The following is a 59,038-nucleotide window of genomic DNA, read 5'->3' as shown; positions in this document are numbered from 1 at the left end:
TGTATCTGCAGAAATGCACTTGGTACGCAGTCGTTGAAGGTAAAGCCTTCCTGGTGGCTTCCTAATCTGGACAATAATCAAAGAATGAGAAGAAGTTTATTTTAACCAGCTACTCCACTGTGACTGCTGAATGTAGAGAGGGATGGTAAATAACAAATACAGCAGCATTACGTGTACTGAAAGTATGGTAAAAATCAGAAATGCTTTGGCTTTAGGAAACAGCACTGTTTTGCAAGAGGGTGGACACAGTTCACTTTCAGTATCTGCAGAACTCTGTAAAAGGGAAGATAAATTCAAAGATAGATTAGCTAATGTGACATTGCACTCCTGGAGAGCTTGATTTCATTTAGGTGTGTCTAAATCTTTATTATCTTACACGAAGTAGTACATTTTGGACTTGCTGAGATGACAAAGTCCCTTCAGGGTGCAAGCAGAAAGGTTTTGCTTATGTGTAAATGTGTCTGGGTCAACAAAATCCCAGCTAGTGATTGAAAAGCAACCATGATTCACTTCAAAATGCATGTCTGTCAGAGAGGATTTACACCTAAAATGTTTCTCGAAAGCTAGGAGTTACATCTGGCTGTGTAGAAAGCCCTTGGCTTCTTCTGAAAAACCGAAGTAAACTCTGCAGCACATCAATACTTCGGCACAGGTGGCATTATGAAGTGACGGTATTGTTTTCAATTTAGTCACATCTGCTGAGTTGTCATATTTACAAAGCAGACCTTTGGATACTGTTTTCCTTTAGACTGACTTTACCGCTGCTAATCAGAACTATTAAAGTCTTATCTCTGAGCTTTTCTTTAGTTATACCGAAATTAAAAGATCGGGCAAGATATTTTTGGCGTTCATAATTTTTAAGAGATCGCCACCCAGTGGTAAAAGAATTAATGCCATTTTTTCAGCTCCTGCAGGTAGCAGCAGTGTGTATAGCAATGCACAGTGTGTATAGCAGTGCTTAGAAATGACAGTGCAGATCAAAATATGGCCACAATAACACATGCAAAGCAAATATTAAGGATCATGCAATGAAATGAATTTTTTATTTTGGGGCCAATTAATCAAGGAGGTAAACCATTTGAAACGTAGATGACAGCTTTCACTACCATGCTCTTCTGTAAAAGAAACAGCCGTAAGTAGGGTAGTTGTTATTTAAACTATTGACATTGGTTATTACGAAGACAAGAACCACCTTGAATGTACGACTCTGGCTTATCACCATTCAGAAAACTCAATAGAAATGGTTGCATTAACACATTCACTTCTTTAGCTGGCTGGGTTTCAAGTAACTAAGTCTCTTAAAAATTAGTGTGCTATTATTTAGTCACAATTTTTCTGGACTAATAGCTGTTACTTGCAAGCTGTATGATTGCAGTGGAAACAGGATTACTCACAGGGCGTCCTGGACAACAAGTTGGGCATGAGCCAGCAGTGTTCACTTGCAGCAAAAGTCCAGCAGTACCCTGGGCTGGAGCATCCCACATGTGAAGTAAGGCTGAGAGAGCTGGGACTGTTCAGCCTGGGGAAGAGCAGGCTCAGGGGGGTTTCTCATCAATGTATACCGTTATCTGAATGGAGGGTATGAAGACGATGGAGCTCTTTTCAGTCATGTCCAGTGACAGGACAATGGGTATAGACTGAAACACAGGATGCGCCATCTGAACATCAGGAAACACTTTTCATAGTGTCATAAAGGTCACCTAGTCCAACACCCCTCCCCCCCCCCCCCCATAGGCAGGGACAACTTTCACTAGACCAGGTTGCTCAAAGCCCTGTCGAAGCTGACTGTGAATGCTTCCATAGAATCATAAAATAGTTTGGGTTGGAAGCGACCTTTAAAGATCATCTAGTCCAGACATCACTGTGATGGTGACTAAGCACTGGCACAGATTGCCCAAGGAGATTATGGAGTCTCCCTCCTTGGCGACATTCAAAAGCCTTCTGGGCATGGTTCTGGGTAACTGGCTCTAGGACACCCTGCTTGAGTAGGGGGGTTGGATCAGATGACCTCCTGAGGTGCCTTCCAACCTCAGCCACTCTGTGATTGTGTGATTCTATGGTAGGGTAATCATCTGGTTTGTTTCCATTTACCACACCAAGCTTACCAAAAGCTATTGCTTGAAAGTGAAGTTCTTGATTCACAAAAGGAAACTGTCAGTCTGAAAGCGCTAAAAGAAGGGACAACAGAAACTTCATATGCTACATCTACACAGTGGTCAATGTGTTTAGTCCACTGAATATGACTTTGAAATTACTTTATCCATTCTTACTTGCTTGCCGTTTCAAAATTATTTTCTATATTCTATGACAGAAGTCAGAAAACCACACAAATTTAGTATCATTGATTCTTCTGCAAAACTAACATGTTTTTACGTTGCTTTTAGATTATCTTAATGCTTGGGATCACAACTAGTAGTTTCTTTGAAGCAAAGTCATCTTTAAATAGTATTTTCAGACCAACTTGATTCTGCATTCTACAGTACCATTGGAGGGCTCTGCCATAATAAGGCCTCCTCTGGTCCCACAATATTTACCACTCATAAAAGCCAATTATGCAGGAGAAAAACATGGCCTTCAGGAAATTTGTGTTTAGGTGCAGCTACAGAATCCACAATCAGAGGTGGCCAGCTCCTGGCCCCTGGTGTGTCACTCTCATGTTCCTGGACTTCATGAGAAGTAATTTCATCCAGAACTTCTGCAGGCTGTGATCTGCCACCTAACAGAAGCAAAGGTGTTTGGGATCGTGCCTTTTGTGAAATGCAATGCTTACATAATCATTAATCCTCTCCTGTTTATTCCAGTTTTTTAAAACGCCATTCACAAGGTGGGGAACAAGTCTGTAGTTTCACATGATTTATTCAATGAAAAACAAAAATACCAAAGAGCAACTTCTTTCTGGGCACTTAAACAAAGAAAGTCTTTTATGTCTCCAGTGTTCCTGAACCTTATAATCATTAAATGTTTGTGTTGTTAATTCATTGTGATGTGACCAACCACATACATCACTTCATGCAATCAGCTCCAAAGATGGAAAAATACACACACACAAGATGACTTTCCCCTCATTCTCTGGAATAAAGAGCCTCCTGCAGCTATATTGTAGCCTGTTTTGAGCCTGTGATCCAACACAGCCAACCTTGGCTTGGGAACCTTGGCTTGTGTTTCAGCAAAGACCATTCTCCAAACCACTGACACCAACAGGCTTCCTGTCAAGCAGCAAGGACCAAATACCTCTCAGGAGCAGACCCAAAGGAAATTTTACATAAAGATTGCTGCTTTGTAAAATAACTTTATCTTTCGAGACAGATTGCACACTTAAGTCTGACTTCTGGCAGTTGCATCTTAAGTCAAACCTGAAAGCAAGCTCCAGCCACTCCATGGGTAGCAGAGCAGAGTGGGCTCTGGATGTGGCCACTACCAGTGTCACAGTCACACTGTTACGGCCTGTACAATTCATGTCCTGAACATACTGTGACAAAACTAAAATACTCAGTGCTTTATCATGCATGTAGATACAATCGTTACTCATAGTTGGAATATGTTCATGGAACTATGTAGCTAGGTATGTGTTTGTTTTAAGACCTGGGAGGAATTCCAGATCTTTATTTTCCTGCTTCCTGTTGCTTAAAGGAGCAGGGTGCAGTTGAAATGTGTCCTGTAGTGGGCAGGACCCAGTCCTACAGAGCACGGGGGATATAGGGCTCCACTGCTCATGGGTGCATACAAACTCATGAGGATTATACTGGATGATGACAGTGGCCTCGGTGCATATGAACACTGGTTAGGAATAAATTCTAAATTTAAGGGACTAGGTCAGCCTTGTTGTAGCAGGATGATGGTTAACATGTTAATTGTGTTTGGTCTTCAGCTGATACAGCTTAAACAGTACAAAAACTGGAGGTGAACTGGGCAGCAGCAGGGAATGAAGAGGCAAAGCACCTCAGTATCAGTGTAGTATCTGTCCTCTGCTCGTGTAGCTGTTGCTGGACTAAACAGCCTGATTTGTGCACCTTGTAATAATTATGCCTCCAAATTGATCACACAATTGCAATTCCTTGATTAGCATAACGCTTTACTTGGTGAGGGTACCGTTCAAATTTAGTGCCCCAACCCACTACATGGCTAGCTTCTACATCAAAAGTTGCTGATGCTGGCATTGTGGTGTTGTCTAATCATATTTACTGGGCTATCTTCTCAATCATATCAAGGTCTCACATGCAATTTCTTTTTTGCAATGGAAGTTCGTGTGCAGGATGGTGCCTTGACTGATACATTGAGGAATGAACCAGGGACCTTGAGGGAAACAAACCTTGAGGATCTAAGTGCTGCTGCAGTTTGAGCTGAAGAGTTACAGCATCGTAGCTGTGAGCTGTAAAACGCCTCTGTGAATCAGCACAGATGGGACCTGTGTCACATACCACAAGGGGTTTGCACTTTGGTTCAGCTGAGCCTGGCTACCTCAAGCAGATGAAATGTGGCCGGGCGGTTGAACAATGAACTGGTGTGTTTAAACTTCTACTGGTTTAATTAATAAACAGCTATGAACAACACTATGAAAATGCTCTCTTAGTCTCTTTGCCTTTATTCTAATTTCTACAGTTCTTGCAACAGGAGGGGTGTCAGTTTGTGACTTCTAACCTCTGTGATGTGACAAGGTTATTAATCCTTTTGTCAGCTTAAGCCATGTTGAGAGACTGAAGCAGAAAATGAGGATCAGCTTTCTTTACCAGCATCCTCCTGTGTTTGGGTGTGTGTTACTTTGCTACAGTCACATTTATGTCAAACCAAACCCTTTTTCTTTTTACATATTCATATACATTAATGTAAATTTAACATGTTTAGCACAGATTTTATTTCTCTGTGTAGGAGAGTATGATGAAATAGTCACAATTTTGGCAACTGTCTCAGAATGTAAAGATCTGCCCGTGGGTCTAAGGCAATGTTTGGTTGTTTCAATTTAATCTGTGCAACTCCCTTGACGATAATGTGTTTATACAATTTCATTAATGTTAAAGTAATGAAACAGTGAAGTAGGCCAACTGTTTTCTCTTCACAGACCCAACGCTGCAATGAACAATCTGTCAAACAGATAAACACTCCTATAGAAAGTAATCACCTGACTGCAGACTTTCAGGGCAGATTTTGTAGGTGTCCCATGATTGCACTAATCTCTTCTGAACATGTGGCAGCCTCCTGGTGACTTGGCAGGACAACTTGCCGCACCCAGCTCCACCAGCCGTCGACAGGTGGTCTCGTTCTTCATTTCACAGTAAGCTACTAAATAACTGCTGAATTTCATTACACAAACGATGAGGGAAGAATATTCCTAGAGTTATTAACTGCAGGGAACACCCTGAGATGCAAAAATTGGATCCATATTTGGTCCATATTTAGCTTGGCTTTGGAAAGAAGGTTGAGTTTGGACTCTAGTGAGGCTTGGATGTTGGAACTGCTTCGGTTCCACCTCTGTGTGTTAGCAGGGTAAGCCAAAGCCCCAAAGGCTGAACATGAGGGTAAGCAGACATTTGTTCAAAACCACTTCTGTTCATTTCTTTCAGACCTGTTGTGTTTCATGCCATGAGAACAAAGCTCTCTCAGCTGAGTTCCTCCCACAGGCCCCCCCGCACTGGCTGCTCCCCCAAGGTACGCCTCACTCCTGCTCCTGACTCTCCAGGGTGCAGCTGCTAAGCCACAATTGGCTGCTCCTAAATTGATTTTGAATCCTGTTGTTTCCAGGATCCAAATTCACTCACAGCCTTGCTCAGCCACAGATCTCAATTTGACACCAGGTTTATCACTAGCCTTACTTTATTAAGATAGGAAAACAAACAGCAATGGTTTACTGTCAATCAAGCAGTAGTCAGGTGTCCAGCTACCTGAATCCCATAACCCTCAAGCTCCAAGTCTCTTTTGTATGCATTTATTTAGTTCCTTGTATCTTGCAGCATATTGCTGGGTGTCATATTTTACCACGTCCTTTCTAAATGCTCACCTACTTAACCCAACCCCTAAGGAGGCACATAAGCTCCAGGCCTCAGCAATGATGGGTACTCAGCCGAGGCTGTGTATCCTTTAATGCTGTAGCTGGACTTGCCCCGATCTGAAGATGCAATACCACAAGTATCTTTTGCGGACCATTCTTAGTCCTTGGGTGGGCTACAGACATTCTGCTCATCTGTCTGGTATCTGAGCCCTTAGCAGTCGCAGTCTCCTCTTTACTTCAGTTGCACAACTGTAATAATTAGACTTGCTGTTTTCCAGGCCCTTTTTGCATTGCATTAACCTATGCCTCACTGCAGAGTCTGCATCTCCAGCATTTGCAATACAAATGCCCCTGAGACATGCGGCCTGCAGCCCTGGCAGTGCCTCTGAGAGTTGCTCCATCACCAAAGAAGGACTGCGCCAAGGTCACCCCCAAGCCATAGTCACACACCCCGGTCTCGCATCTGCCAGGCGGCCTCACGCTCTTGGGTGCACCCGTTATACTTCCCTCTGCCCATCATTTTTGGTCAGACCTTCGAAGTCTCGTGCATCAGCAGTCAGGTAAGACGAGATGTCTGTGATACAGCAGATATTTGTTTAGAAAGGGATTCGCTGTCTCTGTGCACAGGCTTGTTTGCATCAACTCTAGCTCTTTCTTTCCTCTGAACCCAAAACCTTCCTCTAACTACCCTGTAATGTTTAGTACAGACTTCCATGTAAGAACAAAGTATGATAAGGTATCTGCAGCAGCAGCCAATTAAAGTGAAGTAAAACAGGAAAGATTTTAAAGGCTAAATGTATAGCAGGAGGTGATCTAATTACTTACAGGATAGAGGGATAGAGAGCCCAAATAGACAAATCAGTGCAACTGGAATAAAACCACCTAGCAGCCTCCAGGGAAAGTACAGAGGAGAGATAAGTCCATCATGAAAGAGGCTTAAGATAACTCACATTACATTGCATTTGCTCTGGGCTAAGCCTGAACACAGGACAGTTGCCATGGCTTATGCACTGCTGATGTGCGGTAACTTCTTAAGCTCTTGTACCTCAATCACTTGTGTGAGCCCTAAAGTTGCAGAAACACACTGGATCGGATTGGCAGAGATCCATAAAAACATGCAGAACTTTAAAAACTAGGAAAAGAAAACAAGATTTAATTCAGAAATAGAAATAGAAGTACTTTCTTCTGTCTTTTGTAGTTCGGTTCGAATTTCTACACCACTTGAACCTTGCAGTACTGTGGTGTATAAGAAGGAAACTGCTACAATAAGGGTGGGAGCCGATGATGTGAAAGTATATTGTAGTTAAAATAACGTAAAACTAAATATAAGTTTCAGTTGTGGGTTGAATGGGGTGAAAAACAGAATGGAAAAAATGGGAATTTTATTGAGAATCAATGATAATTCCATGTTTTGGGAACCAGGAACCATATCCAGGTTAAGTGCCAGAGACATGGCAACAGGACTGATTTGTCAGAGTCTTTCCCACAGGAGTCGTGCATATACTTCAAACGTGCTTTGGGCCAGAGAACGAGCAGTGGTGCTGTGCAGGGCATTTGTCTGTGGCTTCCAGGGCCAGCTCTGATGACTGGAGTTAAACAAAGTGGACAGTTTTAAGAGCTTTAAGAGCTTAGTTTTAAGATGTTTAAACACTCTCTGAGTCAATGATCAAAGTACTCTCCTAAAATACCAGACCTAAATATAATTCCTTGCTCCAAATCAGGCAAGGAAAGGATCTGAACGTCTTCTCCCTGTACCTTAGGTGAAAGGTGGATACGTACATAGGTCAGCTATATGCAGCAGAGACAAGCAGAGCTACATATGCAGCACTGTCAAAGCTGGAGCCTGAAAACTCAGTCAGGGCTGTTGCTTAGGTCATGAATGAGCCATTTCAGAACAAGCAGTTTTCATCCTCACCCATTCCTCTGGCAGCAGCAAGTCTGGCTCTCCTGAACTGTCCTCTCCGCTCTTCGTCATAGGTCTGTCCTTTCGCTCCCTCTCTCCCTGCCTGTGGTAGGAAGAACCCAGACCTCTTCTCCAGCCAACAAAAATCATTTTTCCTGACACTGTTAAGATGCCTTAAGCTGAATCTGGTGTAAGCTCAACACTTTTGCCTAATAAATCTCATTTTATTCCAAACTGTATATACGTTTATCAAAACTCACAAAGAAATGTACCATCCTCCAAAAAGAAAAAAAAAGAAAAAGTTTTGTTAAATTCTTAAGATATTTATGAAATGTAAATTAAAAAAAGTAAAGTTTTCTAGTAAAACCTAAAGGGTTTTTTCTGTCTTTGCTTCAAATAACAAACTAAATACTTGGAAATCTTAGAAAGAAGTGAAATAAAGGGGCAATCTGCTATAAATCAGAATGAGAGAGACACAGATGACCTCCAAGATGAGTAGAGAAAAAGATCTGTTGAAAGACAGATCACTAAAAGCGATAGCTGTGTAGAAGCCACTTGGTGTGAAACCTCTGATTTCAGCAAATTCTGCATCAAAATTCCTCCCTTTTTTTAGCGGAGCCTCCAAAACTGGTCCCCCACAGGAGAAGAGGGTGGTATTCAATACGCTGGAGAGCACTAGAAGGCAAAGAAAAGGCAGAAATTAGCTGTTAAGACAGCGTAGCTGCCTGCTGGGTAAAAAGCAAATGGCACAACCTGTGAAGACATGGTGACCTTGTTGCCTGGAAACATGTAAAGAGTGTTTTGTTAGTGGCTTTCAAGTTGGCTGGGGTAGACTTGGCAGCCCAGTACAACCCAGAGGTGTTGGCTGATTGCTAGCAACGTGCTGGCGGCTCATTTTCTGCCCTTTGTATCGAGACTAATTCAGCTGGCAAAATGTACCTTAGACTCACACAAGCTCAAAGCACTCAAAGAACCTGCGGAGCTCGGCACCCGCCCTGCCGCAGAGTTTTCTAGAGGGAAAGGGAACTGTGGGCTATCTGGGCGGCTTCGGGAGAAGACTTTCCTGTTCTGCAGCCCTCTCATGCTAAACACTGGAATAATCAGCCTGATTAGCACTGAGCTGCTCCTTCGCGCAGTGTGTCTTTGCTAACCTTGGAAACTCTCTTAGAAATAATTTCATCTGGGCTTGTTCTGTTTATTTATTCATTTAGCTTTTGAGCTGGAGTGCACGCCATGCTGACAAGATGAGCTGATTTGGCAGGTGTGGATACTGCAACACTTTCTAAGGGAACAAATATTTTTGTGTTTTTGTTGCAATATCTAGGATCCTCAGAAAGCCTTCTCTGACCCTACACACTCCAGCCTCAGAATAAAAAGGAGATCTCTGCCTTCATACATTTCACCTCCCAGTATCTAAGCATGTGTTCAGCTTTGGCCCATTTTACCTCATGTTCAAGTAGATTTTCTTTATGAGAGTTCATGTGACGACTAACATAGTGTATTGATAAATATGTGATCAAAAACAAATGACAAAGCACAATAATAGCACTAAGTGAAAGGGAATTTGGTAGCAAGTTTATAATAGAGAAAGTGGAAAAAAAGATCTTGCCCCAAAGTCTGTTCTTAGGTTTTCCACCTGTGGGACTTCCACATTTTTATAAATTATCATCTCCTCTGCAAAAGACTTATTAATCTTATTTTTCCTAGGGAGAGATGAAAGTTGCGGTGTTAATCATGCTGCCTTTTACTGAGAAGCACTAATGCTTGTGGGTTCAGTTGCCACAGGTGGAGAAATCAGAGAATGAGAGCTGGGTTGTTTTCCTTGTGTTTTGTCTCCTCACACTGGGTGGTAACAAATCTCACAGCAGCAGTTTTCACTTGCCAAAAAAGGTGAGGGGCATCTTTGTCTGCATCAATAATTGCACCTGGTCTCTCTCAGACTCACACAAACTCAAAACAGTCCTGCTGCTTCAGGACTTTCACATTCCTTCAGGACTCATTCCTCAGTCCTTCAGGACTCACCACATTCCGCTTGCCCTTCCATCCTCTAACACCATTCACTTCCTGACTAGAAAAAACCCACAATTTTATTTTCATCTTGGTATCTAGAAAAGAGGAGTTGGCAATTAAGTCTTTTCTATGTCCTACAGGCGAAGTGGATGCAAACAACAAGATGTAAAAGAGTGTTTTTGACACACCATGCCTTTTACAACACTTCCAGGACAGTTACTGCAAGGCAATTGAACTCCTCCTCTGGAGAGTTTTATCCCAGATACTTAAACATCTGGCTTTTAATGCACAATTCATTAGCACTTTAAGTCATAATAACAGAAAGTGCATTGAGATCCTGAAACAAAAATAGTTGTTATTGCAAAGAATTAAACGTTGAGTAAAAGAAGCAGCTCCTCAGTGGCACGTAATAGTTACAGCTCTTATTCCACAAATCACTTAAAGCCACTTATAACTACTATTATTAGCTATAAAAGCCCACTTGGGCTTTAGGAGCACTGTAGAACCGAGACAAAAAGATTGCTTCGAAAAGAATGGTGTCTTCATCATCGTAAGTCTTTTGGCCCCCACATAGACATGGTCAAAAGGAAAATGGAGATTATGCCAGTCCAATTACCTAGAAAAATGTCTGAAGATTTAAATGCAATTTATCTAGGAAGATTTTGTTTTAATTAGAACATAGTAGAATAACAGCAGCAACCTGCAGTGATATCATCAAATCAAGGCTGTTTCTATGGGAACACCACCAACTCCCAGAAATTATCATGTCAGTTTGCCATAAATAGAAAAAAAAAGTTTTTTTTTTTAAAAAAGAGAAAGGAAAGGAAAAAAAATTACAGGAGAAAGAGAATGAAGAGCAGAATCCAGTCCTGTCCTTTTGATGCTTATTGTCAATATGTTGTCAAGTTTTATTCTGAAAAAAAATGTAGTGAGGTAAAAATTTCAGTAAAATTTACACTGCTGCTGCCACATATTTGAGGCCTTGAACACCTTTTCTGATCTAAAGAGTTTTACAGAAAAAACCACGCAGTGCAATATTGCATACTGATCTCTTTGCTTCCTATGCTTTCTACAGCACGAGTGAGCTCAAGATTGGTGCGGGAGACAGAAATACTTTTGGTCATAGATGTTTGCTGTATTTCTTCATTTCCATTTTTCTGCTGGCTCTGTATTTTGAAAGTCTAGTCTGAAAGGGATACAACTACAGAGCAGGGGAAGTAACCAATGAATATCACAAAAAACAGAAGCTATTCTTTCTCTCCATCTGCTTATCTGATTGCCTGCTTCCCCCAACAACCTTCTTCCCAATAGCTGCCTCCAGCCTGGTGCCTTCAGCAACCACATCAACACAAGGCAAACCACTCAAATTCCTCCCAGGAATATCTAGAGACGTCCTATCTGTTGAGACTCCAACCCAGCAGCATTTCTTCACTCTGGCACTCAGCGGGCTTGTTTCTCCTGCTCTCATCTTCACTGCAACACACTCGCTTCTGCAGACGCAGTGCCTTTCCATGAGCTGCCCAGGCCAGTGCCAATAGCTTCCCAGCGATGTATTCCCAGCTGTAAAATTCCCTCTTGTTCGCAGCTTGTGACTACTGGTTTTCCACTTACACGATGTGCGTTCTACTCTCAATGATTCTCTTTTATTTCCCCCTCACCAGCCATTCCTCCTGAAACTCTCCATTGTAATCTTTTTGAGCCCCGCTCTGCTGTGGTTAGTAACAGTACCTGAATGTCACACCATAACCTGTATCATTTGCTTCGTATGTACTGGGAAGAAATTCTCCACTCTCTCCAAGTAGTCCGTGGTAATAAATTATTATTGAATTTTATCTTACTGAATGACTGAAAATAATAATGCCACTTTGGGCAAAAACAGACAGTGATAGTATCAGTAACTGCTGCTGAGAATATTGACAGTGAATTTGATGGCAGTCCTTCAAGTGTAATCTTCCCCATTTAACAATTGATTGAAACTCCTGTCTGCATACAGCACAGCAGAGGGCACTCCCTTCTTCAGATCCCTACAACGAATCACAGAATCGCAGAACAGATTGGGTTAGAAGGCACCTTATAGATCATCTAGTTCCAAAGCCCCTTCCACTAGACCGGGTGGCTCAAAGCCCCATCCAACCTGGCCTTGGACACTGCCAGGGAGGGGTCATCCACAGCTTCTCTGGGTGACCTGTGCCAGTGCTCCACCACCCTCACAGCAAAGAATTTCTTCCTTATTTCTAATCTAAATCTACCCTCTTTCAGTTTAAAGCCATCACCCCTTGTCCCATCACTACATGCCCTTGTAAAAAATCCCTCTCCAGCTCTCTTGTTGGCCCCTTCAGGCACTGCAAGGCGGCAATAAGGTCTCCCTGGAGCCTTCTCTTCTCCAGGCTGAACAACCCCAACTCTCTCAGCCTTTCCTCACAGGAGAGGTGCTCCAGCCCTCTGGTCATTTTTGTGGCCTTCTCTGGACTCATTCTAACAGGTCCGTGTCTTTCCTGTGCTGAGGGCTCCAGAGCTGGATGCAGGACTCCCGGTGGGGTCTCACCGAGTGGAGCTGAGGGGCAGAATCCCCTCCCTCGACCTGCTGGCCACGCTGCTTTTGACGTAGCCCAGGATACGGTTGGCCTTCTGAGCGCATATTGCCAGGTCATGCTGAGCTTCTTGTCCACCAGCACTCCCAAGTCCTTCTCCTCAGGGCTGCTCTCAATCCATTCTCCATGCAGCCTGTATTTGTTCTTGGGATTGCCCCAACCCATGTGCAGGATCTCGCACTTGGCCTTGTTGAATGGGTCTGAAGTACTTTTCAGTGCTCTTATGGGCTGGGAGAGATATCAACTATATTTCAAAGAGAAAAATGCCTTTAAATATCTATTAAAATGTTGATACCACCACTTGTGAAGAATATGTGTGAATCCATTTGTTCTAACAGAACTTACGCGAATATGCAGCAGGCCATAAAATACTTCAGATTCCATTGTTAAGTGCCGAAAAGCTGAATAGGCATTTACTAACAATATATTTAAACCTTGTTTTTGAATGAGGTTATATCTTTCTTTAGGTACAAAAGGCCAAATTATTATTTCAAAGAAAATCTCAAGGATTTACAATAATATATCCATGTGCTAAAGCTGCAAATTTGCTCATGCAAACAGATCATGAGACCTGCTGCCTGCCCATCTCCTTCTGTACAACAACGTAGACTGATCCCTCTGCACGAGCTCGATGTTAAGGACTGCAGAGTTGAACAGTATTTCAGGTTTGACCAGTGGTGAACTCGACAGAGAAGAGGGGCCGTCCAGAGGCCGAGTATAAGGGAAATACAATAATTTGCTGCGGACAGTCACTTGTGCTTGAGTTACCGTCAGGAGCAGTAGGGACTACCTGGGCACTTGTACCCAAGGTGAACAGATAGAGACTTGAACCTCTCTTTGACTACGCTGCTACCTAAGCTGCACATGCAGTGTTAAGAGCTGTGTATGCCATGACGTAGGAGACTTTCACCTGCTGTTTAGTGTCCTGTTATAGCTAAACTCTGAGCTAAATCTTGTACCTGACATCAATGCTTAAAAAGTGTTCCAAACATGCGCAAACCCCAGGATGCAGAAAACCATTCATGCTGCTTCTTTGCCATAAGGCGATAGCTGAAGCACAAGGAATTTCGGGGTTGGGGGGTGTGGGGGGGGAATTGCTTGCAAAGATCACAAAGTCCCTGTCTATTTCAAGAAAGCGGCAAAGGGAACCATGCTCTCCAAACACGCTATTTGTGCCTACTAATTATAATCTTCAAGTGCACTCCCCCTGGTGGGGATGAAAAGGTTATACTCTGAAAAGTGAGAGGCGAAAACGGTGTTCCCATTCTTGCCATATTTCACTTTTCCCCCTAATTGCAGACCAGCGCCGGGCATGCTTTCAGCTCATTATTCTCTACAGAGGCCCGCTAATGGTATTTCATCTACTGCCTAATTCTACAGCTTTAACACGGAAAAATTCCTTTCAAATTCAATACCGATGGAGAGCAAACAGTAGGTCTGCCTCTCTGCTTTTTGTTTAGCTGTTCAGTAACTGGATAAACATTAACCAGCTGGATAGTGCAATTATAATTTTTTTAAGGTACTGTAAATGCCTGCAACAGCATAGTATCTGGCAGCCTCACAAATATTAATGAATACATTCTTGTTCCACTCATGCTATTAAGAGTGATTAAGTACTTTCACAAAGGTCATGCAGAAAATGAATGGCAGAACCAAGCACTGAAGAAAATCCAAAGCTTTTCTACTAAAGAGATACTTTTTAAGGCATCCCACAGCACAAACAGAAAAAAGCAGAATAAATACAATTAGCGGAGGAACTGACATTAGGAACTAATTATTTACTATGAGCCTGAACATACTTAAACGTCGTTTCCAATGAATTCAGCAAACAGCTTGCTCAACAAGATCAGGAGTCAGGGTTTAGGATCTGGATTAAAAACGCAGAAAAAAAGTAAACACTAATATTCCCCTCTAGGGAAATCATCTCTACTCATTATTTGTCTACAGCTTTCCTCAGTATTGCAGTCTAAACTGCATTTGTAAACACAGCTCAGTTGTTCTGTAACAAGCAACTCTGTCACTTTCAGGAATTTGTTACTGAAATATATTAGAGCAAAGTTAAAGTTTTGAGTTACTCTTAACTCTCTACAGAAAGGACAGAATTTCTATAGATAACAAGGAAAAGGTCAATATTTGGAGACAAATATACGGGAATATCTCTGTTCATAGGTGGGAATGTCTGTTAATAGTGGAATTAGAGCTAACAGTCATCAGGCACAATGGCTGAGACACTGTTACAGAATTTTCAAGTGTTGAAAGCTATTCAGAAGTGTCATCAAATGGCATGCTAAATGCAAGAAACTTTTTTTATTTCTGCTCTTAAGCTTTTAAGTTTCATGCATTTTTGCAAAAACTATTTTTTACATTATCCACAAATGCCTCAACCTACAGGTGTTTTTGTCGTCTTAAAAATGCATGCATAAATAATGACAAATACAAACCAATTAACATTTTCTGACAGATGCATTTAGCCTTGACCAAAGTTTAAAGTATTTTTTTAACTGTAAATATTTTTTGCTTATGTTCAGTGGTGACCAAAGGTTTACTTGCCCGTCTTATTCAAAATACAAAAGTACAAATGCTGTAAGTGACTGAAGATACTCAGCTTTTTCTTACACTGTCTGAAAGGGGAAGAAAGTACAAGTACTTATGATAAGTACTTCCTCTGGCAAATATTTATGTTGACGCTTGCCAATGAAGCATCCCAGATTGTTCTACTCAAAATCAATAATAATACGCCAAATAGGAGACCTGGTTCTTCTTCCTCTGTTTGGGATGCTGTTTGTCTGCTCCTGTTTCATTTACTTCAGGTATTTTTCATTTTCTTGTGTGGGATTTTGAGAAGTCTTGAAGGTGACAGTGTCATAAATATGCTTTTAGTGTAGAAAGATCTTTTTAAAGAAGAAATGGCCAATGATATATTTGCTAAAAATAATTGTCATCTAGTATTGAACAAGTTATGAATGGGACGAATCTCCTATTAAGTAATACGCATTTTTTTAATTTAATTTTCTTTTCATTTGTCTGTAGTAAAAACAGATAAATCAAAATGAAGTTTTTGTCACTACAAAGCATCACTCACCCACCAGACACTACGGCAGGTCACCACAGGCCATTCCCATCTCTCCTGTCTTTAAAGGTCATGGCTTCTCAGTGCAGAGGGCAGAGATTTGGCTTCCCCCTGGTTTAGGTTAGGTTTATCTTGCCATTCATTTGTACTCTTGTTAGACTACACATCTGTAATCTCTTAGAAATTGTAAGCTCATAATGAATTTGGCTTTCTGCAGAAGGGCTAGGACCTAGAAATGGAAGGGCGCAAAATTTCTCATTCAGGCTGTCAAAACTGAAGGTATGAGCTGGGGGTCAGCTGTGCAAAATACAGCAAGGGAGGGAAACGTAGGAGTAAAAGAATAAAAAGATGACAGACTGGGGCTGTTCTGTTGCTCAGCACAGCCACTCAGAAAGTACTCCTGAGTACGACCTGGGAGACGTGTTCCCAACCTGTGGCGAAACCTGAAATAAGGCTTGCAGTTGCTCGAAACGTGATACCAAAGAGCCACAGAGAATGTCGCACCAGCAGCCTGAGTCTAGGACAGATGCAGAGGTTCTCCTTTTCTGGAGAAATGGATATATTTTTTGATCCAAGTTAAAATGTATTTGTCAAGAGTGAAAATATAATTTCAGTATACAACATGATTTTTTATAGTTATGCAGATGGAATGCATGGAAAATAAACTTGTATTTATGGCTATATTTTGTAAAGCGTACCAGTGTTAGCTACAAATATGTTTGAAGCAAGTTTTCTGTATTTGGAACATTTCAAATAGTCCTAAAATGCTAGATAGCAAAACCAAGGAAGGGCACATCCTATCTAATAATTTGGGGTCAGTTTTGCCCCTGCTGCATTGCCCTTTCTGTGATCTTGAATGCAGCAGTGAGGAGGAGGATTTCATGTGGGGAAGCAGAAAAAAAGGGAGTTTCAGTGTCCTAGCCTTTACAGAGCTCCTTGCAGTTTGTACAGCAGTCTTTGGCCTCTTCCACTACCACCGTGCGCTCCAGAAGTGCCTTCGTTCCGATTCAGCGTTGGGAAGGGAGCACTTCTTTCCTTTTCACCTATGCTTGTCAATGACAAAACAGATAGAGGAGACTTTTGTAACTCCTAGGCCTGCAAACCCTCTTTCAATAAATTCTAACGCACAACAGGTTTCTGTAACCAGCTGCCACTAGCCAAGAGGCAAGTATTGCCTGCTTCAGTGTACTAAATGTATGCGAACTGTGCACGGCGGGTGAAGCTGGCTGTTTCAGACTACACCAGCGCATAAACTTCGTACCAGGTACGTGCAGCTGCACAGGCACAAATTCTGCTGTCGTTATGTGGACTTCTGGGGAAGTGAAAGGAAATGAAAGAAAAGTCACAGGAACGGGACAAAATCAATTTTTTCCTCCGCTCTTGCAGCTTGTTCCTCAGAAGTTCCATTTTGATCTAGACCAAAAAGTGGACAAGGTCCATGTCAGCATTAGCAATCTAAAATCCAGTCTCAGCTCAGACTGATCTGCATGAATAATGAAAGCTACTTTCAGGTGTGACATTATATGTATTTTTTAAAGTAAACGCTTACATTTTTTATTTTTCTGGGGCACTACCTATGGCACTCTTGGCTTTGTTTTGTGCTTTGAAGTTCAAACTAGTGACCGGCTGGAAATGGGTTTGGAGCTCCCTGACCGCTGTGGACGCAGCTGGGGCAGATGCTTAGGCCCGAGAATTACGTTGTCTGACAAGCCATCAGGAGGGTATTTTCAGAACGATAAAGCAGCCTCACACCTCTGGACAGACAGGACAGGGAGATCTAGAGCACGGATTTCTGCGCCCCTGCCCTGATGAGCGGAGATTCCACAGCCCGTCGGTGACTTTCCACCAGTCTCAGATGGAAGTTGTCCAAGATCCCAGCGACGCTGATTTCTCCGAGCAGCTTTATGATCAAGCAGGGAAAGAAAAAATCCAGCTTTACACTTCTGCAAGGAAACAGAAGTGCAGAGAAGATGGGCCTGCCTCTCAGAGACCTGGAAGCACTGTCCGAAGGCCACCGGGCAGACAAGAACCTGCACCGTGACACAAGTTGTTCAGCAGCATCCTCAGGCGTTTGCCCCACGATGAAACGGGGTGCCTCGCTCCTCCAGCTGGCTGGGAGTCCCCCGGCAGCAGCTCCCTCACCCTGACAGGAGCAAGGAAGCCTCGCTAGTTTCCCATCTGCAAACCGCCTCGAAAAAAACCCCAGAAGAAAACAGAATTACTCGCTTTCTTTGCGCACGCTTCCAGCTCACGATCTGGGGCACGGGGAAGGCAAAACGAGGGCACCCAGGCGGCTCCAAGCGCCGGCCCGCAGCGGCCGGGCGGGCGGGTGGCTTTCGGCCGGGGCCCAGGCCGGGGGCCGCGCTGCCGCCCGGGGCCGGCGTGGGGCGGCGGGACCCGGCGCTGCGGAGCTGTTGGAGCCGGGACGGGCGGGCTCCGGCTGGCCGGCGCTCGCCTGCCCCCGCGCTCCCCTCCTGCTCGGAGCGGGGTGCGTGTGTGTTAAATTAATACTTTAAAAAAAAAATATAATTTTGATTTTTACCCCTCCCCCCGAGGAGCGGGACGGGCTTTTTCTCCCTCAAGACCTTCAGAGCACCCCCCACGCTCCTTCCTCCGCCTCCCAGCCGGCTCCCACCGCCCCTGAGGGGAGGCGGGCGGCCGCACCTGCCGCCCTCCGCCCGGGGAGGAGCGCGCCGGGCTGCCCCGGCCCCACCGGCACCGGCACCGAGCAGGTGGGCGCAGCGCGGCGGCTGCTGGGGTCGCGGGGTGCCCGGCGCCTCCGCTCCGCCTCGCCGACCCCACTCAGCCGGGGCCGGGGGTCCACGGCGGGCGAGGCGGCCCGACGGCCGGAGCTTCCCCCCGCGGGGGCCGAGGCAACTCAGCGGAGAAACTCGGTGCGGCGGCTCCCGAGCGGTCCCGCCCCGCTCCCCTCCGGGCAGGGCCCGGCCCCAGCCCGGGGGCGGCGGGAGAGCCGAGCCGCGGGGATGCGGCGGAGGAAGCGCGGCCGCCGGCTGGGTGCGGGTTCTGCTCTTCGGCGTTTTGAGGGAGGGAAAACGGGCGGTTTCCCGGCGGCGGCGGGTGGGGAGAACTTTTCTCCCCGAGTTTTTTGCGCTTGGAATAGACGTGGTGGAACAGGTCAGCTGAGGAAAGGGCCGGGGCCGGGGGGGGGGGGGGGGGGGTCGGGGTCGGTAGCAGCCAAAGCTACCGCGCGTTGAATGCCTCTGCGCCTGTTGGGGGGGGGGGTCCTGGAGAGGTGTTGGAAAGAGGATGTGAAGGTTTATTGCTTAATAATAATAACTAAATAATTGTAAATAATAATTATAAATAAATATAAATGATAAATAATAATCAAAACGGATAAAAGCATGGCTAAAACCTTGTCGCTTCTGCCTCAGCCTGTTGGCGCTAACACAGCGCGACAGGGAGCGTGTCGGCGGAGGGTGGCGAGAGCCTTTGGGGTTTTTTGTTGTCGCTGTTTCTGAGGACGTGCTTGGCGCTTGCCGCAGGTGTAGCGGCGCCCGGTTCGGTCGGGCCGTGCGGGTAAGAGGGGAGGAAGGGCGTGTTTGCGTTGTTCAGGGAGCTCAGGAGTCCCAGGAGCAGGAAGGACGCGTTAGGCCAGCGTGCCTTTTTTCCTGTTTGTTACTGAAAGATTGCTAAGCGGGATTTCTGAAAGGTAGCAAAATGAATCTGGTTTTGGAGAGAAGACACTGAGGTACGAGATAAAGGTTGATGAACTCAGCACAGAATGGTCTTGAGACAGTCTGGATTTATGGACTAAAACTTGTAAGGGCTTCTGCTGATTCAGACAGTGAAATATTGCTCAAATTATGATAACAGTGATACCTGTTATTGTGCATGCTGCATGAATAAAATAGTCGAACTGTGCTTCCTGATACAATCAGCATTTTCAGTTTCTCCATCTGAAATAGGTTTATTTAACAACGTGTGTTTGTATAATCATTGCGCAAGTCTTCAGTTTGCATCCTTTGTGCTGAAAGACAAGCCGTGGGGAAGGTGATGAGGGAAATTAAGACAACTGCATTCTGTGATGGCAGTCCGAGCCGGGATGCTTGTTCAGTGTGTGTGCATGAGGATGGTTCCCGTTCACTGCGTGGACCTGTGACCCAAAGCAGTGTCCCGGCTGGAATGCGCAGACGGTGCAGACGCTGCTGCTGCCCACGGCTCCTAAGGGACGTTGCCCGTGAGGTGCAAAGGTTGAGCCTGCTTTGCCATCAGTTACCAGCTTCTATGCACAAGGTAGCATACAAGGAGCTTGGTGTGGGACCGTTAAAGAGGACTGCGTAAGTGTGTTTTGTTTCGCTGATAGAGTGCTGTGGGTGTTTTGCTTTAGATAATGATGACAAAATGCGGGTTAGACTCCTAAGCAGAAAGAAGTTCTGTGGGAGGTGATTCTTTTCCTGTGGAAGGTCCTGGTCAAGGATTGGGGCTTAGCAACCAGTGTTCATCCCCTCTTGATGTTACGCTGGTGTTGTTGTTAAACATTTTCAAGTGTTATCCACAACATCTTACTAAGATTGAGGCCCCAGGAGGCTAAGTGGCATACGAAATTGCATAGAAGTGCAGGTGCCTGTACCAGCTTGCAATATAAGTGTGAAACTTGATTTTTTTCTTTTTTTAAATCAAGGATATACATTCTGTGAAGACAGGAATGTATAAATAGTTTGATCAGCTTTGCATACAGAGTTTGGTTGCTTAGGGGCAGATGCAAAGCTTAATTCATTAGCTGCAGTGCTCAAGTCATTGCTTGTTTGAATCTGTTCCTGAAAATGATTGAGATGCACTTGAGATTCTGTGATATTACTGCACTGGAAAGAGCAACATATGACTGTATTTATTAAATCATACAGTATAATACAAAGCAACTCCCTCCTTTTTATATCTCTCTTCATCGGCACCTCCAAAAGGAATATACAGAAATAAAGATCCTGTAGCATCTCAATTTCTGTTACTGCAGTACATCAGGAAGGGCCATGCTAAGATTGTGTGACTTCTAAATGACTACTAAATCTGAATTTGCAGAAAGTATTTAGGTAATTTTTTTAAACTAAATCAACACATAGCAGTGTCACATCTCAGTAATCACACTATAAAAGTCAGCAGTGCTTGTTGAATGTCTTAACAGAACATAACATAGCTCCTAGTAGATGCTCTTTATACTAAAAAGAATAATTTTGTTCATTGATGAGGTCAGTATTTTGGGAAATTCATTGTCCTCTGAAAAGAAGACCTTGAACTGAAAACAATATCTTAGTCATAACAAATAGAAAAATATTTGCACATTCTAACAGATAGAAGTTTAAAGCTTCAAAGTTGAATAACATTGTTTACTGTTTTATATTACATCTAAAATAAATATTAACTGTATTAAATATTAAATAATTTAATATTAGTATTTTAATATATTCCAGCTCCAAGGAGAAGCAGAGCAGTGAAAGGATTTGCATTAAATGTCTTTGTATGTTTGTTAGTCATAACTCGCCTGTAAGAATTACATGATTTTCAGAAGCATCTGCTGCTGTGGAAGCTTTTCTTCTCTGTGCTCAGTGACTGGGACAAATTCTGCTCAGTTACCAAGAGTAGGTGAGACTGGGCTAGCTCAGTTCGGCTCTCTTACCCTTGAATTCCATAAGATCCTGGACGTGTGTGAGAATCTGCTGCATTAATATGTGGGTATTTTATGCCATTCATTTTAAGGGCTAATAAATGAGATCGCAGATGAAAAGTTGAAGCAGGTGATTGCTTTGGGAGGATGATACTAGGCTCTGTTGCTAGAATAAAGAGTCCTAGCTTCGTCAGAGTATATGTAAAATTAGTATCTAAATAAAAATAATAATCAGCTATAATAGCCAGTAAATTCTTTTATCTAGAAGTCTTCAGTACTCACCTTACACTGAGTTACTAGTGACTGTTACACAGTTTTGAGGTATAGCTTTCTGGAATGCCTTTACCATTATTCTGAGAGATCTTCCTCAATTAGTCTGTGCTCTTAAACAAATTGCTTACTTTCTTTGAAAGCTTTCTGAAAATTGGCTCATAGTAGCAGAACCTTAATGGGATGTCACAGTTGCTTTTTCATCTGTGGTCGTTCTGTGTCAGGGTTGTCCGCTGGCTTTGTAGCCAGGATGAACAGTGATGTAAACGGTGCACTATGTTTGCAAACAGAGAAAATGTACTCAGGGCTTCCAAATCAGAGAGTTAAAAATAGCGTCTTTTAACATAAAATTTTATTCTTTTGAGTATGCCCACCTTAATTTGACATCTGGGTATCGTCAAGTGGACTTGTTCAGTATTGCATACATGACAGCTGCAAAGCCACCTTTGGAATGCTTCGAAAGTTGTGTGAAACAACTAAAGAATCTTCATAAGGTGTGAAAAGCATGTTTTCATGCCTTGGTAATTCGGACAACAGCTGAAATGGATTTCCTTTAGACTACCAGAAATATCTCTCTCTCAGATAAGATCACGCGTGGGGAGCCTGATTCTTCTTCACATTGACCCTGTGTCATCTTTCACTGCTGTTACAGATACATAACCCTCTGTGATGATGTTGGTGTCATTTTGTGGCCAGCCCAGGCAGGGGAGAGCAACAAACCAGCTACACTATAGCTACAGTGTTAAGTGATAATGCAAAGTGAAAAGCAGAGCAAAACTGGACCAAAGGTACCCACAAGATGAAGTTCACGAGACATAAGAAAATTTAGCATGAAAGCATGAAAGCACTTGCTCAATCTTGGCATTGCTCTTACGGATGTCCAAGCAAACTACCTGCTGTGTCTGCTCTGTAGCCTCCGTGTAACCGATACGCTGGATCCTTCGTTTACACTGTTGGCAACTGCAATGTCTGCCTTGATAAATTAAAGCGTTGGCTAGAAATTACAGTGCTTCTGCTTGATTCATGATAGGGGTAAAATGCTTCCTTCTAGATGAAAAAAAAAGTGAATGAATGGTTTTAGAGATAGTAACCCCTTTGTGTTGGTCCCTTTCACGACGTATATGCAGGTCTGTAAATGACTGCTGTACCATTTAATTTTTTCTAGTTACTGTATCATGTTTTACTCTCTTCATTACAAGTAACAAAAAAGTTAAAAAAGGAGAGCAGAATATGGTATCAGATCACAAGGGAGGGATCTTTTTTGGGCATCTTTTGTTCCTCCTTCATATCCACTTGTTTGAAAGGTATTACGTTATCGCTTTCCTAACTGGCGTAGTTTTGTGCAGTGAAAAATGTACATGCACCAGTGCTACTGACTGCATATAAAATAGTCCTGGCAGGTTTTGGGCTTTTGTCCAAGTCAGTTACACTTTCGTTGTATGCTAAAGCAGAAAAGAAATAGCACTATAGCTGTACAAAATCTATAGATCTGCTGTGTTAGTTGAGTAGACACATAAAGAAAATCATGAGGTGCAGCAAAGGTAAGCCAGGCTTGCATATCAGGAGAACAGACTGGTTTTTTAGCAACTTATTTTCAGAGGGAAAGTTTGCTCCTCTTGGGGATGCGTGAATCACTGTGAAAATATCTGTCAAATTCTGCCTAGGATTTGAACAGAAAGTTGCTTCAATTGATCAGTTGTGTGAGTACGAGCAGCATGACACACGTTAGTGATGTTACTTGTCTTGCTGCAGCTTGTATTGCTTATGTTCAGAATTAAACCCCAAAGAAGTAACCTCACCTCTACTGAAAACAAAGGAAAAATAATAAGTAGTGGATTAGTCCCTAAATTAGTAAATTGACTGAGGAGGTGGAGACTATCTCTGTAGTGTACTGTGCGAGTGACAGATGTGGGGCCCAACAGGGCATTTAATGCAGAGTGAAAGCCTTTTTTTAGCCAGGAAATGACTAAGTAGCAAGGAAATCATGCAAAAGCGGATTGTACAAAATATTCTTGGATCAAGTGATCATGAGTTTACATTGACTTAACAGTAGGATAAATGGTGCAGTGCCATGCGGGGATACTTGAGCTTGCCCTGAACAAGCTGTACCAGGAGCTGCAAAGGCCTGGTGTAGCTGCACAGTGTGTATGCTGTGGGTGCTTTGCTGCTTTCTTCTGCCCAGACTGTTTTACCTTCTTGTTTTTCTCCAATATTTCAGTCTTTTGTCGAGTCCATCAGGTGAGGCTTTATACGTTGGCACTAATACTTATCGGCTCTGGCCAGGATATATCTCCTGGTACCTCGTAGAATCACATTTCCATTTTTTCAGAGCTGGATGAGCGTAGTTCTGCATTTCTTCTGTTTTTCTCAGTACTAGTAACCTATGCTGAACCTCTAGTATCACCATGCTGAGTTATATATTTTTGCACCATGTGCAGTGTTTCTTTCCCCAGGGCAGACAACTCTACCTGTTAAATGAATTGGCTCCGTTTGTCTTGCCTTGCGTCAGCAGCAGGCAACGGGTGAGGTGAGTGGCGAAAAGAGCAAAGACAAAGAAGAAAGTGGAAAGGGGGAAATGGAGCGATTGGTAAACCACTAGAAAAGGGGAGAAATTTTCACAGAGAGAAGTAAAGAAAGAGAAGGACCAAATCCATACTGGTAAAAGTGAAAGGTGGAGTCCAAAACCAGCGTAAAACTTGACTCCAGGGTTGGTAGAGACAAGTGAGTCCTCGTCTTGCCCCTGGCTGGTCTGACGGTAGCAGATACTGGCTGCACTGGAAGTATTCCTGGGACCTGCTTCTGGCAGCTGATTCTGATCTGCTGGTTGGAAGAAGGGAAATTGTAGAAAACCACTTCACTCCTTTGTGTCTATGATAGACGCAACTTCAGAAAAAATCTTCTATTGCCAGTTAATCCCTAGAATGACTTTCCTTCTTCAGCAGGCAGCAAAGTTGGTTGATGGTGTTTGGATTCCTAGTGTCCGTTGCTTATGCCGTGTGTACAGGTAGGTATCAATCACATTGTCCTCTCTGAATATAAGGACTTTCACAAAGAATTGCAATGAAGTGCTTTAATAAATGAAAGGGCTGAATCTTCAATTTAATGAAATTCATATTGTTTCTTCTGAGAACTTTGTTTTACTAGCACTTCAGAACTAGGCCTACAAATCAAAATATGTTTTTTAAGGTATTTTCTACAGAATTAACAGTTGCAAATAACGTTGCCATTTGTTGTTCTTTGTAAAAAATGAAATCATTGTCCTGAGTACATGGAGGTAAGTTTGGAGCGAGCTATTTTGTCCATTGCCTTTAAAAACACCTAACAATTTTCTGTACAAGAAAGCATGTTTACACTTTTATGCACATAGGAAGTTTTATAAATATATCAGCTATGACACTTAAGGAGCACTAAGAACACTTTGCTTTTTGTTTCAAAAACAAAAAGTTTAGCAGGGCTTTCTTAATAACATGGGGTTTTATACACCTTTTGCTTATAAGGATGGACGCCTTAACCTGCTGTAAAGAACATCTTAAGATGAAGTTATCAACTATGTCATTGAAACAGAGCAGCAATTTTCCACAAGATTGACAGATAAGCGTGTGAAAGAAGAATGTATACGTATGTTCAGAAGTTGTAGTTTAATTTGTCAGGACACTAGGGCTAGTGTTTTTATAATTACAAATAGATTTGTAGGGAAATGAAGTAATCACAACTTCACTGAAAATTCAGATCAAAGCTTCCTGCTCCTTGCTTCGAGGTGAGGATTTCCCTGGCAACTTATTCCTGTGGGTGACCAGGCTATCACCTGTTACATCCCTTATGAAAGACAGTTCTCCTTGCACCAGATAGTGACCACAGCCTGTGCTGGGACATGACACTGATACTGTATTGTTGGGAAGGATAGCTCATGTTGAATTGCCAGATTTATTTTCCTTGCACTGCAAGTACTGGACTGTGTTTCTCAAGCTGGTAGATAGCCTGACGTGGCATGCATACAGGTTTCTATGAATTTATATTTCCAAGATGGAAAGCTGCAAAAATAGCATCTCTGATGAAACATCATGTGGCTGAAAGTGAAAATTTTAGAATTATTTGAGGCATGGATTTTGAAACTCCTGTAGTCTTCTGATACCCCCATTTGCAAATTCTTCTCACTTGACTGGCATTTGAAAACAGACATTGGTTGAGCTGAGTACAGGAAATATAAAAAAGCAAGATGCTGGATACTGCCTTGTCTGGGTTTTCTGTTGTGATGCTAGCTACTTAATTGGAAAGCAAAACTTTCTCTGTTGGGAGAATTGATTAAACAACTTGAGGAATTTCTTCAGTGGAAACCATTCCTTGTACAGGTATACTTTTCAAATATCTCTATATTATATGAATGATATTTAAAAACCATATGAATAACTATAAAGAAATACATTAAGAATTATGTGAAAACATACGATTTACTTGTCTGCAGAGACCACAAAACTTGCAAGTGTTAACTTGAAACATCAGATTGCCTCTACTAAGAGAGCTTGAGTGCTGTTCACGGTGAAACTCTTGAGGAGTATAAAAGTAAACAGTTGTCTACAGAATGTGGCATTGACCTTGAACTTCACTGAGCTGCACTTTCTTTATTTAGCTTAGGCCAATGATTAACGCTGCTAATGACTGTGTATCGAATTTGCCACTGTTTATGTATCTGGCAGTGAAATAAGCTATGTCTGTCTTTGTGTGGATGATGCAGTGTATTGAAAGGAAACTCTTTGTATAAATTGTTTCCTTTGCAAAGTTAGGCCTTCGTGTAAGTCCTAATTGCTTCTAATTTATTTGTCTTTAGACTCTTTTCAGGCTGACACTACAGTAGGCATAATATATTTCTTCTTCTTAATGTGTCGTTCTTTTCTCTTACTCCTTATTTGAAAGAGGATGACAAATTCTCTTATTCTGCTCCCTTATAGCAATTAGCCTTCTATTGCAGATCCCCACAGAGCAGAGGAAGCTACACCCTGAAATAGTCATGCATAGGGACATGAAGTCATCTGCGCAGCTTCGCCTCTGAAGGGAGGTTTTAATTTCTGGCCTCAGCACCACAGGGAACCCAGCAGAGAGGTCTGCCCACAGCACACATGGAAGCACGGCATCTTCAAACTCCTGTAATCTGTGCTAGGTCAGATTTGGTTTGTTGCAGTGTTGTCAGGCTCCTGATGGAATAAGCGTCACGCTGTTTTTTCACACAGAAAGGGGATGCAGCCTTTAGCTGGATCAATCCTGGTGGAAATACTCCAAGCTGAGGAGAACTTACGTTCCTTGGCTTAAACACAGGATGCTGTCGTGCTGGGAAACAATCCCACAGACCCTATGTAGGCGAATGCTGCTTAAGAGTGTTTTATTCGATATTAAATGAGGAAGAGCCCCCAAGATTTGTATGTTTCAATGGAACTGAAAAAGCTGGATTCTGCCTTTAGTTGCAGTGATATAAATGATGGCTGAGGGCAGAAATTTGTCTCATAAGCTGTATACAGTTCAGCTACCTTCTGTTAGGAAATGGAGAAAGGCTAGAGTTTTATTAGTCAGCTGTAGGAATGTACCTGTGAATGTCTTAAAATATATATATAGTAAGGTGGGTATGTATATGAGCGTTTTGTGTTTCTCATGAGCTGTAAAAGGAGATTGTAACAGTTTCACGCTTCTGGTCTTAAATTTCTCAAATACAGCGAAGACTGTCAAGTATTTTGCGGATGGGATTATTTTTGCAGGGGGGATAAAGACTGCGAGGCTACTCAGAGGCTATACCTTGATTCTTCCTTGTTCTGTTCTCTAAACACAAAAAGTCATTCACACTGAAAATGGTAGAAAGAAATGTAGCATGTGGTGCTTAACAATTACATGATTTGATTCTGTTATAACTAAAATCTAAACTGCTTCGTTCCAAAAAGAAGTTTTTTCCAAGTCATTTCCAGTTGTGTGATAGTGACAGCAGAAAAACTGATCTGTGTAACACGTGTCTGCTCTTATCTGTTTTTGTTCTCTTCTCTGCCTCTACATGTGTTGTACTGTCTTTAAAAGATCTGCAGTGTGCTTGTACCAGTGAGTTCAGCTGTTCTTCAGTGATGTTTGACAGGAGCAAATGGGGGCACAATTAGGCTCATTGTCTACTTTTCAAATGATGAAAGTAAAGCAGGTGCTTATTAATGCTGTTTCTCCTGTGTGATATAAAAATTCTTCTAGTTTTCTGTTAAAATATAAGGATTTAAAAGCTATAACTCATAAATCATATTTGATTCTGTAAAAGATGATTAAAAGTTAAAAACAGAGTTTGGGGTCTACTTTTATTCTTCAGTTTTTCATCAAGAAAATAAGACCAATATAGCAGATAAGCTTTCTTGCACACATGTGAAATAGCTACTCCAGCCTTCCCTTTGAAGGAAAAGAATCTGTACATTTGCCCAAAGCTGAATTACCTACCTCAGTGTGTGTGGTTTTAATGACTGCAAATCCAGTAATAATTAATCAGTTATTTTGCAGTCCTTTCTCCAAATTGATTAAAAGGGATGCATTTTCATTTCCTACTCTGTTGTTATACAGTAATGAATATACCACCTAAAGACCTAAGGACTATAGCCATATAAAAGAAAAAAGGAATGCTACTAGTTAAGAAATAATTTTGTATGTAAATGCGTATTATGTGCATTTAAATAGTTGTGATTTTTTCCTGTGTCCATTCCCCTTATAGACGTCATTCCAGATGGAAGGCACAGCTGTTCCATGCCTTGCCTTTCCATGATGGGTGAAGGTGTTTTAGCGTAGCCTTTGCAGACAGACCTGTGGTGGTCCTGCTGGGCGTCAGGGTGGCAGGAGATGTGCCAGCTGCGGTCCAAAGACCGTGTTGTTTCTTAGTGTGGCTCTGTGCTCCCGGCAGGGCTTTGTCACAGTGTGAGCCCAGCACTGTGGCAGTGACTCTTTAGAAGGAGACCTTTGTGAAGCGCTTGGATCAGAGCTTGTGTGCATCTGGTGGCTGGGCAAGGTGAGACCAGAACTACATAAAAGCTTAGGCAGAGGTTTTGGGTTTCCCACAGGTGAATCCAGCACAGGACTGAGCGAGCTGTCCACGAAGAAGAAAGATCTGCATCTACTCTGTCTTGTCTGACGCTTCAAAATGGAAGTCTGGGTGAAGACTTTATTTGGGCCTTCAGAAATTTGGCACTTGAGTTCTACATTGAGAACTGCGCTGCTGTTTTTACTTAAACCCAGCTGCTATTCCAGCAAGCACAGGGAGAAGAAGCAAGGAACAGCCTGTGACACTTAAAATTACCAGTTCTAGAATTACCCTTCGCAAGAGGACAAAAAAAGACCAATTGTTTTGAGATCAGAGAACAGTAATAATGTTCACTGACTGATGGGACGACTTGTGAGAAGTAAACCAGCTCAAAAAGTATAATTAGTCCTTGTAAATGTGCTTCTGAATTATAATTCTTACATTTCACAAAGCTGATGCTGAGAGGTAGGAGAAATTATTTTGCTTGGTGCAAGGTAGAATCATCTGCAGTGGAGTGCAAATGGGATCAAACTAAGAAGAGGAGAAATTAGGCTGAGTGTCAAGCAATCTGTACTACGAGAGTTATTTGACTGTGAAAGAGCTTCCCAAGGGAAATAAGACAAGCCACATTATTTAGGACACCTAAAATTAGACTTCAGAAAGCACTAAAAAAAATGTACAACCTTGCTTTGGTAGGGAGGTGGACTAGAAAAGGCAGGGTTTGGGATTTTCTTCTTTTGCAATAAGTTCTGCAATATCTGGGCCTGATGCTGTTCTGTGATGTGGAAGTCAAGGGAAGGTTTACATTATTTTTGCCTGAGAAAACTGAGGCTAAACCTATTGCTAACTTTTAAAACTCAAATACCTTTATATTTCTGAATATTTTGGCATATTTCTGGCATTTCCCTCTTGTCTGCCTTTTAACAGGCACTAGAACTGGTCAACATGATACTCCTTTTTTGTTCCCTAAGTCAGGATTTATTTAGCTTACAATGTGCAAAACCGTAATCCTGATATGCTCTGAAGCTATTATTTGAAATTGCCAGCCATGTTTTAACTAGCAACTTGATGGGGGGAAGAGGCAAATGAAATCCAGTCTTTAACCAAGAAATGGAGGCCTCCAAATACGTGTGTTGATATATTCAAAGTGTTGCAGTCTTCTACATAATTTTCTTTAAATACCAACTGCACGTGAGATAGGTGCAGTGATACAAAAGAGGTTCTCATATCCAGTCCTGCACATTAAAATGTGTAGATCATGTAGTTATGACTAAATTTTAAGAGACAATTTTTTTAAAAATTTTAAATTAGTTTGAAGATGCCTACCTTTATCTACATACAGTCTTTCTTTGCTATCAGTATCTTTTGTGTGAATGACAGCACTCCTTCCAGCCCCACTTGAACAAATAGAATCCTTACATGGAAACTGTTGCTTCATTGCGTAGGTCGTCTTACATATGATCCCCTTCACGCTGTAATAGTACCAGTACAACCACCATATGAATTTGTCTTTGGGCACAAAAGCATGCCAGGATCAGGACATCCAGCCTCTCAATTTGTGATAAGAGGCAAAGGAAGGTGCATACACAGAGTTTTCTGAAGGGTAGTTCATTTGTAGACGATTTGAAACAGCATGGGAGGTAAGCTATAGGGTGTCTCCGGCATTTCATTCAGGGGCTATGTGGTACAGCCCCCTGAAATGCATTCTTCTGCTCCATCAGTGGACAAGAGGAATCAGGATAGGGGAATGGGATTCATGGTGGAGCCAACACTTGCTATGCACGGAATTGTGGTTTGTAGATGGCCACACAGTTTCTAGTCTTGGAACTTAGGCTGCATCACTTGGAGCTATGGGTGCTGGGGCTGGTGAGAGAAGCAGCTAGAAGAGTCAACTGGTTGCATTTCAGATTGTGACTTCTAAATACCAAGAGCCGATTCCCATTTCATTTCTCCCACTGCTGCTCGCCTCCAGTGTGCTTTACCTCCTGCTGCCATGCACATGGTCTGCCACAGAAGCGTGGGCTGTATTTTTTTTTCTGATTTGACTAAGAACGTATTTCCCAATCTAAATCCTTAATGAAGACAAAAGGCCTGTATTGCAGGGTAGGAAGATACTAACCCGAAACATATTATTAGCAGGGAAGACTCATTCTCCTTATGTCCATGTTTTTGAATGGCTTAATTGAGGAAAAGAGATAACTTCTGATAAAAGCTTTCTGCACAGGGCAACAATGAGGATGGAATGGTGGAGATGCTGCGATGCTGGCTTTCTTGGAAAGCTTCATTAAGCCATTATCAAAGTGATTGTAACCAATTCTGTTACAGATCCAGAGTGCTTTGATATGCTAGTTCTTTGCATAGCAATTTCTCAAGGGAGAAAGCAGATGCTGCAGAGGGTCTGCATAGTTAATTTTTGATTGATCTCCCTAAAGTATTTTACAGTATTTACGGCAGAAGGAAAATACCCAGATATTATCTGGGTGTTGTTCACATGCACTGGCTAGGAAGTGGACAAGGCTGCAGGTACCTTTTAACTTCACTGCCTCTTCCAATCTACCCCTCTCTAATGAAACAGCCAAGTATTCCCCTAAAGACTGGAACTTGTCCTCTGTCGTGGAGCTCTCCAGATTGAACTGTCTCATTTCTCCTGCTTACACAGGTGATTCTTAAATTACTAGACTGAAAGGTTTCAGGCAGCTGGAAAAGCATAAACAGAGTGCCTGCTTTTAAGAAAGAAGGGAAGGATGAGGGGAGGAGGGCCTGGGAATTGCAGCCCTTTCAACTTAATGTAAATTTCTAGAAAAATATCAAGATCAGTAAAATGTTTCTAAATGCCTGGAGGAGACAGGAAAACAAATTATGATCTACAGAGAAGTATAAAGAACAAAAGTGTCAAATCAATGCGATTTCCTGCTCAGGTAAAGCCTTACAGAATGGAAAGAAATAGCAGATGTTGTATTTTGCGTTATTGTAGGGCTTTTGACACTGTTTTGCATGACATTGTGGATAGCCTCAGAAGAGAGTCTTGACACAATGGACATAAAACTAGATGTAAAACCATGTTTGGAGCATTTGTCCAAGAGTCACCATTAAAATAAAAGAAGTTATTAAGTATGGCTTGCAGAGAGCCCTCTTTGGCACTGCCTAGTACTTTGATTTGCAGTTTTACTGATGAAATACAGGGTTGCTTGTTAACTTTACAGATGACTTCAGACTGAGAGGGGATGCAGTTATGTCGGGGTCTGGGTTAGAGATGGAAATCAGTGAGTGATGCCCTGTCATTCTGCAGGAAATTTAAAAAGAAACCCAGAACAACATACAGCTTTTGTTGGAAGATGTGTCTTTTTAGTCATTGTATTACGAAAGAATTGTGAAAAGTTAACATTTTAAAATGGCAGGAACACACATGTGACTTTAATGGCTGACATGCTTGGTCCTTATATGCTGTCATTTAGTAACAGAACTATATTTAATGAAACTTTAACTTTTAGAATTATGACTTCATTTATCATTCAATCCTGTCCTTTTTTTCTTTTTTCTTTTTTTTTTTTTAATAACATGGGAGCAAGTCCACTGAACCCTACAAAGTTCCTTACTCTATCCTTAGAGCAGCAAAACTCTAGCTTAAAGTCAAAGTTTTTGTCCCAGCAGGAGTGTCGACATGTGGTCGACTGTGATTTGTTCTCTGCAGAGCTGTGTTTCAGGGTTATGGGCTAGGTTAAGACAAGGCGTAATAGTTAAAGCTGGACAGGCTGGCATCTATGTATTTGGTATTCATGGCACTTATCCAGATCTGTGAGCTTGCTCTTTAGATGAGTGTTGTCATCAGAGAACTATAATGAGGCTGTTCGTACTGTAGTTTTGGAAGCAGTGCAGTATAAAAGTCTTCAGTCTGCTGAGAGCTAGAAATTTGGCTGATCTTCAGCTTACAGTGTATAAACACGTTCCTCCTCTTTTTTTTTTTTTTCTTTTTATTTCTCCCACTTTTTGTTCTCCTCCCTTCCTTCCCCTCAAGGACATAGACTGGCTGTATTTTTCATAACTGCGTGAAGCTAGAAATCTTAACGGATGCCTGTGCCGCCGCCGCCACCACCTCCTCCTCCACCGCCTCCACCACCTTCTGGAGGGCCCCCTCCGCCACCGCCTCTGGTAAGATTGACTTTTCCTCTCTATTAGCAAAAGCTTAGTTATAGTAGCCATCCAAGAGCCCTCAGAGTTTTGGTATGGTTATTCATGGCAAATATCTGGGGCAGATGCTTGTTTTGCTGGCTTTTGTTCTTCTGTTCCTTAGAGCTGTGGTCTCCAAAGTGAGGCGCATGAGATGATCCATTGGTGTAAGGAAAAAAATACTAGAACTTCAGTCATAAATGTGTGCAATTTTAAATAAATATACGTATATTGGGGTGCATGCTCAAAATTTTTTTTACTGCTAGGGGTATGGGATCAAAAGTTTGGAGACGATTGCATTAGAGTGCATGAGGTAAGAATTTAACATTTGTGAGTATTTCTCCAGCCGCAGGGAACTCCTTTTTGTATTGGTAATGTGCAGGTGGTGAGCGTTAATGTCTTCATCCTCTTTCTTGCAGCTTCTGTTAAGACTCACAGCGTTCAGCTGTAGGTGTTGCACTTTCTAGCACATGCGGTCTTCCCGGGGATACAGCACAATATGCTTTTATACATGTGCAGGAACAATTACTGCTTGCAACAGATCATTACTCTGTGTGCCGTGAAGTAGAACATGTGCCCTGCCAGCACTTTTGCAATAAGAGGAGGATGCTCTGAGTGGAGCTTCAGGGTATTACATTTTCATACCTTCACAATCAATTATTGTAGCTATGATAAAACATGTTTAAGTCATTCCTTGTATTCTGCAATCGTTTGTTCATAGCCTGTTTCTGCACTAAAATTCTTAGACCATTTTTGAAATAGTGAAACCTGGCACAGTTGTGTTCAACACATAAAATCTCTCCTGACTTTTTTCATCTCTTTCTGTCACTGCTGTACTTATTTGAAGTGTGTGTTAGTCCCTGTGGCAAAACAGTACATGGTACTTCAAATGTACTTCAAATTATTACTGTATTTTTTGGAAGAACTTTATTTCTCCCTTGCATTCTCTGGCATGCCTGCCTATTCTGTTCCCATGAAGGTCTGTTGATTTTGTTTGATAATGTTCTTATATTACTTTCTTCCAGGAAGAGGTTTCGCTGTGTGTTTCTCTTTGCTACTTTGCAGGCTGCACCATTCTGCAAAACTCTCCATGAATTATGGAGATGAAGAGGAGGAAGATAAAGACAGCACATGAAATAAGCAGTGCTTGATTCCTTTTATGATTCTGTTTTAACTTTGGGCACCACGAGCAGTGTTTTCACTTAGCAGCTCTTCTGGATTGGTACACAACCTGTAGTTAGATACTGAAATTAGTGGGCTGAATTTTGTGAGCAATTCAATGCCCACAACTGCAGTTAAAGTCAACAGAAGCTGCAAGTGTTCTTATCCTAATAAATTTAGCTCAGTAAGTATCTAGAGACATTTTTAGACTGTTCTAACATATGCCAATTGTAAAAGAGTGGAAAAAGCTAAGGGGACCCCTAAGGACCAGTATGAACAAATTTGGGTTTTTGTTTCCCTCCTTTTCTGTTGACTAAAATCACTACAATGATAGGGTTTTGATACAAGAAGGCTTATACAGTATTCCAATATTTTAAATAGATCATTCTATTTGAAATCTGATGTTCTGTAAGACATACAGAATTTAGGGTCAGTTTTATCTTCGTCATATGATACGAACTGAACATATTTCTAATTAATGTCTGATATTAAAGCTTTCCAAGTGTTGACACTGAAAAGAGCCCATGAACCAACATAAAGAATTAGTAAAAGAACATGACAGAACATTGTTTTTTCTGTAACAGCAAAGGATTTTTCTCTGTCAAAACTGAATGAGAGAGGGCTAACTGAGGGGATCTGTAGTCTGCCGGGTGAGTTCAGCAAAGGTACAGTGTGAGAGAGAGTCAGCTCTTCGGCTGGGGCCAAGTTGCAGAGTAAAATCTTGTAATTGGAGAATCCATGAAAACTTGCTACAGACCCTATTTGCTTTTACTAGGAAGCTATTTTCTAGAAATTGGCATCTGTCTTTTACAGCTGCTAAACTGCCCAGCTGTTGTTACAGCTGCTAAATCTACAGTTGGAGGGTGGAATAAGAAAAAATTCTAACAAGCATGTAGCTTTAAGGAAAACCTTCAAAACAAATATAAGTTTTATTTGGCCAACACCTGGAAATGTTCCAAAGTAAACAGCACTGTGATTTTTATTATACTGATATAATGAAACCAGAGTAACATTTACATGTTAGCAATTAAAAGTGAGGTTTTAATTTTGCTAATGATATACGGGTGAGCCACTAGTTTAACTTACTTGATTTATGTTAAAAGAGAAATGTCTGTGTGTAGGTTGAGGTTTTAGAATCCTGCTACTTTGTATGATGCCATTGCATGGGTACCATAGACTTGTCTTGCTTTTCTATTTATATTGATAATAGCCTACTTTCCTCTTGCTTTCATTGTTAATAGATTTTTAGCAGAAGTAGTCACCACATTATCTTTTTTTCTTGCTCATTTTCTTAGTGAATATTATGACCCATGGTCCCAAATTATTTTTCAGTCCTTACTTCATTGAAATCCTAAGCACTGTTGGAATTTGACTTTTTTGTACTGTTAACTCGCTCTTAAGGCAGAAGAAAGTTAGGTTCTTTACTACTGTTTTCAAAGGTTTTGGACTTGCAGATATTCTGTAAGCACTTGTACCAAATTCTGCTCACAAATGTTGTCGCAAGGCAGTACTAAAGTTACTTGGAGGTGGTATTTAAGACATGTGAGGAGCCACCTGTGCCCAACAGCTGAAAAGCTACTGGTGTTAGAGCATACTTAACGGAAAACAAAGTGGATTTTTCAGGGGGGAATGGTAGGGTATCTGCAGTAGCAGATGTAGGTGGCTGAGTCAAAATGTAAATACAGTTAATTGGATTAATTGAGCATGTCTTCAACTGCCTGCCTTCCGGGGGTCATAGCTAAAGATGAGAGGGATGAGTAGGCAGAACAAAGCTGTGCCCCAACATATTTTCTGGTACTGGCTTACAGAATTCAGATCTTTTCTCCTTCCCTTCTCCCCTCCACCCTAATAAAGGAAACTTGGAAAAGAGGCATTAGGACGCCTGTCCTAAATCTCTTTCAGTTTTATAGGCATATGTGCATCATGTGGGAGATTCTTTTCATAGTTTTTTTTATTCTGTTTTTTTTTCTTCAAAGCTCTCTGCTCCTGAAAAACTTCTTTTTATTCACCTTCTATTTCTTTTTCCCCATTTTCCTTTCAGTTTGCCATATGAGGCATTCTGGTTAGTTTTGGTTGCCGTATTTCCCAGAGTAGATACCACCACTGAGACTGATTAAAATTTTTCTCTGCTTAATCTCCCAGGAGAGGATCAAGAGAGAATTTTGCTTTTATAACTTACGTTCACTTTTTATGTGCAGTGGAGTCTGCTCACTGCTGTGCAGCCTTTGTCTGTACATTTGAATTCCTAATGTTATGATCAGTCATCACCTATTAAAATGTTAATATTGAAGGAAGTGTGTATGTGTAGCAGCCCTGCTGGGTTGTACCTTATTCAGACAAGATGTTTGTTTAATGATTCATATGTTTGTGGAGTTTAAGAAAATACTTCTATTCTCTTTAGAATTGGTATTATTACAGTCTTAGCATAGAAATTAACCCCCAAAAAGTCATGGTGGATCAAATGATTAAAACCGGTAAAGTAGCACCAGGAGTTTATTTGTGTTATTGGCATACCGAAAACTAGGAGAGCAGGAGAAGAAAGCAATATGCTTACTTTGGTGAGAGAAATGTGAAACTTGAAATAATGGTAAACACTAGACTGACATGTAGATTAATCTTAATGATTACTGCATTCTTATTTAGTTAAAAAAAGAAACAGAATTTCTGTTGTAGATAAGCATATGTCTGTGTTTACCAAGTTTGTTATTCTGACCTTATTTTCTATTGTAATAAAAAACTCAGAAGAGCAATTCCTCATGGTATAGCACTGTGATAAATGCAGAATTTACACAGAGGTAGTATTTCCAATGTTAAGGAAAACATCAGCTGATAGATTTCCTTGGGGGGATGATTTTTTTTCCCCTCCTTCAAGCAGTTGTCAGAGTGGAAACCTTGTCGAGCTGTTTTCCCCAACCTTCCCAAGAAATTCAGAGAGCTACAGTCCTTATCTGAAGTTGTGTGGGAATTAGTTTTGCTCCTATGACATTTAGTACTACTGTTCTTTGGAAGAGAAAAAACAACGTATGTAAAGCAGCTTGGCTGAAGATACTGATGATATATGGCATTTTGATTTGGTCTTACCAAATATAATATGAGAAAGAAAATGTGCGCATTTAAGTGTGGATATGCATAAACGTGTGTGCATGCCTGCTGTTTGTTTATTGTAAAAATGAAAGTAATTTCTCAAGTTTCCATTCAGACCCCTAGGCGTGCAAGCAGAACACTGCGAGCTTAACAGAATCATACATAGTGCCAAATACAAAACATTTAGGAATGTGTTTATTAAAATTTTATGCGAGCTGTGAAGAAGATGAGATTTAGTACTTTGTCATGAAGTCCCCAGGTCAGGAGATACTAAATCATAATATTTATTGCTGCTAGGTAAAACATACCAGAGCAAGTGAGAGTGCAGGCTTGGTAATCTTGTTCATGACTGGCCATCATACAGACTGTGCTGAGGCTGGGCACGGTGCAGCTGAAACTTTTGAGAACGCTTTGTTCCAGCCAAAATAAATGAACTGGTTTATAGTGTTTTAATAAGGCATCACATCTCACACCAGTCTGCTTTCATAAAAATGTGAGAGGCAACTATGTAGAAAAAATGTTGTGTCTTTGTGTGGTTTATTTGACTTAATTTTCAGATAGTGGAAAATGTGGGATTGCATAGCTGTGGCATCTTGCTGCTGTAGCCTTCTACTCTTGTAGCCAACAAATACTGAAAGGGTAAGTGGGAGCTATGAAAAGTGAGGAAGATGTAAAGAAAACATAAATACTAGGCTGGCGTTGCTCCATGTGTTTCATCTGGACAGGTACAGGGGCATGTACTGCATAGGTGCTAATCTTGAATGCTTTACTTGAGATCTCTTAAGTCACCACTTTTCATGTATTTAGGTGGTGAGTTCTGTTTTGCAGGTTTCTTCATAGTGTCGTGTGTAGTCTGAATGGAATGGAAAGCATTTACATTTATTTTTCTTGTTCTTGCTGTCTGTTTTTAATCTGTGTAATCTTCCCTATAGAAGTATTCCACAGTATGGAAATTGAAGCGTGCCGCAGAGGTACCAGCTGTAAATGATCAAGCCCAGGTACTAGCCGTAGCCTAGCTGCAGAGAACTAATAGGTTAATTTACCATTCTAATCACAAGGTAATATTACCCTGAAAAATCAGTACCCGATCTGTAGTGTATGCAGTGGCTACATATTGAATTCCATCTGTCAATTAATATTACACTTGTAGCCCTTTAATTAAAAGGGAGCCCAGAATTATAGCAATACTTGAGTTGGACTTCTCTGCGTGGCTGGAAGGTGACATTGCAAGAAATGTTGGCTTCTCACTGTTCTCCTGTCTTGGGCCGATCATAACTTTGAATGGATGCTAAAAGGCATTTCAGAATGATCAGCGGCTTCTATACAGGTAACTGGGTAGGGCAAATGGCCTAGCATTCCTAGAACAAAGCAAGATTAAATTGTGATATGTATAGGCTCTCCCATATCGAATATTTTGTTACCGCTGCGTGTAGTAGCCCTTGTCATTCTGGGGACCCTGCGATGGTAAACAGAGAGAATAAACCAGTCGTGTCACCAGCTCCTGCAGCAGTATCTTCAGCCTTGTGCTGTTTGACATTTTCATTGCCATGCCAGGGGCTCCGATTTTCTTATTTATGTAAGAATTTTCACTTCCGTTTTAATTGACGCAGAGGAAATCTTGGGAATATAAATACCAAAAATGTAGAAATCAGAAGGTGAAGTTCAAAATTATTTTTTGAAGCCAGTCTCAGTATATTTTAGGTATCTGTCTTGTGATCTTTCTGAACTGCTGGGAAACACTTTCAGAGTAGTTTTGATTTTATATTGCCTCCATCTTGGTGGCTTCTGTTACTGCACATTTTGTGAAAGAACAGCCAGAATTTATGTGGAAAATGTGGGTGTTGGAAAGTTAAACACCGACAGAAAAGCTAAATGGCTCAGCAGGTATAAATCAGCATATTGATTCTGTTGCATTTTTGCATTGAGGTACAGAACTTTAGCAGCCCACACTGGAAACCTTTAAGTACAGCTTTGTTAATAAGCCCACTGCTCCATTTGTAGCAGAAGCAATTGAACCGTTAAGTATACACAATTTTACATTGGCTGATGGAGTGGTGCTAACATAAAATGAAGAGGGTTTTATTGGGTGCAGTGGTATTGATTACTGGTGGTGTTTGAAAGGGGCACTGGAATATCGATGCAGAAGAGAGCAACTCCTGCTGTGCTATTTTTTAATCTTTTGTTCCTTGCCATTGTGTCTGCTGGTGCACTTCACAAGCAGGTAGATGCTCGCACAGAGCAGGCCCTGGGCTCTGCTAACGCTGAAGCGCCTCATTATTTGGGACTGATGCCAGGACTAGGCAGTGGCTAAAACACCGGGAAGAGCACTGTAACAACTGTTGCACGATACTTCCCTTGCTAGACGTTGAGGAAGGAGGCTGGTGTAGACACAGCCTATCTAAGTAGACACATTTCTCGATGACCTTTTCAACCCAGCAGGTTCAGATTGCAGAACTTCGTGCGATGGAGGCTGAGATCATGGTTAATCATTCTTGAGCTGGGTGTAGATGGAGTCGTGAAACGCTGGTCCTGTCATTCTCTTGAAACAATGACTTCATTAGCTGCCAGGAAGCTATTTGGCAGGTCCCCTCGTGTGGGTTCCCTCAGAAAAAATGTTGGCTGGAGGGTGACCCTTCGCATGGGAAGTGTCTGAAGCTCAGCTTGCTAGAAGGCTGAGAGATTGCCATGTTTACCCAGGTAGACCAAGTGCCAAGAATTAATTTGTTTCATCCTATGCTACACAGCAGAAACACAAGGAGTGGTTCTGATCTTGCGATTGACTGTGCAGGTGGAGTCTTGCACTGTGGCGAGGTTTCCCATAATTAAAAAGCTTTAAATCAGAGGTCGGGGCTCTGTTGTGAATAGCTGAACTAAAATGCACACGTACCAGATCTTGCAAGCTTCTTTATCAAGGAACATTTAAAATACTTAAAAGAAGTCATGTGCTTTGTTGTTGAGACTTGTTGGATTTTTCCTTAAGCTGGAAGGGGTGATTGTTTTGGTTATTTTATTTTGCATTTGAGAGTGCATGAGTGAAACCACACCTGATACATATTTAAAGTAAATGCAAGAAGGAGGACAATGTTTTTCTCTGTTGTACTTCTGTTTGCGACTTTCTGGAAACAGAGTTTATTTGCTTATTTTAATAAGCTCCTGCATTTTGTTGCAATTGCATTTCTTGGCACGTTCACAGGGGAGACTTTAGCTGCCGGTTTGAGAATTCTTTGTAAAAGCCGTGCTCTTGCCTGCTGGGCAAACTGCTTCTGCTGCAAATAGGAAATCGTGAATTCTTGGCATAGTTCTAATCTAGTAATGGTGGATTGACCTTGGGAAAACAAGTTCCTCTGGCGTTTCAGATTTCATGTTGGGCTATAAATGCATAGATGACTTTTATAATCCTATGATATGTCAAGGAAGACATACTGGCTAGCTTAGACTGAGATTTCTGGTCATCTTCCGTATTCTACCTTGTTCCAAAACAACCTCATTCTTTTAATAAAAAATTATGACATTGTGATTTGTTTGAATGATCTGGCATCTTACGGTCAATATTTTTTTTTCTGTCAGTTCTGTTTTTGAAAAGGATGCAGTCTTTCAAGAGTTGAATTCATTAAAATACATTAGTCCTGATGCTTACAGGGATATGACTTGTGGTCAGCAGCTTGTGGTTAAGTGGAAGGACGTTACGGAGTAAGTTGCTCGCAAGCAGGTCTCCCCTTTCTCGGTCCACTCTTTTTCATCAGCTGTGTTCCCAGAAGGGTATTTTAGCAGGATGTTGCCCCTTACTCTATGTCTGTGCCCTTCAAGGCTTGTGAGCACCAACCCTGTGCCTGGCTTTCCCTCAAGGGAGCAGGAGCTTTATGGCTGGCTGGGGTCCCAGTCATCGTTTCTCCTTCCGTGCTCTCCTACTTGGAGAGCCTTGCTCTGCCATATGGGTGGTGAGAACACTCATCATCCTTCCTCAGATGATTTACCAAGCCCAAACAAGCTGTGTTTTCTTCTCCATACTCTTAGCCGTCTCTGGCATGACGCACGTACACCGTTACACAACTAGCATCACCTTTATTGTCCTCTTTCCTGAGCAATCCATATTTGTCTATATCAGAATTCCAGTCACTGTTAATATAGGAATAATATTTGGGGTGCTTTTTTGTTATATTCCCAGCTGTGCAGGCTCTTCCTGGATGCTTTGCATGTCCTTGAATTAAGGTTTAGATGTTTCAGTTGTCTCTCACTGTTGATGCATGGTTTCTTTGGCCAAACTTGGCACTGTCACATCACTGACTGCATTTGCCCTGTCTGCTGTTCTACATGCTGGTTTTAATGATCCATTGCTATGTTTGTAGACTTGTTCTTTGGCATTTCTTAGTTCAGGTTTGGTCTCTGAATCATGCCAGACTGGATCCCAGAGAAGGCCAGGACTGGGCCAGGAATGCTTGTTTTTGTGAATGTGTGTCCCTGTGATCAAGCATCCCTTATCCTAGAGCTTTTTGTTCATCTTTCTTTATCTTGCTGCAATGTCTTTTCCCTTCCTTAAAAGCCAGACCTGAGGTGTTGCACACTGCATCGGTGAAGATCTCTTGCCTCAGCCCATGTCTGTGCAGGTTTGGCTGAGCATGGCAGAGAAAAATAATAATAAAGCAAGGGTTTGTTAAGAAGTGTCCTCAAACTCTTCTTTTACTAAAATACACGCTGTGTATGCCTTCTGCCGGTATCTGTGCTTCATCTCTGTGTTGAATCCTATTTCTCATCTAGAGGGAAAAAACTGGGCATGGCGGAGAGGAAGGGTGATTGACACCAGATACAGAGAAATAAATGAAACTGTCAGCAAAAGAGAGAACTCTTTCTGACCAAAATGCACTACTGCATGCCAAATTGATTAATTTTTAATTTTATCATTACATGTCTCACCAAATAGATAGTTAGGGATGAGCTAAATGTATTTTGACTTCTTTCTTGTTTTAGTTTTTTTTATCTAATTTCAGATAAACAAATAACTTTTCTACACAGCTGTATTTTCTATAAAAAGCAACCTGGAAAGGGGATCTACTGTGATGATACAATTCATTACATGCTAGGAGTATAAATACTCAATACTACAAGTTCTCTGAAATAGAAGAGAATGTAGTGCCTTTGGATGTAATTGTGCTTTATTTTATCTTACTTGTGGCTCCTACCAATTATAGAGCTGGAGTACTGGATCCTCCTTTCCCATCAGCTGATGGGTTTATTCTGAAACAAAGGTCCACGACTGCCTGGCAACTGGGATCGTCCAGACAGCTGGAGGTACATTTTTTCTGCAAATGTCGTGTTCATAAAGATCTACACTACCCTGAAGTATTTTGCGAATTCAGTCAAGAGCGTATTTAAAAATCTCAGTAAATACAGCCTGTTCATGGGACAGTGCATACATCCACTGTGACCTGAACTACCTGCCCAGAGTCCAGAGGATTTCTCCTTTTCTGTGTGCAGAGGTGCTCTTTAAAATCTGAAAGATAATAATTAGTACTTCCCTATAATTTGTAATACTATGAATTTTTTTCAAATGCTTGGTGCTTTCTGTATTTACAGAATTTTATTATCTGAGCACATATACCTCTTAAATCTTTTAAGTATCGTAGGAGCCCACAGGGTAAGTCAATGCTCCAATGTGTCTTCCAAGATCCAAAGTGACTTTCTCATGGTGATGCAAGTATTGCAGCAATGTACCTAGAAATGGAGCTCATTGCCTGTGGAAAAGGACCTGGGGGTGCTGGTCGACAGCCGGCTGACCATCAGCCAGCAGTGTGCCCGGGTGGCCAAGAAGGCCAACAGCATCCTGGCTTGTACCAGGAATAGTGTGGCCAGCAGGAGTAGAGAGGTGATCCTGCCCCTGTACTCGGCACTGGTGAGGCTGCACCTCGAGTACTGTGTTCAGTTTTGGACCCCCCAGTACAAGAAGGACATTGAGTTGCTGGAGCGTGTCCAGAGAAGGGCAACAAAGCTGGTGAAGGGTCTGGAGAACAAGTCCTGTGAGGAGCAGCTGAGGGAACTGGGGTTGTTTAGTCTGGAGAAAAGGAGGCTGAGGGGAGACCTTATTGCTCTCTACAACTACCTGAAAAGGAGGGTGTAGCGAGGTGGGGGTTGGTCTGTTCTCCCAGGTCACTAGCGATGAGAGGAAATGGCCTCAAGTTGCGTCAGGGGAGGTTTAGATTGGATATTAGGAAAAATTTATTCACTGAAAGAGCTGTGAAGCATTGGAACAGGCTGCCCAGGGAAGTGGTGGAGTCACCATCCCTGGAGGTGTTCAAAAACTATGTAGATACAGCACTTCAGGACATGGTTTAGCAGGCATGGTGGTGATGGGTTGATGGTTAGACTTGATGATCTTGGAGGTGTTTTCCAACCTTAATGATTCTATGATTCCATAATTCTATGACTTCCATCTGTTTTCTTTTAAAAAGTCTCTCTGATCTTAATTTGTCTGATAAACCCAGTCTACAGTGTTAAGATTGTGATCATTCAGGGCCGAACCTTGTGTGGTCCATACGTACAGTGTAAACAGAGTTGTTCTGTGAAGCAAAGCGATTTGCTTTCACAGAGCTCAAAACTGGAAGAAGCTGTCAGGAACGGCTGGCGGCCTCCCCACTGCGAGGTGTACTGCACCTCGGCACGCAGCTCTGTCTGGGGCTCAGCGACTGGTGCTTCGCAATAAGCACGCTGGCCAGAGACGGTCCAGCCTTGGTCTGAAAACCAAGAAATTCATAATGTGCTGCCGCCCGCAGCCCTTCGCTGCGGGGAACGGTCACTGTGGCTGCTTCAGGGCTGATGGACCAAACTGAGCCGCTGAAATCTGAACTCTTTCCTCCAGCTTTTTGAATACCACTTTGGCTCTTTCCTGTGTGTCCCTGGTTTTTCAACATCATTTTAAAGATCTGGAGAGCAGAACTGAATTTGTAATTCCATTTTCACTCGTATTATTTTTTCTGCAAGGATAAAGTATATTGCAGGAGTGTGCTATCCCTCCTTGCCACGACGCTGGGTTAGGACAGGCACACTTGCCCACGCACACTCACGGCTGAAGCCCGCTGCCAGTCAGGCTTCGTGGCACTCTGGACGCGGGCTTTCATTTCAGAGGCATGGCCAGAACTTTTTATCTGGTCATTTTCAGTTTTACATTTGACATTTGTATATTGTGCATCTTTTTTTGATTCTTTTTTTTTTTTCCTTCCCTGCCACCCCCAGTGGTGAGGGAGCCTGTTTTGGTTTGTTGTGCTTTTCAGATGGCCTCAAGTTGCAGTGATTTCGACCTCTGTATAACCGTCATTCATTTCTCTGCTAGTCTTAAGTTACCACCTGCAAATTTTGAAATGTTTATTTCCATCATTGACAATTTATACTCTGGAACATCGCTCTAAATATTGTGATTGGTGGTATTTTCCTGTTTAGAGGTACTTTGGAGACCTGTCAGGTAGCCCGAACATCGATCCTATACCTTACTGAATGGCATAGCTGAGGGGGTAGTCTAGGACACTGGAGACAAACGTAGCGGTGTTTGGTGAGGTGGAAAGGGAGTACATCTTGTACGTTCAGGCTGTTTACATGGGTGGTTTGTTCCGTTCTGTTTCCAAGTACATACTGAATGTGCCATTCTTTATGTCTGATATAGTAGCAGAACAACCTAATGGTTACGAAAGTAATGAGAATGCACCGTTCTCTTACTGATTCATGTAAATAAAGTATGGAATTTAGCTTCACTCTCTGCTACCTAAGGCAGCTGTGGCATCTGATAAAACAAATGATCTTCACATTCTTCTCCACTTCCCTTCTGATTTTCATTGAAAGATTGAGATGTTTCTCTTTTTGTGAGTAAATGAGGCTGCCCCACAGATGGGGGGAAGAAAGTAGGCTAAGAATTACATCCTTTGTCATGCAGCTGTTTTTCCTCTGTGACTCAAAATGTATTTGCCTTCCTGCTTAAATGCTTCTACTTCATGTGATAGGGGTTGAAGATTTAACAGCCGTAAGACTTCCTCTTTTTATTTTTCCTTTGATACACAACTGACATGTTTCATATCTGTTCTTGTGCTGTGGATTGCAGGCGTAGCATGAGTGTGAATCCCAGATTAATTTCTTAATCAATGGAAGGAAGCTTCCTTTGTGATTGTGTGTCAAGAAGCAATATAGTAAAAATGTGAATTTGGGAACGCAGTACACCAGTGGATGAGTGGGTGAGATGCTTACCTGGTGAAACGATTCTTGACAAGAATTGTCGCTAGCCTTGGGAGTGCGGGCAGCAAACAAGAAATCCGAAGGAGCCCTGACCGCTCTGCAAGCAGGCAACACTACACCCCAGAGCATCTTGACTTTGTAATGGAAAAAGAGAATCCGTATCAAGCTACTCAGCGGCTAATCAATTACCCGAGTCCACCAGGCCGGACAGGGAAGATTGTTATCTCTTACGTGCACAAGCAGGAGGAGGAAACAGCTGGGGCATGGGATGGAGTTGTGCTTGAAGTAAGGGGATCTGTCGTAAGAGAAAAGCAGCTTGTTACGCTGCGTTACGGGCCTGCAGAATAGTGTTCCTGCTTTTTTATGCTACAAATTGTGAAAAAATTAATATCTTAGTCATGTTAAAGTGATATCAAGTCATGGGTCACCCACAAATGTGAGTTGCCAGAAGTTGGGTATTTTAGCCTAATAGCTGTTTGGATATCAAGGCTTTCTGTTCCAGTAGCCTACCTGCTCAGAGGAGTGGGTCGGGGAGATGGAGGGGACAGCTGCTGTAATGTACAGACACTTGGACCTGAAAACGAAAAGACAGCTGCTGGATCTAATTTTAGACCCGGGTCTTCATCAGATCCCTCTAGATCCCAGTTGTCTGCTACAGCAAAGCCGTTAGTGGGAGTAGAGAGGCGTGAAGTTCAAGGTACTGATAAAAAGCTTTTGTGAGAAGCGGAGTCACCCTTGTTCCAGTCATGGTATTTCCGTTTTTTACAGTAAGTATTGTCAGGCTGTAGAAGATGTGAGTGGAAACGGTGTCTGGCTGGTACGGGGGCCAGCGCTGCTGGCACCGCCAGCTTGTCTGGGTTGTGGTCGCGGGCAGTGGGCCTGGCAGTCCTGAAAGCCCACGGGCGGGCAGGCAGCGACGCTTCAAATTAGGAAACCCTGTAACAAAGTGAGTTTCTTCTAATATTTTTAAATACCGTATGGTTACAGTATCAGTCACAAGTTTATAACTGGGAGTTTTTACATCAGGTCTCAGGAATGCAGCGGGCGTTAGCAGCGATCTGGAGTGCCATCTAGTGTGGGGCTCCGCAAAGCTGCCTTGCTTTTTTTTGTAGCAACTATGAAAATAATCACAAGTAATATCGTACGGGTATAATTCCTCATTTAGGAATAGCAAGTTAGATATTTTATTAATTCAGCAGCTGCTTAAATATTTTCAAGTATCTGTTTTGCTTTCAGAATGCTATTGCCAAGTTGGTTGTTGTTTTTTTTTTAAAGTGTGATGGTATTGTTCTGCTTTATTATGACCATGATGCTAAAATTAAGGGCTATGTAAACATTTCTGGTATTCATTCTCATTAGGAAGTTAGCTACCCTACAGAAATTTGCAGTAGATGTGGAAGCATGCAGCACATTGCTCCCCTGCTATGAAGATTCCCCTCCATTAGACCACTCTGGTAACCACATGATAGGTTTAAAAATAAGAGGTCTGTTGGTTTATATTTGCTTCAGGACAGCGAAATGTCCAAACCTAAAGGATTTTTTTTTTTTTTTTGGTAACAGGAAACTTGATGAAATAAGAATAAAGAATAAAAATTTTTTTTGTTTTATTACAAAACTTTAAACTACAACCTGACTTTACATTTACGGACCTTGATTAGGCTAGAAAAGTTTCTAAAATCTAATTGTATTCTTCTGAAGACAGTCTACTTAAACTGGTGTAAATCTCTGATACAGAGACAGTCTAAATTAGTTAATGATCACATTCAAATATAAGTGCAGTATACAATTAGCTGTGTTTTTCTCCTCAGGCACGGTGGGTAAAGAGAAGGATGTTTATTCTAAGGTGGCATATCAAATCTTTGTTGTAAAGCATTGTAAATAGCATGAAAAGAGCTGAAGGAGGGCCCTTGGAGCTGGAGTTGTGGGGCAGAGACCATAAATGGCCAAGCAAGAGGTCACATTCTATTTAAGCATGGCCCCTACTTTAAACAGTATTACAGAATCACAGAATCACAGAATAGTAGGGGTTGGAAGGGACCTCTGTGGGTCATCTAGTCCAACCCCCCCGCCGAAGCAGGGTCACCTACAGCAAGCTGCACAGGACCTTGTCCAGGCGGGTCTTGAATATCTCCAGAGAAGGAGACTCCACAACCTCCCTGGGCAGCCTGTTCCAGTGCTCCGTCACCCTCAGAGAGAAGAAGTTCCTCCTCATGTTCAGACAGAACTTCCTGTGCCTCAGTTTGTGCCCATTACCCCTTGTCCTGTCACTGGGCACCACTGAAAAGAGCTTGGCCCCATCCTCCTGACACCCACCCTTCAGATATTTGTAGGCATTTATAAGGTCCCCTCGCAGCCTTCTCTTCTTCAGGCTGAACAAGCCCAGTTCCCTCAACCTCTCCTCGTAGTGGAGATGCTCCAGTCCCCTCACCATCCTTGTAGCCCTCTGCTGGACTCTCTCCAGTAGCTCTTCATCCTTCTTGAACTGGGGAGCCCAGAACTGGACACAGTACTCCAGATGAGGCCTCACCAGGGCAGTGTAGAGGGGAAGGAGAACCTCCCTTGTCCTGCTGGCCACACTCTTCTTGATGCACCCCAGGATCCCATTGGCCTTCTTGGCAGCCAGGGCACACTGCTGGCTCAGCTAGTATTAGATTTGCGTTATATTTAAACTTTCAGGTTTCTTGCCTGCTATACAACTGAATGCTGTTCTTGTGGATTCGACTCACAGGCTTCGAAATGACAGCTGCCGAGGATGGTTTATTTCAAATCTTCTATCCCATGTTTGCTTCCGTGTCCTTTCTAAGCATGTGGTATTGTCTGTACCTCCCGCCTAATGCTCTTATTGTCAACAGGCGAGTTCAGAGGTACCCAAATTGCGGAAGGAAGACCAAAAGGCACGAAACGCGCTCTTGGCTGATATCCAGCAGGGAACCCGCTTGAGAAAAGTGACTCAAATCAATGACCGCAGTGCGCCACAGATTGAGAGTGAGTCTGTGCTCCTGAGTAAGGTTCCTGGGTGAGCTTTGCTGAAGCCTCACCTGTGGAGATCAGCGGTGCGGTTTTCAAACTAAGGGCAGGTCTGAAGTTGAGGAAAGGTCTGCATCTTCACATGGCTTTAGGATGCGCAGAGGGGAGATTTTCTAAACTTGCGTCCTGCTCTAAGGTCAACTGTTAACACTTCGTAGTAAGTCTATAGCTGGGTGTCACCTTAACTGGTGTTCCTTGTCCAAAAAAAAAAAAATCATGACTGATGAAATCCTTGACAGTGTCTCAATAAAATAATTGTTCAAGCGGGAATTGTTGGCTCTGGCAAAAGTGTTGTTCTTTACTAGATAAAAAGAACAAAAACTGCCAAAAACATCTGGAAGCATAAATTTAATGTAGCCTAACACAACTTCTTGCTGGTGTCATCACTGGTGTGAAATTATAAAGCACGACAGGGTGCTGTGCTCCAAGATACAGGTCAGAGTGTAATGGCAGTTTACTGTATTAACAGTAACTTTCCTTGCTGAGCCTGCCTAAAGAGGGGAAAGTCTGATCTTGACTATGTTTTTTGGTGCTAAGTCTTAGCAGTCTAAGGGCAAGGATAAAATGACTTTCTGATATACCCTGGGATTTTCCGTGATTTTTGTGTTGTGGTTTTTTTTAAACAGAACCCAAAGGAGCTAACAGAGATGGAGTTAATCCAGCCGTTAATAAAGGCGGCTCTCAGCAGCCTCTGGGAGGCTTATTTGCTGGTGGCTTTCCTGTCCTCAGACCAGCAGGCCAGAGGGACGTGCCAGGTAAGGGCTTCGCCTGTATGAAAGAATAGCCGGGGGGAACCGTGATTTGGGAGAAAAGTGCTTTGGGGTTAGCTTTAGCGACTGATTCCCCCCCACTCCCGAACCCCTAATTCATCTTGTGACCATGGAAGGCTCAAGTAATAATGTGCTTGAAATCATCTTTCTAGATCTCAGGTGCCTTAGTCTTCAAAATGTAAGAAGTTCTCTCTGCACCAGATGAGAAAGAGATTTACTTCTGTACAGAGTTTTTGCATTAGTTCAATGTAAAATTTTAATTGTGCCTCGGATAGAGTATTGAAATCTGAGCTTATCAACTTCAGCACAAATGGCAAAGTTGCCACGTTTCCTTCCCTCCATTTGTGTGTATTTCCATGGTATTGCAGGTCTGCGTGTTACTTTAAAGATTTACATTTAAGATTTCTGCCCTCTGGATTTCATAACGTACAACTCTGATCCAGCAAGGTGATTTAGTGACCTGAAAACTGAGGCACTGCCCACTTCACAAGGACAAGAGGAAGGCACGTGTGGGAGCCCTGCTGCTGCCTTCGCCCCGAGCAGTGCCTGCACCCCTGCGGGGTGGCTTTGGGTCGTGGCGGTGACCCCCAGCGCTGTTGGGCAGCTGGGGCCTGCACAGGCAGCCCCGAGGGCTTGGTTCTCCCCTGGAAGGGGAGCCCAAGGTGCACAGCACTGCTTGCGACCGGGAGTCCTCACACAGCTGCAGAAGCTGCTGTGGGTTGTTCTCAAAACCGTCAGGCTACACGAATATAGAATGAGATGCCTTTTTTGACATCTTGCTTTGTGAAAAATCCTTGGCATTTACTCAGGAAAACACATTTTGTCAGGCTGAGTCTTTGGGCATTTGCTGTCGAAAAGGAAAGTTTTGCAGCTCTGCCTGCTGGAGAGCCTCCGAGGCCGTTAGTTACTTTTAAGAACTTGGCTCTCATCCACGGGATTCAGCTGTGTGAATTTTTTAATCTTAAGCAAGCCCTCAGCCTCAAGGGTGCAGGGTGACCTGTGCCAGCCTGCTTGCGTCCCCCGAGGCCCGCTCAGCGGGACCCCCGCGCCCCCCAGCAGGCGGCCCGCCATGTTCGCCGGGCGAGGCAGAGGCGGAGCCCCCCGGCCTCTGCCGAAGCAGCCTGCTCCTCCGACGGCCCCGTTCCGCGGGAGCAGGGGAGCGGGGCGTCCCCGCAGGCTGCCGCCGAACCGGGCAGAGTCCCGGTGCTCACGGGAAGCCATCGCGTCCCAAGCCCCGCGGCGCCGGGGGCAGCGGGCGGGACGTGGGGTGCCTGGGGAGAACCAGTGCGGCCCCCGGGGTCCCGCGGGGCAGGGGAGGATGAAGAGCTTGTTCGTCCGACGGGTGGGGACGAAATCCCGACGCTAACCTGCGCTCCCTGTTTTCCAGCGGGGAGGCCCGGGCAGCTCCCCGGGCTCCGAGCGGCGGCTCCCAAGGCCTCCGCCCCGGCCAACAGCAGCGCGGCGAAGGCCGGCACCGACCCGCCTGCCACCGCCGAAGGCCCGAGGGCAGCTCTCCCGCCGGAGCCTCCCGCCGCCTCCCGGGCCGCAGCCGGAACCGCAGCGGGCCCCGGGCGGCCCAGCCTGCCCGCTCCCCCTCCGCCGCCGCCCGCCTCCAGCAAGCCGTCCCTCAGCTTCCCCCCGCCGCCGCCTCTGCCCCCGCCCGCCGAGCGCTGCCCCAGGGGGGCGTCCCCCGGCGCCGCCCCGCCGCTCCCCCCCCCGCAGGCCGACAAGCCCAGCAAGCTTCCCGCAGGCGCTTCGCACCCGCCGCCCCCTCCTCCTCCCCCGCTGCCGCCCGCTCCCCCCGGTGCGTTCCCCGGCCGGGCACCCGAGCTCGCCGCCGCCGCGGCCCCCCCCGCTGAGGGGAGGGACTGCCCGCCGCCCCCGCCGCCGCTGGCCGCCGGCAGGCTCGCCCTCCCCCCCGCCGCAGCCCCGAGCGGCGCCGACGTGCCCCCCCCCCCCGCTGCCCCCCAAGTCCCCCCACCTGCTGTCTCAGCTCCACAGGCCCAGCGGCATCCAGGCGCTGCCGCTCCCTCCCACCCCCGGCGCGCCCCTGCACCAGCCCCAGCCCCAGCCCGCGGCGGTGCCCGAGGCCCGGAGGAAGCGGCCCGGCCGAGGCGCAGGTGAGAGCGGGGTCCGGGGAGTGGGGAGGGGGGAGGCCTGGCAGGTGGCTGGAGAGCCGGGGGGCGGCGAGCACGGGCAGCAGCAGGGGGAGGCCCCTCGGCGGGGATGCCCGCAGGGTGCGCGGTGAGGTGGTTGAATGCTTATGGGTACAGCGCCCGGCGCTGGGACCTGAGGATCTCAGAGGGCTTTTCCAGGCCGTGATCCTGCGTGCGGCCGGCCGGCCTGCGGCATCGCTCGGCTGCGGGGCCCCTGCAGCGCGGAGCGTGTTGGCGGGGGCTGGGAAACCTTCCAGGGCAGAGTAACCCAGAGGTGGGGCAGCTGCAGCCACGGATGAGCAAAGCAAATCCGGACACTGCTTTTCAGCAAGGAGGAGCCGGCAGTGCCACCGCCGTCGGGGCGGTAGGGCCAAGGGTTTCTCTGGCTGCTGGAGAAGCGGGGATACAGCTGGTGGTTCCTTAGCAAACAGCAGAAGGAACTTTTATCAGACTTCTCTGATATAATGAAGGTAATAAAAAAATGAGCCTAGGTCTGTGCGGGTTTGAAAAATGGAGACAGCTGCTTAATAAGGAACATCTGAAGAGAATGTGCTGTACCCTGTCTTTTAGCAGCCACCTGTCGAGAGAACTTTGACAGCCACGGGAAAGGCCCTGTAAGCAGAGCCCATCAGGTGCTTCGTGATGCTGCTCAGGAACTGTCTGGTGAACTGGTACTTCAGTGAGAAGCCCGTTTCTCAGGGTGGCTCAGCTTTCAAGGTTTCCATAAAACTAGCCTGCCCTTCCCTTGGTTACCCAGGGGGGAGCAGCAGTTCTGAGAGGCTGCTGACTCGGAGGCCTTGGGCTCCCCCCTTCCACGGTTCCCGTGGTAGGTCTGCCCAGACTATGCAAACTTTGACGACTCTTGCAGCACCTCAGTGAAATGCACCAGAACAGTGGTAATTCCACTGTGTGGCTGCCAAAGTGTCAGGAAATTACTTTCTTTTAGAGATCCCACCTAGTGTGGTTGGTTTGGGTTTTTTTTCATGAAGAAACTGCTTGTTCTTGTGAAAGTGGAAGGATAGTCTTCTCCTCCAGGCTGGGACAAAACCACACTTCAGTAAGTCAGACTTTCCTTAGAACTAGAAATAGCAAGCCCCAGCCAACTGCAGTAGTGACTTAAATTTAATTCTTAATACTATAAATCCATGGTCAGGCTTGACAAACAGAAGCTGGGTAAGTTTGCCCCAAATACTGCATTCCTCCTCTACTCCCTCCACCTCTGCGCAGAGCTCACTGCTGGGTTTGTTGTGTCATGGCGATGTTTATGTGCTGGTCTGCTGCTTCTCTTTAAGGAGCCGGTGCTGGGAAGCTCGCAACACCTCCGCAGCCACCAGCAAGATCTCCAACAACCGAACTTACGAGCAGGTCTGGAGTCTCAGCCTGGGCGACAGCTCATGACCCCTACCCACCACTTAAAAATGGAAACATGCACATCCTTGGTAATGTCATCTAAATTAGATCTCTTAGTTAATAATTTTAGTACAAAAGTCTGTGTGTCTCTTCAGGCCTCAAAAACTCATTTGAGACTTTCTCATGGCAATAGCAAGACAGTACAACCATACCCCTTAGAAACATTTTTGTACAACCTTATAGAGAAAATTAAGGCTTTTGCACAAAGGTTTTGAATCAGCCAGCAGACAGGAAAAGCATGCGCTACCTGCAAAATCCTTTAAGGTTGTGAAAAGTTGCTGTAGTGTGCTGATACTGCTGTTCTTAAAACCAGTTCATGGACATTTAGTAGCTTCAGTCTTATAGAGGAAAGACTGCTAAGAATTATTTTTGTGGTCTGATGAATTGGCCATTCATTCTTGCTAAATGGCTTGAAAACCACCCAGGAATACCTCTATTGCCGCAATATCATCAATGCAGAGAACTGGAACAGCAGCCAGAAGCTTAACTTCAGTTAGTAGCAGGCAGTGTTTGCAATTACGCCAGAAAACTGGATTGCTCACAGAAGTACTCATCAAGATTGTTTATATGGAATGAGTCACTATCCTTTCCAGAGCAAAACAAGTCAGCATTTTAAATTTAAATTACTCGTGACTATTCTTTCTAGTTTTTTTTTTAAGTGTATCTCTAACAGACACTAACGTTTATTTCCCTGAAACTTCCCAGATGACTTTGAATCTAAATTTACTTTCCATTCTGTGGAAGATTTTCCCCCACCTGATGAATTCAAGCCATTTCAGAAAATATATCCCAGCAAGATAGCTAGAGGTAAGTGTAAACATGAGAAGGTCTGATAATTACCGAGTAGGATTAAAAACAGGGAGTGAAAATAAAGAACAGAAGCTGCTATTAATGTGAAGAACGGGGTGCTAGCATAGGCATGGAGAGGAACAGGATTTGTTAATAGTAGTAACAGATACAGTAAAAAACAATTAAAGTCTTAGTAGCTAAAAATAACATTATGTGGCTTGTCATGCAGTCTGTGTTCTTTAGATTGTTGAGTTTGCAGACCCTGTGATGTTAAAAACAAGTGATTCTGCATAAAGAGACTTATGCAGCTACCGAGTTGGTTTTTTTGTTCGTGAGCTTGTGAAATCACAAAAGAAAGGTGACTTGTTCCATGTCTCCCATCTTATATTTTAATTTAAATCCTATGCATGGTGTTTTACACATGTGACTAACAAAGAGACTTAGTACCTGAACCTTGTCAGGAAACGAATGACTGAACCTTGTGGGGTTTTTTTCCCCCTTAACTTGGAAACTTGGTATCAGGTTGCTGTTGTAAGGAGGAGAACTTCACCAGTCCAGCTTTGAAAACTGGTAGTTGAAGGTGCCGAAAGATCTCATGCCCATATTCTACTTCTCATAAAACCTAGTCTGTATTATTAGATCAACTGTTTATCTCCAGCTTTTCATTATGTTTTTTTTTTAATCTCCATGCCAAGGTACTTTGCATGACTTTTCATAGCAGCCTCACTCTAAATTGTCTGCTGTATGATCTGATCAAAGACTACTTACTGAAGGGCTACAGAGCATGAACGAGATACATGTATATATACATCCGTTCACGGGTTGGAGATAAATGCAGCATCCCTGCTGTAGAACTGCATCCAAAATACATTTCAAAAAAAAGTATCTGTCTCCTCTGATTAAACCTGTCCTATCTATTTACAGATCCCTCCAAAAATCCTCCATTAAGAACACATGTGAGATGAGAAGAGTCTTCTGATGCTCTCTGGATTAGTATTAAAAAAGAACAACATCAAGATAATACATAAAACAGCGATAGAGATTATATTTGAATTGCAAGTGCTGCAATGTTAACATTTCTATAAACTGGAAAAGCAATGTGAACGATACTTTTTGAACGGGCCTAGATACTACAGGAATGTTAGTACAGGCTTTTAAATTATTGTACATAGGTGAACATTTTTTAAGCAAAGCAACATAAAATTTAAATTCTTTGTAGTGTTGAAACAATTCTCATTTTTAGCATGCTGACAGACATTACCTCAGAATGCTTTCTGCATTACAGGCCTCTAGTTAATTTTTCCCCTTCCACCACAATTTTTAAGTATTTTGGAAATTCTCCAGTTATTACTCAAACGTTTTTCAATGACCTGTCAGAAACTAACATGCTACCTTAGTCTCTTCGTCTGTTTCTTCACTTCTAGTCTGCCTGTCCTCAGATTGCAGCAGAATGTCACTTTCATGCACAGATGGGCCCACAGTCCTTTTCTGATCAAGCATGAAGAGGAAAGATATGACAAGGAGCTGTGGCTGCTGCTGAGCCTACCTCCTATTGATTACAGATCCTTATAGGATAGTATCTGAAGAAGCCCAGCTGGGTAGGAAAGTCATGGACTTGACAAAGAAGAGAGAACTTTTCCAAACTGGAGGAAAAGAAAGTTGTTCTACTGTAAGCAAAAAAAAAAATGGGGGTGTGTGAATACACATGCCATGAAGGATGTAGGTAAGGGTGCCTGTCCTGTCCTTTCCTGCAGGCAAAGTGGCTGTTTACCATTTGTGTGGCAGATGCTTTACCCAGCAAGTGGGAGTCTTTGGATGAGTTGTCCTACAGCTACATTTTGAACAGGCAACTAGAGCTACTATTGTTCACCTGTAGCAGCAGTGAGGATTTGTTGGCCAAAATACACCACATGGAACAAGCAGTCCCCAAAGTGGTTGTTCTCTTGAATAGAACTGGTTGAAAAAAGTAACCACCTCAAAGCAGACGAGACTTGAACTTCTGCTTTTAATACACAGTCTGGGGTAAGGTCTGTGAATCACACAGGTTCAGATCTGGTCATAAGATAGTCTGTCTCCAGCAAGTTACCCTTGTTCTTGTGCCAGTGTTGCCAGCAGGTCGAGGGAGGTGATCCTTCCCCTCTCCTCAGCACCAGTGAGGCCACACGTGGAGTGCTGTGTGCAGTTCTGGGCTCCGCAGTACAAGGGAGACATGGACATGCTGCAGAGAGTCCAGCAAAGGCCCACTAAGATGATGAAGACACTGGAGCATCTCTCCTATGAGGAAAAGCTGAGAGAGCTAGGACTGCTCAACCTGGAGAGGACAACGCTCGGAGGGGAATCTCATTAATGTGTATAAATAGCTGAAGGGAGGGTATAAAGATGGAGCCGGGCTCTTTTCACTGGTACTCAGTGGCAGGACCAGAAGCAGTGGACACCAACTGAAACACAGGAGGCTCTGTCTGAACATCAGGAAACACTTTTTGATGGGGGGTAACTGTGGAGGGGGTGGTGACTGAGCACTGGCACAGGTTGCCTAGAGATACTAGAGTTTCACTCCTTAAAGATATTAAAAAGCCATCTGGACATGGTTCTGGGCAACTAGCTCTAGGTGGCCCTGCTTGCACAGGGGGGGTTGGACCAGATGACCTCCAGCCATTCCTTCCAACCTCAACTACTCTTTGATTCCCCTTGTTACAACTTTCCTGGGTTCGTGCACTTGGGTCATAACAACCCCATGCAACACTACAGGCTTGGAGAGGAATGGCTGGAAAGCTGCCTGGCGGTAAAGGACCTGGGGGTGCTGGTCAACAGCTGGCTGAACATGAGCCAGCAGTGTGCCCGGGTGGCCAAGAAGGCCAACAGCATCCTGGCTTGCATCAGGAACAGTGTGGCCAGCAGGAGTAGAGAGGTGATCCTGCCCCTGTACTCGGCACTGGTGAGGCTGCACCTCGAGTACTGTGTTCAGTTTTGGACCCCCCAGTACAAGAAGGACATTGAGTTGCTGGAGCGTGTCCAGAGAAGGGCAACGAGGCTGGTGAAGGGTCTAGAGAAGTCCTGTGAGGAGCAGCTGAGGGAACTGGGGTTGTTTAGTCTGGAGAAAAGGAGGCTGAGGGGAGACCTTATTGCTCTCTACAGCTACCTGAAAGGAGGGTGTAGTGAGGTGGGTGTTGGTCTGTTCTCCCAAGTAACAATTGATAGGATGAGAGGAAATAGCCTTAAATTGTGCCAGGGGAGGTTCAGATTAGATATTAGAAAAAATTTCTTCACTGAAAGGGTTGTGAAGCATTGGAACAGGCTGCCCAGGGAAGTGGTGGAGTCACCATCCCTGGAGGTATTTAAAAGGCATGTAGATGTGGCAGTCAGGGACATGGTTTAGTGGTGGACTTGGCAATGTTAGGTTTATGGTTGGACTTGATGACCTTAAAGGTCTTTTCCAACCTAAATGATTCTATGATTCACCACCTTGAAAAAGGGCACTGCTGTTCCAGGGTGAGCCTGGCACTAACAGCCAGGCTATTTACAGTTGTAGTGTTAATTTATATAATTGCCATAAATTCCCCTCAGCTGCAGCTGTAATAACATTATAGATCATAGGTGAAGATCCTTCCCCATGGCCATGCCTTGGAACAAAACTATTGGGAAAAGACAGGTAACCATCTTTACATATCTCTGCTTTTCTCTTAGTTCTTGCAACAGCTCAGTTATTGCTGTAGCTCCTGCTCCCACATGCATGTGTGCTCACGGTGTGGAGATGGTGTAAGGGTAAGCAGCTCTTCACCTGCAGAACTCATTAGTCTATTTCTAGCCTATTATGATACCTGATGCTGTACGTCATGTGAAAAGAAAAAAAATTAGTGATGCTTTGACCAATACTTACTGTCATTATTATAGTTACTTTATAAATATGCATGAATATAGTAATAAGCAGAGGGTCAGCATATACATTGCTTCTCAAACAACTGGAAAAGTTTAATACTGCTTTGAAGAATATTTTGTTATGGTACTATTAAAGGTGACTTATTGTTGGTTCTCATTTGTTCTGGAACTTGTGTACTGCTCTGTAGTAAGTACCTTCATAAGGACTTTAAAACTACTTAATGCTAAAGTAGCTGCCAGATGATACCTAAAGGAGAAAAAATTTTACTCCCATTTTTATTATGACTAGGGGTATTTTAGAAGCAAACAGCATCTTTTAGGGATTAAATTAGAAACCCTGTGCATATTTGCAAGCATTGGTGAAATGTTATTTCCACATATACTGGACTGTTCAAGATCCATGGAAGCTTCTGAAGTTGCTACCGCCTGGCGACAGAAAGAATCACTGTGGCAGTCACCCCCTGGCAGTTGGTCCCACTATGTCCTTCCACCGAGCCACAGCTGCGCTGAAGACCACTGGAAGTTTTAAGGCCATGGGGGTGCTCTGGTTTTTCAAACTTGTAGGACTAGTGATTGTACTCAAGCATGTTGGTATAGCACAGTATTTTTTTAAAAATGCACTACACAGCTGAAGCAAAAGCAACATGCAGTTAGAAAATTACTGCCTGCGTCACTGCGCTCAAAACAATTTATTAGTTCTGTCATAAGCAGTTTCAAATAAGGACATAAATTCCCACAAGATAATTGCAAATGTTGGTTTCTTCTTTCTTAAGGAACAGGCAAGTAAGATACATTATGTTTTTAGGAGGAACACCCTCTTCCATTATCATGCCTCCCTCCCAGCTCTCAAAGGTTAGAGATCTGAGTTGTGCGGAAGAGCTGTGTGAAGTGGTATATCCTGACTTCTGCTCCCTGGATGGGGCACTCATTTTATCTCTGTTGTCCCCTTGTTCACAAGTATCAGCTACTCCTATCAGGCTGCAAAGCGCTCAGCAAGCAACAGCTTACACAAGCAGCTTTGAAGTTCAGCATGGTATGTGTCAAGTGTACTCTGACGACGAGTATTTTCATTCAAAGTACCCTTTCATTCCAAAAACAGATTTAATAGGAAATCCAGTTGTGGGCAGCTGGCAAAAGCACATTTCATCCAGCACAATACCCTCTGAAATGAAGTGTGCTCTTTGCAGTCCCTATTCTGGTGAGGTAGACAGAAGCTAAGTTTTAGGGTTTACTTGCCCATTTTCTCATTCCCTTGTCTCCATTTTCAGAATACCTAGGCACAGGAGCTGTTCCTGTAATAGAGGGCATGGGAGGAGTGTATTGTGAATGGGAAGACTGTTTGGTAGGCCGTAAGAAAATACCTTCATGCTTGTCTTCTGTAAGTGAAAATGCCCACTGTTTTCTTGTCCAGTTGCCAGTTGTCATATAAGGCAATACCAAAGTAATTAGTCTGAATGGAACAATTTCATAAAAAAGAAAAAAAAAAAAATCTGAGAATGCAGTGTGCCAGTACAGCAATGACTACTTCCCTAATGCACAACGCATTACAGTTTCAAGTTCAGGTGCTGCTGCCTTCTAAGGAGCTTTTATTTCTTCAGTACAAAAGTCCGTGGTTCTTCACCATCCCCTTCCCTGAACAGTGAAGGATTTTAACTCCATATGCTAACTTCCACTTATTAAAGACATGGACTTATTGTCTGAAACTCCTCAAAAAGACCCCAACCATCTTCACATGACACAGGAAGCAGCGTTTACTGGTTTAATTCTTAAAGTGTTTGCTCTATTGCCCTTCTACAAGAAGAAAATACAGGAAAAGCAGGTCTGTCTGTAAGACTGTCGAGGAAGGGAAGCATGCTGCAGAACTGCACTTAACAGAAGGAAGAGTAAGACAGCCGTTTCTAAGTCTAACCAGT

At 43.4% G+C, this 59,038-nt stretch overlaps 1 protein-coding gene across 1 annotated transcript; it reads left to right on the top strand.

Moving 5' to 3' along the window:
* The first annotated feature begins 18,347 nt into the window (after positions 1-18,347).
* WIPF3 (WAS/WASL interacting protein family member 3) lies at positions 18,348-57,282 on the top strand. Its single transcript, XM_075419081.1, is given in 9 exon segments — positions 18,348-18,692; positions 32,490-32,623; positions 47,950-48,082; positions 48,751-48,879; positions 50,282-50,844; positions 50,846-51,014; positions 52,343-52,489; positions 53,166-53,267; positions 54,174-57,282. Coding segments are annotated over 8 exon segments (1,365 nt in total). The 5' UTR covers positions 18,348-18,692; positions 32,490-32,542; the 3' UTR covers positions 54,215-57,282.
* Positions 57,283-59,038: the final 1,756 nt, after the last annotated feature.

The sequence above is a fragment of the Opisthocomus hoazin genome, chromosome 4, assembly GCF_030867145.1.
Source record: "Opisthocomus hoazin isolate bOpiHoa1 chromosome 4, bOpiHoa1.hap1, whole genome shotgun sequence".
Taxonomy (NCBI): Eukaryota; Metazoa; Chordata; class Aves; order Opisthocomiformes; family Opisthocomidae; genus Opisthocomus; species Opisthocomus hoazin.
Note: the sequence above shows the minus strand (reverse complement) of the source record. Positions and strands in the feature narration are given on the sequence as shown.